Source organism: Mauremys reevesii, unplaced genomic scaffold (genome assembly GCF_016161935.1).
Source record: "Mauremys reevesii isolate NIE-2019 unplaced genomic scaffold, ASM1616193v1 Contig147, whole genome shotgun sequence".
Taxonomy (NCBI): Eukaryota; Metazoa; Chordata; order Testudines; family Geoemydidae; genus Mauremys; species Mauremys reevesii.
This window is the reverse complement of record NW_024100768.1, coordinates 5,290-74,187: the sequence shown is the minus strand read 5'-3', so window position 1 is coordinate 74,187 and position 68,898 is coordinate 5,290. Positions and strand designations below refer to the sequence as shown.

Genomic DNA, 68,898 nt, shown 5'->3' with positions numbered 1-68,898 from the left:
ATGGGTGACCCTGCTGCTGCGCTCTTGGGGCATTGAAAGGGCTCCACTGAGGGTTTCCAACGAGTTTCCTTCTTGCAGTGCTATGTGGGAGAAGAAATGGCTCTAGGTAAGAGATGAATCAAGTTAAAACGTTCCTGGTCCGTCAGTGTCACAGGCCCTCTCCTATTGCTTGAGGTCTGATGCCTCCTAGTGGCCATTTTGTGTCCCTGACTGAAATTACTTCAAATCCCTCAGCTATTCACCTGCCTTTTATTCCTCTGAACGTGCGACTGTTGGTCTTGTACCTGGGATGAAATGCTCTGAGCTGTGACACACCCCTAGGCTGGGTGTGTCCCTTCCTGCCAGGCAAACATAACCTGGCAAACATCTCCATCGCCCTGCGTCTGGCTGTGCTGGACGGGCCCGGGCAGCAGGTGTTCAGTCTGGGGAAGGGAAGGGAGTTTGTTCCCATCTTCATCTCAACCTGCCTCTCCTGGGGAGCCGAGCGCAGAGCAGGGGGAGGGGAGAAGCAGCCCAGGCCCCAGGCTAGCAGGATTCTTTGGGGTAACAGACCTGCCAAATCATTTTGAATTTGATCTCTTATCTATTAATTATTGCCCCCCACCCCGATAACTGTCCCCTCCCTCTGCAGCTCCCTGCCCACCCCCTGCTCTAACACTGAGCTTGGGCCCAGCTCTGTGCTGGGTTTCATAGCATGAGCTCTTGAATAGGAACCCAAGAGAGTGAGGCCAGGGTCAGATAACCCCCCTCTGGGGCTGGATTCCCAGTGTCCTCCTGGCTCCCTCATGCCCTCCCAGCACCTGCCAGGGTTCGAGGTGTCTCAGAAGCCTGGGGCTCAGGGGCTCATCTCCCCGTGTTCTCCTCATGGCCGGGCAGCAGGTCCCACTCACACCACATGTTACTGTTTCATTCTCAGTGCCGAGACCTAAGCTTCAGTCAACTGATCTGGGGCCCCCTGCTGTGCCCTGCTGCCCGGAAGGCTGGGTCGGGTACCGAGGGAAATGCTACTATTTCTCTGAGACTGAAGGGAACTGGACCTACAGCTGGAGCAACTGCTCCTCCCTTGGCGCCTCCCTGGCTGGGATCGACAGTGAGCAGGAAATGGTGAGAGACTCTCTAATTGCGATACACTGGCCTTGGCACAGCACCAGCTGCAGTAGGACCTGGGGGTGAGGAGCAGCTCTGAGCCCTCTTGTGCTGGGAGGATGGAGTGAATGAACAACCAGCAGCTGAATCCCAGCCCTGGCTAGACCCAGGGTTCCCCTATGGTCACACCCAAACGCTAGAGATCACCCACTCTCAGCTGCCCCCACCCTTCTGTAGGAGACAACCCCTGTCTAGGGCTGGGCTGCCTGGAGTGGGATGGAGAACACAGCCAGTGCTCCTGCTTTGGGGGTGGGAAAGGAGCAGCCAGCTGAGGATTGGGGGGGTGGCTCCTCTCTCACTGGCTGAGGATGTAGAGCAGTGACTCTTTCTAGACCACTGTACCCCTTTCAGGAGGCTGATATATCTTGTGTACCCCCAGTTTCATCTCACTTAAACTACTTGCTTACAAATACAGCCACTATTACTGACAAACTGCTGCCTTTCTCACTTCTACCATATAATTATAAAATTAATTGGAATAGAAATATTGAAAATACTTCTCAGTGTACAGTACATAGAGCAGTATAAACAAGTCAGTGTCTGTATGAAATGTTAGTTTGAACTGACTTCACTACTGCTTTTCCTGTAGCTTGTTGTAAAACTAGGCAAATCTCTAGATGAGTTGATGTGCCCCTGGAAGACCCCTGTGTATCCCCAGGGGTACACGTACCTCTGGTCGAGAACCACTGATGTAGAGGGTCTTCTCACACTTCCCCTTCTTGGCTGAGGATGGGGATTTGGGGGCCTCCTCTCAGCATTGACCACTCCCTTTTCAGATTGACCCCTCCCCTCCCTTGACTCCCTCCCTCCTCTTATCTTGCTGTGGTGAGCTGCGGCTGCTCTGTGAGAAGAGACGTCTCTGCAGAGAGCTCAGACCCAGCAGCTGCCCCCAGGCCAGGGGAACTTGGGGTGCGGGTGACTGGGAGCACAGGGGCGGGGCTGCTGTGTGCGGTGGGAGGGTTAATACTGCCTGGAGACCTTGTGCTTTGCACGAGAGAGGGGGAAATCCAGCGTCCTTCTGAAAATAAATTGAGCCCCTTCAATGTGTGACTGGGATTCTCTGCAGCACAGAGCCCTGGGGGGAGGGGGCACCAGAGCTGGGACTGATCTATAATGTTCCTCGGCTTTCTTTAAGATGTTCCTGCTGCGCTATAAGGGTGTCCATGACCACTGGATTGGCCTCCAGAAGGAGCAGGGGCAGCCCTGGAAATGGACCAATGGCACCGAATTCAACCTCCTGTAAGTCTCTCATCCCTGTTTACTAATTCCCTGGGCTTGGGGTTTCTGGTATCTGAGCTGTTTAAGTTCAGGTGGATCCACCATTCAGTGCTACTGAAACAACCAGACACGACCTGGTCCAGTCACGTCCTGCGTGTATCAGAGACTGATGGGAGCCAGCGTGTCCCAGAACTCTTGGCTCCACCCCGCAGCATGGTGCTGGGCCGGAGACAGAGCCGGCCACAGCCAGAGGTGCCCTTGCAGCGCGCTGGGATTTCAGCTGGGACACTTGCTGTCCTTCCCCTGCCCTCTTCAGCAAGGTCCCTGGGGTGTCTGACACCACCCCCACCCCTGGGAAAAGGAGGGAGCCGGAGGATTGCAGCCAGCAGGTTTGAGTGACTTGGTCGGTGAGGCCTCTGAATCTGCAACAAGGCACTAATGTTAAAATTTGCGATCAAATGGTCTGTCACAAAACAAATAGGGACCCAGGAGTTGATGCAGGTATGTATTCCCCAAACTGTCACAGGCCACTGCCATTCAGGTGCCCAGTATAAATCTAGGAACCTAACTCTATATGCCCAGAGAGCCCTGACCAAGGTCCAGGCACTATAGTGCATGTTTAGGGCCTCAGATCCTGGAGTCATGTGATTGCAGTACAGTCACATAGACAAAAGTCTCTGTTCCTTGTGGTTGCTGGGAAATGTGACCTGAGTGTAACCAACATAGCAGCACCTGCCTGAGTCTGCAGAGAGCCTGAGCCAATAGCTCAGAAGGGGGAACTGCTCCATGCATCTCAATGGGATGTTAACTCTGAAACTTGCTGCCCTGGGGGGCTCCCCCAAGCCCATCCCAGTAGAGGACTCTTCATGGGGAGTCCTGGCTGCTGCCACCTCCTCAAGGCTTGACTGAGATAATGTCAATGGGGGATCCCACCCAGAGTCCTCTGCTCAGGTGGGAGGGTGGTCCCTTCCCTGGGATGGACCCAACCCACCTGGAGACAGACTGGGGGAGGGGGAGACCCTAGTCTGCTCAGAGTGGCGCTGGCCCCCTGGCAGATGACTGTGGTGTATGTGACCTGTCACTAGCTGGGATGGGAACGTGGGGAGCCCCATGTGGGGTTTGCCTTGATCCTGCCCTTCACCCAGGGCCAAAGTGCTGCCTCCAGCGCTGACGTGAGGCACTGCAAGAGCTGATGTCATCTCACAGCGCTGCTGGGTTTGTGCTGCAGTCCCTGTGCTGCTGCCACTTCGGTGCAGTCTGTCCTGAGAGGCCTCTGCCTTGACGGGATGATGGAAACTGTCCAGGGAGCCCCCATCTGGCTCTTTCACCTGGTGGTTACAGCTGCTCGCTGCCGTGCAAATGCATCTGGAGTCTCTGCCCCGGGGCAGCCTGGCTGGGTTGTGCTGGGGAGTCTGGACCTGCAGGGGCCCGTCCTAACCCAGGCTGGGCGGGAGTGAGCCGAGAGTGGGATCAAAATATCCACCCATCTTCATGGCGACCAGTCCATCTTCTTAGATCTGCCTGTGCAGTTGGGAGAATCCTGAATAGAGTCAGGCCAATATTTTTTTTCTCCAGCAAATAGTAACTTTCCCAAAAAGTGCATTTTGGGGGCAATGTAACTGTTTGCAAATCCAGCAAATAGTGTTGGCTGGGGGGAGAAAATGAAGTTAAAAAAATAACAGTGAAATCTAAACATTTAGACTTTTTGTTTTGAACTGATGTTTTGTTTTTGAAATTTAGTTATTTCTTTAAAAAAAAAAAAACCCAAAAAACAAAAGTTGAAAAACACCCAAAATTGAAATGAAAAACTTGGTTTTGGGTTAAATGAAATGTGTCAGTTGATGCAACACAATTTTTTTTCTGTTTCATTTTGTTTTCAGGCGTCTTTTGAGCTGAAATGAAGAGTTTTCATTTCAGTGAGGGGGGGGTGGAGGGGGAAACAAATCAGTTTTGGTTTGAACCAAACTATATTTCTGTTTGGCCCATGAGCTGAACAATGAACGATTTGCTCCGCTCTGCTCCTGAGGGGCTGTGAGAGGAGCTGCTGCGCACTCAGGCCTGCACTGTGGAGAACGGCTCCCCTGGCTGTCATCATTCATTCATTCATGCCCGTCACCCCAACTGGGGTATGGGCCACCAACAACAGATCTCCATAGTCTTCTATCCTGGGCCATTCGCTCTAGCTGGTTCCAGGTATAGCGGGTGTGAAATGCTCAGGCTCCACCTGACTGCAGCTCTCCGGCTTCTGTGTTGCAGGTTTCGGATAAGAGGAGGCAGTGACTGCGCGTATCTGAATGACAAGAAAGGGGTCAGCAGCTCACGGTGCTACATGGAAAGACGGTGGATCTGTAGCAAACCTGAGGTGTATGTGATGGGGAAAGGAACGCACTGGAAGGGAGCTCCAAAATAAGCCTCCTAGAAATAACAAGGAGTGCGGTGGCACCTTAAAGACTAACAGATAAGCTATCGTGGGTATAAAACCCCACTTCAGATGCACAGAAATGACATGGATACAACTCTCACCTACTTGAATGAGCCATGTCCCCGTTCGTCAGAATACCATATATTTAAATACTTTGGATGTTTTCTACATTTTCAAATATATTGATTTCAATTACAACATAGAATAAAAGAAAAGTGAGCACTGTACACTTTGTATTTTTATTACAAATATGTGCACTGTAAAAATAAAAGAAATAGTATTTTCAATTGCACTACAGTACTTGTATTAGTGAATCTCTTTACCATGAAAGTTGAACTTACAAGTGTAGATTTATGTACAAAAGAAACCTGCATCCAAAACTAAACCAATGTAAAACTTTAGAGCCTACAAGTCCACTCCATCCTATTCCTTGTTCAGCCACTTGCTCAGACAAACAAGTTTGTTTACATTTGCAGGAGATAATGCTCCCACTTCTTGCTCAGTGTCACCTGAAAGTGAGAACAGGTATTCACATGGCACTGTTAATTTTTTTGAGTTAATCATGTGAGTTAACCATGATTAATTGACAGCCCTAATAATTAGTATTACAGTATTGGTGGGAGCCTCCAGTCATGGAGTGGGGCCCCTTTGTGTTAAGTGCTGTGCATACACATAGGAAGCTCCTACCGAAAGAGCTCCCACTCAGAACATGGTGAGAACCAGGTGGAGATAAAGAGGAGAAGGCTGACAAGGAAAGAGTAAAATAACTGTTTTGGTAGCATCAGAGGCACTCTCAGCATTGATCTTGCACCTACCAGACTGATGAAAGGAAAGACGACAGAAGTGCTGGGGATGTACAGCACATCACTGCTACACCTAAAGTGTTAGAAGGTGCCTCATCAACTTACAAATCACCCTGCTGGCTGAACATTGCTCTCCTGCTGTAGTTATGAGCAGAATTGATTGAAAATTTTCTAGCCACTTTACTTGACAAAAAATTGCCTTTCTTCCAGAATGAAAATCACAGCAGAAAACTTTAGTTGAAATTTTCCAGTTTTTGGTTGAAATAAAAATAACCCTGGAAATAAAAATTTCCCACACATTTAGCTTCCTTTTCACTGCCCATGTTACCAACTATCACATTTTTATCACAAGTCTCATGATTTTTGGTGTTTTTCCTTTAAGCCCCAGCTCCTGGAGTCAGGTGATTTTAAACAAAGCAAGATTCTCATTTAAAAAAGGGTTGGGGAGAAAAGTTTGAAAATGTGACTTTAGTGCGACCTAGATGCCCAGAAACCAGAAAGTAACCAAAAAACCCCAAAGTGTTTTTTTTCTAAAACTCTCATGATTTTTGAGGGCCTTATGCATGGTTTTTGAACAGCAGGGGATGGCACTGCTGGAGCGGTGTAAATAAAGGGGCCTTGGTGCGAATGAGAATCTGGCCTATTGTATTTCAAGCTGATAGTGTCCCTTTAGCATGGTGACTGTGTTTTCCGTTACAGTGAGTCCTGCAACCTCTTCCAGAGAGAGTGACTCCTGGTTCTGGGACAGTAGGAGCCAGGGTTACCTGCCAAGCTGCTGTGGCGGGGTTCACATAGAATTGATTTCAAGTGAGAATGGAAATCCTCCAGGCAGGAGCTGCATTCACTGTTACTGATGATTCTGGTACCATTTATTCTCTGATGTATTCAGAGTTCCTCTGGTCTGTCCTGCACACAAGATGTGCATCTGGGAAATTTCAAAACAGCAGCACAGTCACTTCTAAGGTAACAAATTAGGGATTAAAAACCAGCTGGTGGAGGGTGTAAAATCATCAAGTGTCCATCACAGCTAAACTAGGAGCAGAGAAACTTATTCACCAACTCTGAGGGCCAGTTAATGGGGGGCCTCCTTCCCCCTTCTGAGTACCTGCTGGGAAATCAAACCAGGGCTGTGCTTGGCCAATGGAGGACAAAGAGGGCTACATGGTATTAAACCTCTGGCCGAAGCAGAGACAACCAGGCCGCCCTCCGGGAGCTGGGCCCCAAGGTAAGTGACTGAGCATCCTCCCGGGGCATCTACTTTCACAGTTACAGGGGGTGACTGGGGCTTCAAAGAGACCCAAGGGAGCTGAAATTTACTGGGACCTGTGCGTCTAACTCCACTGGACGGCTCTGACAGTCCCAGCCTGGGCCTTTGAGCAAATGGTCCCGTCTGGCCTTAAAAATCTATGGACCAGCCCCTGTGTGTTGCTGTCACCTGCATCCCTGCAGAGCCAGGGCAGGTGCGGGGTTTAAGTCACCTCTGCTCTTCCCGGGTTGTTAAAATGGGACAGGTGGGGGGGGTCCTGCTTAGATCCTTGGCAGAGGGGAGCAGGGGCCCAGCAGAGGGTGCAAACACCTGCGCCAGAGCAATGACCAGGCAGGGAAAGGCTTTCTTCTCAATGAAGCAGGAGCCAGAGGTGTCCACTCGGTGGCACCACAGCCCCAGAGATGGGAGCGACCACCTCTGAAGAGACCCCCCTGCCAGGCCAGGCCAGGGGCTCAGCAGAGAGACCCCAGGCAGTGCCAGGGGTTTGTGACTCAGCTGTAACCACAGCCAGAGGGAAGTTTGGACACTGTCTCCTCTACAAATAGTTTATGACCCAAGCACTGAGCCAGAGAAGATGGGAGGGGGAGCGAATATGAGTAGGACAGAGGTGGGGGGATGGGACACATGGAGCCGGGGGGTAGGGAGGGCTGGGAACACCCCTGCCAGGGCGACAATGGGAGCCATCAAAGCCGCGTCTCGGTGTCTCCATGCGGCAGGAATTCCAGATTTGCAGCTAGGCCGAGAACCTGAAAGAGACAACGCTGCGAGTGCACCTGGGGCTGCTGCAGAGGCCGGGGGACCGGAGCCCAAAGCTACAGCCCGGAGCACGTGGTTAAATGGCTCCTGTTATTAAAGGAAAAATCGGGCCAGTGTTTTCCCCGTTGTTGGTGTCATTAGGCATAAATCTAGGTAACTAGGTAACTCGGGAGGGTGGAAGACCACAAGTGTCAATGAAGCCTTTCTGCACTAGGCCTGAATGAACCAAAGTTATTCCATGTCTAACCAAAGCCCGTCCATGTTTGAACTTTAATTGACCTAACAGGCCAGCAACAGAGAATGGAATGTGTAACAGCTAGTTATCAGTTGCAACACCTGTACCAGAAGGTAATAATGAGTCCTGCTATAATGAGGCCTGCTTGCTCCTGGCTAAGGGGCAAAATAACAGATCAAAGAAAGTAAGACAAGATAACAGTTCAAAAAAGAGTTACTAACAAGCTAGATTGATTGCCGCCAAGTATGACTTAACTGCTTAATGTGATTTCTATTGCACAGTGTAACTACTACAAGGGGGGAAGAGGGGGAGTGGGGGGGAATAGAAAAGGCTTAGCTAAAGTTATGTATAAAAAGAGAAAAGCTGCCTGTAGCTGTGTGCTTGATTTGAGACGTGTCTGTCTCCTAGCATCCCGCTTTGAGATCTCAAATAAACTTTGTCTGCTTCTCCACCTTGGTGTGTTTGTTGGAGCGAAGCACACCGGGCAACGAACCCTGCTGTTGCCCCCCTCGGGCCCTCTGGGCCGGCAACACCGTCGCTCCTGCTCTGACTCTCCTGGAGCCCCTAACCCAAGTGTGCCCAGGCAAGTGGTGCTCCGCTGAGAAAGTGTCTGACTCCCCCTGCAGCATCTGCCCCCTGCCTGGGGGACCAGACTCTGCCAGGGACTCAGCCCACAAGCCCACCAGCCTGCCTTAGTCTACCCCCCCTGCTGCTCCGCCCTCTGGCTCCATCTTCCCTGCCCAACCCCCTCTGCTGCTCTGCCCTCTGGCTCCATCTTCCCTGCCCAACTCCTTGGTCAAGAACCTCCTGCTCCCTGCAGCCCCTGCCACAGCTGCCCCCTCTCAGGCCCCAGGAGAGGCCGTTAATGACGTTCAGGGGGGCTGGATTGAGGAGCCCATTGTTAAATATTTGTTCCCCATGTAGGTACTGACAGTCTGAGATCAACTCTCTCCTTCACCTTCTCTTTGGGTACGTCCATACTACCCGCCCGGGTCGGCGGGTAGCGATCGACTTCTCGGAGTTCGATATATCGCGTCTCATCTAGACGCGATATATCGAACTCCGAACCCGCTCCCGTTGACTCCGGAACTCCACCACCGCGAATGGCGGTGGCGGAGTCGACGGGGGAGCCGCAGACTTCGATCCCGCGCCATCAGGACAGGTAAGTAGTTCGAACTAAGGTAGTTCAAGTTCAGCTACGCGAAATTCGCGTAGCTGAACTTGCGTACCTTAGTTCGACCCCTCCCCCCACCAGTGTAGACCAGGCCATAGTTAAGCTAAGTAGTTTGAGCTCCCGGAGTCTATCACTGTACGGCAGGTTTTCCAATCCTTTAATCCTTCTCGTGGCTCTTCCCCGAGCCCTCTGCAATTTATCAACATCCTTCTGGCACCAGGATAGAATCCCAGCCGCGGTCGCAGCAGGGCGGAATCCAGAGGTAAAATAACCTCCTGGCTCCTATTCGAGATCCCGTTTATACATCCCAGGGGCACATTAGCTCGTCTGCTCACAGCATCGCACTGGGAGCTCATGTCCAGCTCATTATCTGCCACCATTCTCTGTCGCTGCTTCCCAGGATAAAGTCCCCCGTCCTGTCAGCGTGGCCTACGGTCTTTATTCTAGGGTGTCTGAGCCCCTGTCGTTTTTCAGTGTGGACACAGTTCAAGTCACAGACCGGAGTCAGAAGGTCTGTGTGGTGCGGTATGGACCGGCTCGCATGGCTGTGAGACCCAGAGCCAGCAGTTGTCAGCCCAGGTTCACACTGCAAGCACAGACTTGGAAACACCATGTCCACAAGGCCGGGGCCCACAGACCAGATCTGGGTTTATAATGCAATGGGGACACTCAAGGCCGGGTCCTACAGACCAGATCTGGGTTTACAATGCAGTGTGGATGCTCCAGTCTGGATCCCACAGACCCGGGTTTACAATGCAGTGTAAACAAACCCCAGAGGCTCTGTTGTGATTAAGGAGTCCCTCTGGCTACGCGTGTGTCCCAGTAGGCTTCCCTCCTTTCCTGAGCAATGTTCCTGCTGTCACTGATCACGGACCCTGCTGGGAGGGGAGGGTTCGGATCAGCCCCCCCGTCCCCTTGCTTTAGCTGCGTCAGAGCAGGCCCCTGTGTCGGTGCCCAGACTCCTCCCCGGCAGCCCAGTCCCCGTCACCCTGCCACCTGCCACTCCGGGACCAGCTGTCTCGTCCCAGATGAGGCACCGTCCTAGAAATAGCCCCCGGCGCCCTGCCCCACACCCGGCCTCTGTGTGCAGCCCGCTCGGATCTCGGGCTTTCCCGGTCCCTGGGAGCAGCAGCCCCCACCCAGGTGAGTGAGCATCCTGCTCGGCTTTAAATGTCCCAGCCCAACTGGGCCCCCAGTCACCAGGACCCCGGGCAGTTTGCTGACAGTGGGAAGCGCCAGAGCCTATTTCCCAGGCCTTTGAGCACTACCAGCATCTAGCCTAGACCCTGGCCCAGCGAGACCTGTCAGCGGCCGCAGGCTCGTGGGGCTGTTCGACTGCAGTGCAGACGCTCCGGCTCACTCTGGATCCTGGGCTCTGAGCCCCTCCCCCTGCTGCACCCCACGGCCCAAGCTGGAGTCATCAGCCACGGCCCAGCCCCCAGGGTTTTACTGCGGCAGAGACGTCCTCGTAATCTCTGTGTGAGCACGGCTGGTTTCTGGCCTGGAGAACACGACCCTGCTTCACACGCCACCAGAGACAGGCTGGGGGCCCAGAGTTGGGATCTCCCTGGACACAAACCCTTCCAGCCTTTCCATGGATCGCGGGGCACAGGGCAGTTCTTTGGACGCAGGCCGGGGGCAGGGCTGGAAGGGCGGCTTTGATGCACCCTGTCTAGCCAGTCCATGCACCTGCATTGGGGCGCAAATGGGGTTTGAAGGGGGCTCCAGCCCTTGGGCTCTCGTAACTTGCCGGGGAAGGGGATGCCCATCTGGTACCGTCTAACCAGCAACCAATCCCCTCCCATTGAAATTCAGCCCCCCTGCGCTTCTCTTTCCCGTCTAGGGTGACCAGATGTCCTGATTTTATAGGGACAGTCCCGATATTTGGGGCTTTGTCTTATATAGGTGCCTATTACCCCCCATCCCTTCCTGATTTTTCACATTTGCTGTCTGGTCACCCTATTCCCGTCCCATCCCTGCCCTGAGTCCATAGCAGGGGAGAGCTCTTTGCTGAACAATCGTCATGGTGCTCACTCACTGCGATTCTGGTCTCTCTAGCAACCCAGGAGCACTTTCCCCGGTGGGCCCATGGGGCAGAGTCTGCAGCCGGAGCCGTCCGGGGAGAGGAGCGGTAAGAGACGCGTCGCTAATGAACCTGACCATTCTGGGCCCTGGTTCTGCACGGAGCCTTCACTACATCAGCCAATAACAATGGCCCAAGTCCTAGGGTCTCTCTTCAATTTAATGCATCATTTTCTCTGCACACTCCCCTTATACCCCGAGTCTGTCAGACTCACCCAGAACCCACCAACTGCCGGCATTAGAGAAACAGCTAAGTGACCCAGCTGAGATCAGGGCCCCGTTGTGCCAGGCGCTGCACAGACACACAGGGAGAGACAGTCCCTGCCCCAGCTGAGATCAGGGCCCCCTTGTGCCGGGCGCTGCACAGACACACAGGGAGAGACAGTCCCTGCCCCAGCTGAGATCAGGGCCCCCTTGTGCCGGGCGCTGCACAGACACACAGGGAGAGAGTCACTGCCCCAAGGAGTTTACCATCTAACTAGATAAGGGCAGGTCTGTTTTTCCCGTTTTACAGCTGGGTTACTGAGGCCTAAGGAGATGGAGGTTCAGCTGTGGAGCTGGGCGGGAAAATGTCAAGACAACGTGTGTTCACAGGTCGACTTTAGAGCACTTTGAGTCACTGACCTTTAATCCCAAAGTGATGCTCAACCATCACCATAGCAGAGCTGGGCCCCATCTATCTATCTAACCCCCCACCACACACCCCTCATCCATACCTCCCCCAGACTGCGGCAGGTCTGGTGGCCCCAGCAGCAGGTGCTCCCCAGCCTTCCCAGAACATGGACTCCTAGCTGAGGCCTCTGGGGCTGGTGGGCCCACACTGACACCGTCTGCCTTTGCTCTGGAGGTGGAAGGAAGCCGGCCGAGACGGCCGGGGAGGGGTCTGAGCTGGAACACGGCCTCTGTGTGATTGTGGACAGCTTCTACAGATACGCCGAGGGCCCGCCTGGAGCGAAGGCGCTGGACCAGGCGGCTTTCCAGAACCTGCTCAGCAACGAGTTGAGCCATCAGCTCACGGTGAGACCCGGCTACCGGCACCCCAAGGCAACCAGAGCCATCAACCACTGACTGCTAGCAAAGGGGATCTGCCAATACCTCTCAGCCCTTCCCTCCAGCCTCCTGCTATCCCAGTCCTGGGGCTCCCCCCGGCTCTGCCGGTGCCCCTCAATCCAGACCTGCAGCCCCTGCTAACCCAGCCCTGGCTCCCCCATCCCCAGAACTCCCTCGGAGCCCATCAGCCCCCTGCTAACCCAGAACTTGGCTCCCCTCCCCACAGCTCTGCCAATGCCACTAAATCCTGACCCACTGACACCTGCTACGCCAGCTCTGGCTCCCCACAGCCCTCACAGCTCTGCCAATGGGCTTCAAGCTTGTATCTCACCTCTCCTTTATACACACGTCTGTGTGTGGGGGAGCCCTGCTAGGCCAATCCCCTCCAGCAGGGGGTGGTATTGCATCCATCCCAGCAGTAGAGCCTGTTACTGATCCACGTGCCAGACGCTGCCCCGAGCGCTGACTCCCTGTTTCTTTGGTGTGTTTTAGAACACGGAGGTCGAGGCGGCCGTGATGCGCACGTTTGAGAAGTTAGATGCCAACAAAGATCAGAAAATCTCCTTCGACGAGTACTGGCAACTCATCGCCTGGATTTGCCAAGTGATCCGGCGCCGCGATTATAACGAGTAGTGACTGGGGGGGTTGTGTTGGGTGGGGAAACCGAGGCACGCGCCGCATCCGGAAAGGCCTCCAAATCCTTTGCCTTAAAGACTCAAAGCAAACCTGCACCTCCCCCACTCTTGGAAACCCAGTGACCTTAATCTGCCTGCTGGGATCCCTCCACTCCCATCCCCATTCTGCATGTCTCATGCTGCCCCCATTCCCCCACCACCACCACCAGGATCCCACCCTGATCACACCATCGCCTTTACTCTCCATGCTGCCCAACTCCCCCACTGCTGGGAGTCACCCCGTACACCCCGAATCCACTCTGGCCTGTGCTCCCCATATCACCCCCTACCCTGCTACCCTGCTGCCAGGATCCCTCACAATTAAACGCCCCCATCCAGCCCTGGCATGGGACGCCCACCCCACCCATCTCTCCAGCTGCTGGGCTCCCACACCGATCCCTGCCCCGTCGCTGGGATCTCTCCCCCAACCCCTATGGGCTGCCCTCCCTCCGCCACCCACTGTCACTCGGTAACATGGCTTGAATAAAGAGTCTGCTCTGAGCTCCGGCTGCGTCTCTGTTCTTACTGCAGCCTGGATTGGACGGGTCGGTTCTGGTGTGTGGACATGCAGTACAGCCCAGAGCCAGCAGAGGGCAGTGGGGCGCTCCCAGGCTGGGCACATCATTGTCACACTGCAGGCGGGACTCGACAGGCCAAGTTCTGGGACCTTCTCAGCCGCCCTGGCATCCCCCTGTCCTCCACCCCGGCATCCTCCCCTGCTCTCCGCCCGGCATCCCCCCCCTCCGCCTCGCATCCTCCGCCTCCCGCCCATCCCCCCCCGTCCTCCCCGGCATCCCGCACTGCTCCGCCCCTGCATCCCCCCGTCCTCCGCCCCGGCATCCTCCCCTGCTCCGCCCCGGCATCCCCCCATCCTCCGCCCCGGCATCCTCCCCTGCTCCGCCCTGGCATCCCCCTGTCCTCCGCCCCGGCATCCTCTGGGTCCCAGCAGCGGGGCCAGGGCTGGCATGGTCTGGCCATGCTGTTATACGATGGGGCACGGGGCAGATGTGCAGCAGACAGAGGTAAAGGGCGTGGGCTGAACCTGGAGCTCCTGTTCACATGAGTCAGAGCGGGAGAGGCTGCATCTACACCAGAAGCACTTGCCTGGTGCATCGTACCAGCAAAGCACCCCTAGGGTGCACGCCACTCAGACTGTCACCGCTGTCGTGGTCGAGAGAGCCTGGAGCACAGGGCCTGGGGTAAGACCCGTGGCCGTGCTGTGACCCAAAGCCAGGCCCTGTGTCAAAGCGGATGCCTCCAAGTTCAGTGTCCGATACAGGCACTTGGCAGCAGTATCGTTGGTGCTGCTAAAACACAGGCGCCCCATAGCGATACCAGGCGCTGGGTGTTCATGGGCTCATGCTCCAGAGGCTGGGACAGGCCCAGCCCAGCACAAAGCCGGGCAGAAGCACAATCCTGGCAGCTGGTACAGGAGCACACGACCCCGAGGAAAGCGGAGGCCAGGATGGTGGATACAGCTGCTTTGGTCGAGCCCACAGGTACAAGGTGCAGGGGAGTAACTAACCGCGTCACGCGGGTCCTACTGCACCACTTGTTTGGATCTGGGTACAAAAGCGATTCAGAGGAGAGGGATCTTTGTCTGGCTTAGGGGGCAGTGGAAAGTCCCGCCGCTGCCTGAGCTGGTCCAGTGTCACGGGCAGACACGCCTCAGTGCACCTGTACATGTACAGGGCACTAGTACCGTGCTTGGTCGGCAATTAACCTGGCCGAGCGCCTTCGTCACTGAACCGAGCGTGTGGTCGCTCGGGGCAGATCGATGGAGGTCTGCTGAGCCAGCTGTCTGCAGGGCCGGCGCGTCATACAGAGAGGGCAGACAGACACGCACGCAAAGCTGACAACGCTGGAGTGGTGATGCCGTGTAGGTTCGCCCTGCTGCGTGATACATCAGTAGCTGACGTAGATCCAGCTGTTTCTTGGAGATGCTGCCTGCCAGAGAACCTGCTGAATGGACACAGTGACCAGTTCATCAGGCATTGCTATGTCAGGATTTCATATTGGTACCCAGACACCGAACACGAGTGTTTTGAAGAACATGCGTCTGTTTTGAAACAGTGTCATTGACCCCAAACTGTGACTGGTGCTAAGGGGGGGATTTGTCCACACAATTTCTAGTTACTATGACACTGCCATCAGCAATGAGTTGGTTCACGTTTTCTTGCATTTGGTTAAACAGTTCAGCGATGTCACGCGCATTGTAAGAGGGGGACGGCTCCTTCGGTAGCCAGCCCTTAATGCCGGGAGTTACAGGCGTAGAGACAGTTTCCCCTGCCTGCTGGTCACACTCGTGAATGTTCTGTTACGTACATAGAAAAATATATTTTTCATACTAGCCTGTTTCCAATTGGCCTTCAGATTCGGATCATCTCGAAATGTGACCCATCATTCCAGCTAGAGTTTGGAGTCTGCTACTTGGAGAGATCCCAGACTGTGGAATAATCTCTACCCAGCCGCTTTGGCCTGGGCAAAGGTCTGATAAGGGGCTAGTACATCGTTTCACAGAGAAGTTTACAGCAATCAGACAGTGGCTTTTACACTGTGGCCAAATGTATCCATATCTCAGTGACCTAAAACCACAGCCACATGAACTCAGTAATACACGTCTTTAAACACCAGTTAGATCTGGCCCAGCAAGTGGTTTCTAGCTGGTTGCCTACTTCATTATCCATATATGGTAAACTGAGGTGTAGCTGATCCATCTGTTATTTGTAAAGCTCTTTCTTGATGCCCGGATGTTTTTTCACTGTGCACTGATATCTTCTGGTGTCTTCCTTCTGCGAGATGCCCCCTTCAACAGCTTACGTTGGTTAACAAATAGCGTCTTTGCTTCACATTTTCTCTTCGGTTCAGTAACCCAAATTTAATAAATGGATTAATTTAGTTCGTTTGCACTGAAATAGGGACCAAGTCTTTTATAACACAAGCTTTGCTTTTGTTCTGATTTTCCCAAGTCTTTAGCACAGACAGACCTGTTTTAGATATGTTTGCAGTTGTTGCATAGATATTCCTTTTCCCTTAACGTGTGCATTACCAATTTTTTCATAGTAAGCATAGTGCTTGATTGCTAAAATGGGTGTTCTCAATCTTCCGTGAGAAAGTGTCCGGCTCTCCCCGGCTGAGCACTCTGTTTTAGCAAAAAGAGTTAAGAACAGAATTTTTACCCAAGCTTTTTAGAGTTAATTTGCTTGTGATCCCAATCCCACCTTTATTAACTGTTCAGAAGCACAGACTTTACCGACCACTGCTTTCCTTCAACATAACATAAAAGAAAAGAGTATAAAAATTACACCAAAATGAATAGTAAATGCAGGTCTATGCAAACACTTTGAGGGTATAAAACTTTCATGATACTTGTTTGTATTCGGTAGACAAAGATGGAATCCTGTTGAAATAGTTTGGTTAACTTTAACATGTTGCATAAACAGGCATAGTATATATTGTTATATTTTTGACATCTTTGCTATAACATTCTTATGATTATATCTGAAGGTACAAACAAGTTTATAAAAACAAGGGCTGTCAATTAATCGCAGTTAACTCATGCAATTAACTCAAAACTAATTAACTCGATTAAAAAAATTAATCACAATTAATCTCAGTTTTAATCACAGTGTTAAACAATAATAGAATACCAATTTAAACTTATTATAAATATTTTTGGATGTTTTCTACATTTTCAAACATATTGATTTCAATTACAACACAGAATACAGAGTGTAAAGTGCTCACTTTATATTAGTTTTGATTACAAATATTTGCACTGTAAAAAGAAACAAAAGAAATGGTATTTTTCATTTCACCTAATACAAGTACTGGAGTGCAATCTCTTTATCGTGAAAGTGCAATTTACAAATGAAGAATTTTTTTTTACATAACTGCACTCAAAAACTTTAGCACCTGCAAGTCCACTCAGTCTTACTTCTCGTTCAGCCAATCGCTCAGACAAACAAGTTTGGTTACAATTTGCAGGAGATAATGCTGCCCACTTCTTATTTACAATGTCACCTGAAAGTGAGAACAGGCATTCACATGGCACTTTTGGAGGCGGCATTGCAAGGTATTTACATGCCAGATATGCTAAACATTTGAATGCCCCTTCATGCTTTGGCCATCATTCCAGAGGACATGCTTCCGGGCTGATAACGGGTTCTGCTCGATAACAATCCAAAGCAGTGAGGACCAACGCATGTTCATTTTCATCATCTGTGTTAGATGCCATCAGCAGAAGGTTGATTTTCTTTTGGGGGGATTCGGGTTCTCTAGTTCCCTAATTGGAGTGTTACTCTTTTAAGACTCTTGACAGCATGCTCCAAACCTCATCCCTCTCAGATTTTGGAAGGCACTTCAGATTCTTAAACCTTGGGTTGAGTGCTGTAGTTAGCTTTAGAAATCTCCTACCAGTACTTCCTCTGTGTTTGGTCAAATCTGCAGTGAAAGTGTTCTTAAATCGAACAACATATGCTGGGTCATCATCCGAGACTGCCGTAACATGAAATATATACGTCAAGGCATTCAGTCACAAATTAAGGCATTATTTTTTAAACAAGCATCAGCAGCATGGAAGCATGTCCTCTGGAGTGGTGGTCGAAGCATGAAGGGGCATATGAATGGTTAGCAGAATGGTATTATATTACTGTTCAACAGTCTGATGAAAACTGCGATTCATCGTGATTAATTTTGTTAATTGTTTGACAGCCCTAATAAAATAACCCCCCGAAATTGACATTTTGCTAATATTACCTTGACGTTAATGCTGAAGATTCCCCTTACGCTGTTTCCTTTGAATAAAAAAACCTGTGATTAATAAAAGAAAATGCTTTTTGTTTGCAATTACATGACTTGTTGAGGCAAAACTATATATACATCTATTTATCACTCAGGCCTTTTTGAGCTTTGCAAAAGAATTAATAGGTGTTATATGCCAACCATAATATTAAAATAATGCAGTACCACTTCTATTAAAAGAAAGTACAAAACTGACTTTTGTTGCAACAATTTTTTTTAAATAGTCACATGACACAAACAACATACAACACAGGATAACATGTGTGACATGCAAAACAAACTTGCAATTGTTTTTAAAAATGCTATTACACGGAAATAAGAAAAGCCCATGTTTCAAATCTTAGTCAGTGGTTAGGATTAGAAGCAGAGTCTGCATTTCTGTTGCTTGGCAACCATATCATCACAAAAGTTAGGAGTTATTCCAGCTGTTGCATTCCTGAAGGATTAAAATAAATTAATTCATTGGGTTTATTAAAAAGAAAGTTTTCAGCTTGTTTTCTTTTTGTTTGTTTGTTGTTTTGTTTTCGGTTGCTTCATCTTTTTCAGCAATGGGGGCATCTGTAATAACTGTAACTTTTCACTTTTCAAAGGAAGAGAGGGCAGAAGTGAGGGGAGGCGGGGGGGCCGGGGTGAGAAGCAAGGGAAATTAGCGAACTCGGTCACGTTATCGTAAAGTACAGGCAGCAGCAGAGAGTGTAGTAAATGGAGAGAGGATCTAAAGGAAAACGTAACCAGTGGGGTAGAATGCAGATTATATGACGAGCTGTGAGCGAGGGGGTGAAACACGATGGAAACCTGCACCTCTGGTTTTGATCCTGGCTCTCAGCGGCGACTCGAGTGGGGGTTGTTGCCTACTCATGAAAAACTTGTTTGTTCCCGCAGTGTCTGTTGCTTTTGTCTGCCTGCCAGCTGGGTTGCAGGAGCGCCCTGGCCAGCTGCAGTTAACTGTTTCTGGGCACCTCCGTGCGTTAATGCAGCAACCCCAGGTGTTAACCCGCTCGCTCTCGGGGTTCCACTTGGAAGTTCTTTGTTATCACTCCCCTGTGATCGAATCGCAGCTCCCGTCTCCTCATGTGCTCTGTCACCTGGACCATTTTTAACCTCATCTGATTTACCAGTCCAGTGACAGTGTTGTTTGCTGCTTCCCTCTCCTGGGCACTCACTTCTCCCATTCGGCCTAGGTGTCGGTTCAGGCTTTACCGGAGCCTGGATCTTATCCTACGGGTGGCCCCTGCCCGTGGCTTGTTAGGTGGCTGGTTCGGGTGATTCCCAATGTCCCCATTGCAGCCCCATTCCAGCCATTCCATGTTCCAGCTTTTAATTCTGCTCTGGCCACCACGTTCCCTTCCTGTCTCCATTGTTCAAACACTACAAAAGTGCCCAGAGTTTGTTGTTGCCCAGCAAGACCAGACCAGGGGGCGGCAGGTCCCTCTCTCCCAGGTTCTCTGCAGCTGTTTCCAACCGTCTGTGCTGTCCCGGGACCTGCCGTAAGGTATCATGTCTCTGCACTGCCGGCTTCCCGGGCTCTGCTGTGTCTCTTGTTTCTTTTTACTCATTTTCTGTCCCTGTTACTAGCCCCCGGCGGGTTATCTTAACCATTTAACAGCCACAGCCATAGTTTGCAATATTGTCCATTTCTAACTCTTGTTACTTTTCAAGGCTACCGTCTTGGCCTGAGCCTTACAGATTTGCTGAGCAATCATCATGGTGCTCACTCATGCCCGATTCTGGTCTCTCTAGCAACCCAGGAGCACTTTCCCCTGCGGGCCCATGGGGCAGAGTTTGCAGCCGGAGCCGTCCGGGGAGAGGAGCGGTAAGAGGCGTCGTTAACTAATCGGACCATTCTGGGCCCTGGTTCTGCACGGAGCCTTCACTACATCAGCCAATAACAATGGCCCAAGTCCTAGGGTCTCTCTTCAGTGTAATGCAACATTCTCTCTGTAACCTCCCCCTTTCCCCTCTGAATCTGTCAGACCCACGCAGAACCCATCGTCTGCAGCCACACTCACCCACCACTTGCTGTTATGATATTTGTATTAGAGTAACAGCTAGACAACTCTTTGTGCCAGGCACTGCACAGACACACAGCAAGATCAGGGCCCCGTTGTGCTGGGCGCTGCACAGACACACAGGGAGAGACAGTCCCTGCCCCAGGGAGTTTACAATCTAACTAGACAAGATGAGGACTGTTTCCCCTGTTTTACAGATGGGTTATTGAGGCCTAAGGAGATGAAGGTTCAGATGTGGAGCTGGGTGGGAAAATGTCAAGACAATGTGAGTTCATAGGTAGATTTTAGAGCACGTAGAGTCACTGACCTTTATCACAAAGTGATGCTCAACCATCACCATAGCAGAGCTGGGCTCCATCTATCTCTGTAGCCCCCCATGCCCCCATCCTTCCCTCCCACAGACAGCAGTAGGTCTTGTATACCCAGCAGCAGGTACTCCCTAGCCTTCCCAGGACAGGGGCTCCTAGCTGAGGTCTCTGGGGCCGGTGGGCCCATCCTGACGGCAGCTGCCTTTGCTTTGGAGGTGGAAGGGAGACGGCCGGGGAGGTCTCTGAGCTGGAAAGGGGCCTCCATGCCATCGTGGGCAGCTTCTACAGATACACCGAGGGCTCCGAGGGACCCAAGGAGCTGGACCAGGCGGCTTTCCAGACGTTGCTCAGCAATGAGCTGAGCCATCAGCTCACGGTGAGACCCGGCTACTGGCTCCCCAAGGCAACTGGAGACATCAACCACTGGCTCCTAGCAAAGGGGGGGGGGAGTCTCTCTGTGACCCTCAGCCCTGCCCTCCAGCGCCCTGATGTCCCTGCCCTGGGCTCCCTGCCAGCTCTACTGGTGCTCCTCAATCCCGACCTACAGCCCCCTGCTGTCCCAGCCCGGGGATCCCCCCACAACTCTGCGGGTGCCCCTCACTCCCAACCCAGAGACCCCGATGAGCCCAGCCCTGGCTGCCCCCCCCCCCACAGCGCTCTGCTGGGGCCCTTCAGTCCCGGCCCACATCCCCCTGCTCTCCCAGGAGTTAGCGCTGCTCTGCACAGCTCTGCCAATGGCACTAAATCCTGACCCACTGACCCCCCTGCTATGCCAGACCAGGCTCCCCACAGCCCTGCCAATGGGCCTCAAGCTTGACTTGTATCTCACTTCTCCTTCGCGTGCGTGCACACACACACACACACACACACCCTGTGTGTGGGGAGCCCTGCTAGTCTGACCCCCTGCAGCAGGGGGCAGCAGCGCACACACACTCACACAGACACACACATGGCAGTAAAGCCCGTTACTGATCCACGTGCCCGATGGGTCCCCAGCAGTGACTTGCTGTTTCCTTGGTGAGCTTAGAACGCAGAGGACCGGAAGGCAGCGCTGGACATGTTTAAGACGGTGGATGCCAACAACGATCAGAAAATCTCCTTCGACGAGTACTGGGATCTCATCGCAGAGATCTGCCGAGTGATCCAGCGCAGCCATTATAATGAGTAGTGACCGGGGAGCTGTGTCTGGTGGGGAAACCGAGGCACATGCCTCAACGGGAAATGCCCCCAAATCCTTTGCCTGATGCACTCAAAGCAAACCTGCACCTCCCCCACTAAACCGTAATCTGTCTGCTAAACACCCCCACTAAACTCAGCGACCTTAATCTGTCTGCTTGCTGGGACCCCTCACCCCCTTCCCCGTTCCGCATGTCTCATGCTTCTGCAGCTGCCCCTGTCCCCCTTGCCTGGATCCCACCCTGATCACCCCTCGGTCTTTGCTCACATGCTCCCCACCTTGTCACAACCCAATGGCCCCCTCCCTCAGGTCCCTTGGGGAGGCAGATCAGCACTGTATGTTGCTAACGTTGTTGCAAGCATCACAAGGCATTTTGGGAAGGGTTAAAGGTGTGAGAGTGGAGTGGACGATTCCTTTGCAGGTTGCGAGAGGCCAAAGGGGGAGGAAGGAAGAGTGCAGAGAACGGGTTACCTCGACACTTCAACTCCGAAGAGAAGATGCTGGCCTCAGTCCAAGGTCAAGGCACTCGACAAGCTGAGCAGGGCCGCAGAGATTGCAAAAACGAGCGAGACGGCAAGGTCAGCGACGGGGAAAACAGCCTCACATCCGTGGAGCTGGTATGTTTTGGGAAAGCTGAGGAGGCTACAGAAAGCCGGTTTGGACTGGTACAAAGAGCACCAGGAACAGAGGACCCTGAACGAAACACCCCCAAAAGAACCCAGGACTTAAAAACGCTCCCGAGAGCCAAAGCAAGTCGGAGAAAAACAGCAGACCCTGGACAACACGTAAATGGGACAAGAACTCCTGTCCACCCTCCCCTCTTCTTCTTACATTACACCCGGCTTGGCCAGCCTCAGGTAGTGCGGGTGTGAGTATGAAAGGGGGTTAGGGCTTGGGGCACTAACGCTTTCTTCCTTCCTCTGAGTGACATGGGAACTCCCAGTGCTCTCTGCTGCTGTTTTATTAATAAAGCTTTAAAACTTAGATACTTGGTGTGCTTCATCTCCTCCCCTAACGATCCTGCAGCCTCAGCCTGATCACCTGACGCCTCAGGCAGCTTGGTAACAAAAATCTGTCACACTCTCCCCACTGCTGGGAGTCACCCGTACACCCAGATCTGCCCTGGCCTCTGCTCTCCATGTCACCTACCTCCCCACTGGCTCTGGCATGGGAGCCCCACACGACCCAGCTCTCCGTCACTGGGATCTCTCCCCCACCCCCTACAGCCTGCTCTCCGTCACACTGACAGTTTTAAAAATCAAAATGGGATGTTTTTCTAGAGGATCGGCTCTTGTTCAAGCAGGGATTAATTCAGGGCAGTCCTATGGCCTGTGTTATACTGGTCATTTTAGCTTAGCACAGTGATCCCTTCTGGTCTTGGAATCCACAAGTCTATGACATAAGAACATAAGAATATAAGAAGGGACATACTGGGTCAGACCAAAGGTCCTTCCAGCACAGTATCTGTCTACCGACAACGGCCAGGTGCCCCAGAGGGAGTGAACCTAACAGGTAATGATCAAGTGATCTCTCTCCTGCCATCCATCTCCACCCTCTGACAAACAGAGGCTATGGACACCATTCCTTACCCATCCTGGCTAATAGCCATTAATTAACAACCTCCATGAATTTATCCACTTCCCTTTTAAACGCTGTTATAGTTCTAGCCTTCACAAGCTCCTCAGGCAAGGAGTTCCACAATTTGACTGTGCGCTGCGTGAAGAAGAATTTCTTTTTATTTGTTTTAAACCTGCTGCTCATTAATTTCATTTGGTGGCCCCTAGTTCTTATATTATGGGAACAAGTACATAATTTTTCCTTATTCACTTTCTCCACATCACTCATGATTTTATAGACCTCTATCATATCCCTCAGGCCCTGGTCTACACTATGGGGTTAGGTCGGTTTTAGCCACGTTAGGTCAATTTTAAAATGACTGCGTCTACACAACCAACCCCGTTCCTTCGACCTAAAGGGCTCTTAAAATTGACTTCTGTTCTCCTCCCCGATGAGGGGAGTAGCACTAAAATCAACCTTGCTGGGTTGAATTTGGGGTAGTGTGGATGCAAATTGATGTATTTGGTCTCCAGGAGCTATCCCAGAGTGCTCCAGTGTGACCCCTCTGGACAGCACTTTCAACTCCGATGCACTAGCCAGGTAGACAGGAAAAGCCCCAGGAACTTCTGGATTTCATTTCCTGTTTGGTCAGTGTGGCGAGCTCAGCAGCACAGGTGACCATGCAGTCCCCCAAGAATCGCAAACAAGCTCCAGCATGGACCGAAAGGGAGATACTGGATCTGATTGCTGTATGGGGAGAAGAATCTATGCAGGCCGAACTCCGATCAAAAAGAAGAAATGCAAATATATTTTCCAAAATCTTACAGGGCATGATGGAGAGAGGCTACCACAGGGACACACAGCAGTGCCCGCATGAAAGTTAAGGAGCTCAGGCAAGCCTACCAAAAAAACAAAGGAGGCAAACGGTCTCTCTGGGTCAGAGCCCCATACATGCCGTTTCTATGATCAGCTGCATAGCATTCTGGGGACCCTACCACTACCCACCACTGTCCGTGGACATCTGCAAGGGGGAAGTCTCACGCAAGAGGGAGGAGGATTTTGTGGATGAGGAGGAGGAGGAGGATGCACAGCAGGTGAATCTATTCTCCCCAGCAGCCAGGACCTTTTCATCACCCTGGAGCCAATACTCTCTGAAGGTGGGATCCCCAACCCTGAAGCTGGAGAAGGTACCTCTGCACATTTGTAACTACAGTACAGGGTTTAAAAGCAATAGTGTTTAATGTTTGATTTGCCCTGAAGACCTGGGATGCATTCGCAGCCAGTACAGCTACTGGAAAAGTCTGTTAATGTGTCTGGGGATGGAGCGGGAATCCTCCAGGGACATCTCCATGAAGCTCTCCTGGAGGTACTCTGAAAGCCTTTGCAGAAGGTTTCCGGGGAGGGCTGCCTTGTTCCATCCTCCACGGTAGGACACTTTACCACGCCAAGCCAGTAGCAAGGAGTCTGGAATCATTGCAGCACAAAGCATGGCAGCGAATGGTCCTGGGTTTTGGTCACATTCAAACAACATTCGGTCTTTATCTCTCTGTGTTAGCCTCAGGAGAGTGATATCATTTATGGTCACCTATGATGGGGGTGTTTCCATTCACCACAGAGTTCTTGTGTTAATGGCGGGTTGTCATTATTAGTATATGCAGAACTAGCCAGGAAAAGAGAGACACATTTCTAACCAAGCAGGAGGTCACATGGACACCAAGACTCTATATAACACAATCATGAACCCAGGGCAAATCAGGTCTGACCAGAGGGCATAGATCTGGATGCGAACAATCTCACCATTGAGGGGTACATACTTATGCAGCAGATGCAACTGAGAGGCTGCCTAACCCAGGAGGAAAGGTCTCATACAGAGCACTGTGAAACACAGCTTTACTGCAGATGTGAGTTGAATAAATACTCATGGTGAGCTCCCAGCACTGTATTACTGGGGTATCGTGATATCATTGCATTCCACTGTGGCTGCAACTAATGACTACAGCAAGGTGTGGAACATACCAAAGGTGAAACGGTTTTAAAGGAATGAGCATTTCTCGCATTGACAGCATGCAAAGCATCAGCCCCTCTCCCTCCCTCCCTGTTGCTCCTGGATGCGCCCCCCTGCATTGTCTCTGGAGACAGGTGGGGAACGACGCTGAAGGAGCAAGGTAAGTTCTCTACCTGGGATGAAGGGGGACTTAGTGGGGCTCACGCTTTAGCCCTGGTGTGGTTGGGTGGTGGGGACTTAGGGAGCCTGGGCCTGGCTGCAGACCAGGGTTCCAGCCATGGAGCGTCAGGTGCCAACAGCAGGCTCTCAGGCACTGACCCCCAGCTCTTCTCTGGCCTCACAGCCCTGGCCTTCAGCCACGGGTCTTCAGGCTCCAACCCCTGGCAGCGCAGCCGCAGGCTCCAATCCCTGGCTCTCGCCTATGGCGTCAACCCCCAATCCCGGTGGCAGCCACTGTCCCCAGGTGCTGATCCCCGGCAGCACACTCCGAACCCCATCCATGGTCGCTGGTCCTGGGTGCTGTCCCTGGGCTCCAGCAGCTCCCCAGCCCTGGCTGCCTGCCCTGGGTGCAGATCCCTGGCCTCAGGCTCCGGCGGGTGCTGGCTCTGGATCCTGACCCCTAGCCCTGGCTGCACAGCAACAGGTGTGGACCCCAAGCACCATCCCTGGTAGTGGCTGCTGGCCCCAGGCGCCAACGCCCGGCCACGCACTCCGATCCCCAGCCCTGACCACTGACACTGGACACTGCTCCTGGATGTCGACCCTGAGCTCCTGTGGGTGCTGGCCACTGGTGCCAATCCCTGGCTCTGGTCACATGGCATCAGGTGCCAACCCTGGGATCCAGCGGATGCTGGCCCTGGACACCGATACCTACCCCTTCCGCAGTCACGTGGCAGCAAATGTGGACCCCGAGTGCCAACCCCCGGCTACATGGCAGTGGATGCCAATCCCCAGCCCTGACCACACAGCAGCAGGTACTGACCCCCAGCCACCAATCCTCACCCCCCGACCATGCGGTAGCCGGGGCCCCCCGTCCATTGCACCTGGCCTCTGCTGCCTCCCCCAGCCCTGCATCCATCTTCCCTGCCCCCCGCTGCCTCAATCCCCACCCCATCCAGGTCTTAATTTGCCAGGACTTGCTGTGAAAAGTGATATTAACAAACACACAACTGGTGATTAGCAACTTTAACAAGAGCCTTAACACCAGGTGTCCTCTCTTCCCCCAGTGCTGGGAAGGGCTGGGCCCCAACTGGCAACACTGCTCTGCCAGGGCTCAGCCCTGCAAACAGTTTAGGGAGTGTGAGCAGAGCCAGTGGCAAATGCTCAGAGGGTCTGGGGAGAGCAACAGCTCCATCCTGAGCTAGCCACCTGCACAGATTCATACAGCACCTAGCGTTTTCCATGTACGCTCCATCACAGGGCCCCACTTGTGCAGCCCTTCCCTTCTATTGCCTAGGTTGATGTTCAAGTATCTCCTTCCCCCCTAACCCCGCACTCCTCTCCTGATCCCCTTCCCCCCAAATCTGCACTCCTCTCCTGATCCCCTTCCCCCAACCCTGCATTTCCCCCTGCTCCCCAAACCCTGCACTCCTCCCCGATCCCCAAACCTCACACTCCCCAACCCTGCACTCCTCTCCTGATCCCCTTCACCCCAACCCTGCAGTCCCCCCTGCTCCCCAAACCCCACACTCTCCCAACCCTGAACAACTCTCTTAATCCCCTTCCCGCAAACCCCGCACTCCTCTTCTGATCCCCTTCCCCCAAACCCCACACTTCCCCCTGCTCCCCAAACTCCGCACTCCTCCATCCTTGCACTCCTCTCCTGATCCCCTTCCCCAACCCTGCATTTCCCCTGCTCCCCAAACCCTGCACTCCTCCCTGATCCCCAAACCTCACACTCCCCCAACCCTGCACTCCTCTCCTGATCCCCTTCACCCCAACCCTGCACCTCCCCCTGCTCCCCAACCCCCGCACTCTCCCAACCCTGAACAACTCTCCTAATCCCCTTCCCGCAAACCCCGCACTCCTCTCCTGATCCCCTTCCCCCAAACCCCACACTTCCCCCTGCTCCCCAAACTCCGCACTCCTCCATCCTTGCACTCCTTTCCTGATCCCCGTCCCCCCAACCCTGCATTTCCCCCTGCTCCCCCAACCCTGCACTCCCCCCTGCTCCCCAACCCCCGCACTCCTCTCCTGCTCCCCAACCCTGCACTCCCCCCTGCTCCCCAAACCCCACACTCCTCTCCTGATCCCCAACCCTGCACCTCCCCCAGCTCCCCAACCCCGCACTCCTCTCCTGATCCCCAACCCTGCACTCCCCTGCTCCCCAACCCCGCACTCCTCTCCTGATCCCCAACCCTGCACCTCCCCCTGCTGCCCAACCCCGCACTCCTCCTGCTCCCCAACCCCTGCTCCTCTCCGGGCCCCTTCCCACAATCGCCTCCTGCCCCGCACTCCCCCGCGGCCCGAGCCTCCCGCGCCAGGCACTCGGTGCCGCCGGACTTAGTGCTGTGAACTCCAGGTGAGAGAGAGGGAGGTTTGGAGGAGGAAATCAAATACATCCAGAGGGGAGAATGCGAAAGGTCTGCAACAGGGCAGGCTGAGACTTTTATCTCCCTTCCCCCCACCCCCCGCAGGAGGGGAAACTGAGGCACTGAGTGATCAGATTCCCCTCTCCAAATTATTTGCAAAGGAGGAGGACAGGGCTCCTATCCAAACCAGTTCCCTTCCCATCAACACTGCATTCACAGCTGCAAGACCGCTGTAGGGGCTGAATATTTTTATTAAATTATGGCTCCTTCGTTTGCCCTACAACAATGAAATAGACCGGCTTGATGGGGGGGAATAGCCCCCCCCCCTAAAGCTTTGTGGATATTAAGGTTTTTTTGTGGGGGGGGACATGATAATATTCTAGATCAAATTCAATCAAATGCCCAGCTCAGCTTTCTAGCCATCCAGCAGCTTTAGGGCAGGGAAGGTAGGTGCTTTTGGTGGAGAGTGGTCGCAAAACAGGGGTGAATTTAGCGGAGGTTTGTGGGGTCTGCTTGAAATCCCACCCGATGCAGCCACACAGAATCATTGGCAGCGCTGGGAGAGGCCAGGAGTGGAAGCAGGTGCCCTGGGGGTGGGGGGACATTTGCCCTCAGTCCTGGGCTCTGGGATGGACTAGGCTGGGTGGTGGGTTCAGTCTAGTCTTCCTGCCTGTTGCTCTCACTGGGGTTTGTGGTTTTCATCTGGCTCCACCAAAAAGATCAAACAAGCCCAGTAGAAAAGGGGAGTGAGAGAGGCAGGAAGGAGTTTGTAAGGGGTTTAAGTGACCCATCAGCGAAAGAGTAAAACCAGAGTTTGACTGGGTTTCCCCCCAGCCACCACTCCTGCAAACACTGAGCAAGGGGCAGCTCCATCCCCCACTGAGGCTATGGTGAGGGACAGGAGGAAGGAAGCCACATGGCAGTCCCTTCCCCCCAGCACCCCCCTCCAGCCCCCAAACTCTGTCCCAAAGCCTGCACTCACCCCTCTGCATGCCCTCCCAGAGCCTGCACCCCTCCACCCTTCCTGCACCCCACCCCGTGCCCCAGTCCGGAGCCTGCACCCAGCACCCAAACTCCGTCCCACTCAGCCCTGGGCAAAGCTCCTTGGTCTGGCTCCCAGCCCCTCTCCAAGGGTTGCAGCTGTCTGGAGGTGCTGCCTTCCACACCTTCCTCATTCACACCTCATTCAGTCAATAGGGCAATTGATTACAAAGTGGAGAGAAGATCTTATTCTACTTCTAGCAAAAAGACATTTTTCTTTTACCTTAATTACACTACCTTAGGGGCCTGCTATAACATATTACTAAGGTTCAATACAAAGTCATGTAAAAGTTATACAAAAATGCATAATGCAGCGATTTATCTACAACTCCATTGATTGACTGCTGTGTGCAGTAATATAGTGACCCCTGGGTCTTTGAATAAGACTATATACTGGGGGGCGGGGTGCAGCAGCGAGTCGGGGCGGCGGGTGGGCAAGTGGCAGGTGGGCACAGAGGTGAGCAGTGAGCCAGCAGGGGTTTAGGGGCGGGCATGGGGTTTCTGGCAGGAAGGGAGAAAGTGAAAGGTGGTGAGTGGTGGGTGGGGGACTGACTAGGAGGGACGCAGCAAGTCAGTGGGGGACTAGGGGGTGAAGAGGAGTGTGATGGTGGGGCCGAGCGGGGAGGGGGTGGGTCCTATTTTACTGCTGTGATCTGGTCACCCTATGTGTGCCAGGTTTCAGAGTAGCAGTCGTGTTAGTCTGTATCTGCAAAAAGAACAGGAGTACTTGTGGCACCTTAGAGACTAACAAATTTATTTCAGCATGAGCTTTCATGGGCTACAGCCCACTTCTTCGGATGCATAGAATGGAATACTTCTTTTTGCCTATGGGTGCCGTTTCTCCCCCCTCCCCCTCAAACCTTCCTCTTTGGCCCACAGCTGTTTTGATGGGGTGGCGCTGAGGAAGGAGGGTTTGTTTCTGTGAGGCGAGCAGCGCTGGTGGGGGCAGTGTTTCCACGGGGCTGGGCAGTGCTGGGGGGAAGGAGGGGGCATAAAATAAACATTATTGAAGAAAATCAGTTGTACAACTATCAAAACAAATTATTTTCCTAATATGAAAGTGAAAATCTATAATTAATATTCTTTTAGAATGTGGTGACTTCTATCAATATGGGCAAGAGATCAAGAGATATTGGTAGAAAGTACCCAAGTGGGAGTAAGAAAAGAGCCATATACAATATTATGTAGTAATATATCATTTTGTTATGTATCTAGTCATGGAAAGTAAATAATACATGTAAGAAATGAAAGGTGGGTTTTTTTAAGTGTTTTTTTTTTTAAGTCATCCCTGCCGGGGCCCCGTCAAAACTGTTCGAATTAGGCCCCGCACTTCCTAAAGCTGGCCCTGGGAGACAGGTACCTAGCGCCTCCCTCCCCCGCAGTCTGTAAGAGAACCTGTGTCTCCCTGTTTGGCTGCAGACTTTAAAGCCTATCATAAAGTATCCACATTTCCTCATATAGTGTTTATACAGACATTTCACAATGATATTAAGCACCAGGGGGTCATTTGTTTTCAGAAAAACCTCACCCCGTTCTCTCGTATAACACAGCACTATTGTATCCAGTCAGTTGATTCAGTTGATTATCACATGAAGTTCAGACCAGTAAATCTTTGCAATGGACCCTTCTGAAAAATAAAACCCAGAAGAGCTTCTCTCTCCTGCTGGGCGTAGACACCAGGCTGTCTTGTCCCCCGCTTCTCAGTGTGAGCTTTGATGGGTCTGTGTGCGGCTTGAATGTAAACTGAGGTAAACACACAGTCCCTCACTTAGGATCGATCTGTTTAACAACTCCCCCGGCATATGGAGTTTGAACTCATTTTAGTGACCATTCCAGTGTATGTCCATAACTCTTAGCACCCATCACGTACATATATCACACAGGGATATGAATGGTCAGAGAGTTATCAGTTTTCAAATGATACCTCACAATGTGTATTGTGCACAAAGATTGTTACAGTCGTGTGTAGGGTGTGAATCCTGGGGTCTAGTGTCACTGCACACATGGTCTGTCGGCACCAACGATGAGGAAGAACTGGGGTATGATGGGGAGCCAGTCTAGGAGGCGGGGGGACGGGGTTCAGATGACCAGTCGCAGAAGCACAACAAGGAGAAGGACGCTGGGAACGGTGGCAGACAGACTGGCACCATTCGGACTGACAGTGGTAGTGAAGTTCACCACCTTGAAAGTCACACCAGGCACGTTCTCCTGGATCCAATCGTTGTGGGCGTTCGGGCGGTTGTAGACCCCGAGGTAACCAGGAGCAACAGCAAGTTCAGCAGGAGATGGCAAGCCTGCTGGACAGGCAATAATTAAAGAGTCAAACAGTCCCTGGGTTGAGGAGGTCGTTTTGCTGATGTTTACAGGGAGCTCCTCCCGAGTGTGGGGGGCAGAATGGGAGGAAGCACGAAGGGGCTTGTTTGAAGATTTAACCAGGGAGTGATGGGGGTTAGCATCATGGGCCATGCAACTGCGAACACTGTGTGCCCTTAGCTCTGGGGTGGGCAAACTGCCCTGTCTGCAGGCGCCGCACCTGGAGCTCCCATTGGCTGTGGTTCCCAGCCAATGGGAGCTGCAGGGGCGGTGCTTAGGACACAGGCAGCGTGTGGAGCCTCCTGGCTTTCCCTATGCATAGAAGCCGGATTGGGGATGTGCTGCTGCTTCTGTGAGCCACACGGAGACATGGCACTCGCGTTTTTGTCGCTCTTATCTGGACTCTCTGCAATTGGGCCACATCTTTCCTGAAAAGTGGTGCCCAGAACTGGACACTAGACTCCAGCTGAGGCCTAATCAGTGCGGAGTAAGGGCAGAAGAATCACTTCTTGTGTCTTGCTTACAACGTTCCTTCTCTTGCCTCCATATTACAAGTGGCAAACAGAGGGAGACTAACCCCAGGTTTTTAAAAGGTATTTAGGCCACATAAATCCCATTGGTTTCAATGGGAATTAGGAACTGAAATCCCTTTAAAAAATCTGGCCCTAAGTGATTTGCTCAAGATCACAAAGGAAGTCTGCAGTGGAGGCGGAATTTAAACTCAGACCCCTCAAGTCTTAGATGAGTGCCATAACCTCTGGACCATCCTTCCTTTCTCCTGTGTGTGTCTAATGACGTGTTTCTGTCTATCTAACCCCAGACATAACCATGTCTCTGTCTATCTATCCCCATAGAAAAACATCCGTCTGTCTAGTGTCTACCTGTCTATCACCTTTTCATAATTAAAGCAGGAGCTATGCTACGTATAAGAAGTCAATTAAAACCACAAACTAGGAATAAACTCTGATAAGTTCAATAATCAGCATTCTTGTTGAAATCAGTAAGATTATGTTCACACTGGTTCACTGTATATTAACTGAAGAGATATGAATGAAGAGCCAAGTTAAGCAGCAGGAGCTGAATTAAAACTATGGGTGAGACCCTCATGCCTACTCTGGCTTCTTGCACAGCCTAAAACTGGAGTTCTGCAGTGGGGAAGCAGAGACAGCAAGTGAGTTTGGAAAAGCTTCCGCCTCCAAAGAAAAGGACCCTAATGAATACCAAGTAAAACATCTCCCTCTCTCCCGTGCTCACATGCAGTATCTTATCATCCTGTACAACCTATGGCTACAAATCTCTATAATTTACCGTGAGTGACTGGAGACAGTGGCAGGACCAGTCTGTCCTTCTCAGAAGATAGTTCATTAGCAGAGTCATAAAGCAACTTCCTAGAGAATCTCCACCTAATGGGCCACAATGAATTGCAGGTCAAACAGCATCAAGAAAGATGATTCCCTTGGAAGCTAGGTGGGTCCTGAAGATCCTGTTCCTTCTCCCGCTTCAAACTAAGAAGAAAACTCAACTATGCAAGAGAGATTTCATTCCATTGTTGGTGTGTATCCACCCCGAACCCATGAGACCTTCCATGGGGGCAGAGAATGGTGCACTGGGGAAGCGCAGTCCATTCTGTACTGTCTTTATTCACAATATTCTCTCTCCAGAGCTGTCGACTGGGAATATTTCACCAGCACAAAACTTACTCTGGGAAATTTTAAATGAAAATGTTTGATATTCAAATAAATGAAGCACCTTTTTAGAAAGAAAAAAAAAGAAGAAAAAACCCTCCATTAAACAAGATTCTTTGAAACCAAGAGGTCTTGCCCCAGCATGCGGAGCCTGACTCGACTACATGAGGTCCCTTCCACCCTACATTTTCATCTTCATATGCACAGCGTATGAAATCTTTTAACTCGTTACAGCACAATGGACCAGACACGCGGTTGGTATAAATCACCATAGCTCTGCTGATGCTGATGGATCCGTGACAACTGACGCCAGGTGATGATCTGTCCTGATATTCCCAAACTCTGACATGCAGCGTTCAGGATAGTTTAGGCAGTTGGTCCCATTTCACTGCAAGTTATTTTGTGAGAAAACGAAGACAACATTTTGGGGTCAAAAGCATCAGCACTTTGAGAACAGAAAAACCATCTTTTCTCTTGGTTGACAGAATGGATTTTGGAGTTTTCCTCGGGTATTAGAACTGCAAGAAAAATTGACCTCTCATCTTAGTCTTTGCCCCGTAATGTTAAAGCTTGTTGCAAGATAGAGATCTCGCTCTCTTGAACTCAAATGGATTGTGTAATGGGAGGTGGGGTTTATTTGTTCTGCCAACACCAGGGGACAGAATTCCTCAGAGCTCTGAATCACAAGTCAGGCACAAGCGGAGTGAGTGTGTCGTTAAAATACCAGTTGCATTTCCTGGCAGCAGGAGGTAGTTAGACACCAATATATGGTCTTCAAATATTGTTCAAGTTCTTAGACATGTTGATGCTTCCTTTTGTCTTTCCCTCTGTTTTATGCAGTTCATGTATCTGAAAATCCCCCCTAGCAAGAAGCACGTCCAATCACAAATACACTTAGAGGAGCATGGCAAGATTTTAATCAATATCTGCCAGGATTAGAGCTGTGAAGACGGTTTCTTTCAGAGCAGCAGGACTAGACGTCTGGATGTTGCACAGCCAAAGGGCAAGGAGCATTCTGCTGCTGAGCGCTGAGCGAGAAGGAACATTTGCAGCAGCAGCATGAGAGGGTCCAGGACTCCAGTAAAAAGTCAGGAAATGCACCTGTTGAGTCTGAACTTTTTATGAACTGAAACTTAACTCAGACTTCATGTCTCTATCTGAAACTTTTAATCAAAAAGCTCTGACCTGCGAACTACTCATGACCCCTCCCCTCCCAATAAGTAGCCATAAGTAGCCATCTCCTCTTTTGTCTTCTCCAATTTACATTTTAACCTGTTTTATCCTGTAGAATCTTGATTGATTATGCATAACCATTATAATCTGTTAATCACTTTGTTTACTTCTGTGTATAAACATTGATGCTCACCCCTAATAAACTTGCCACACTTACTCCGAAGCTTTGCTTTTAAGCTAAGGATTGTGTAAGCCCGTTGATCAACGAGTTGTTGTCTGGTCTCTGACAGATTTCTGAGCCCTATACCAACTCCGCACGAACTCGGGTGCTAAAGAGGTAAGTAAAACTTGCTTTTTACCTAACACACCTGCCCGTGCCCGTCCGATTCAGATCTCGATTGAGTGCTGCCAAGGCCCCCAGCAAAGAGCCTGTCATGCCACATGCCATTTAGCTGAGCCCTGGTGGGATCCTTATCAGGCAGGATAATGAGGGTGATGCTGCAGCTGGGAACAGGAAGATCCTGCCAATGGCCCTAAAGGCCAGGATGTGACCTCACATCAGATCAGGAGGACCAGTTTGGAGACAATAGCAGTGAAAACTCTGCAGAGGGGGATGTGCCTGGCCAGAGACCGGAAGTCCACGTGGTTACTGCAGCTCTCTAACCCCTCCCTCCCATTGTTCTCTAGAGAAATTGGACTTTCAACACTGAGGATTTGGTAGGTTATGGCCAAATCAGTTACTGTCCTGGATATTATGCCCTTCATTGCTGTGTGTGTCTGGGGGGTTGTGCAGATGCCACAACATTTGCATGGCCTCCTCTCCCTTCCCCTCCCCTCCACCAGCCTCTGCTGGGCACAATCCCAAGTGGATGCAGGGCACTGGGGTGGAAAGGTTTCGGAAAAGCCAGCTTTGCTGTTTATCCAAGAGTTCAGAGTATGGGCTGTACGGCTTGTGCTGAAGCCCACGGTCGGTAGCAAGTTCACAACTAGAAATCAGTGCCCCTCGGTCCGTTTCACCGCAGGCAGGCAGGTGGGGGTGGAGGGGTTCAAACACGGCTTGGGTCAATGCTCTCCATCCTAGCTCAGGCTTTGGTTGGTTTCCTTCATTTCTCTCCCAGTCCTGGTAACTTATTCTGGAAAGTTTCTCAGGCAGCAGGAATTCTCCATGGCCTTTCAGGAGAACTGGGAGTGCAAACCTGCTCAGGCCTTCATAATAGCCAGGTCCCTACCAAATTCAGGGCTCACTTTGACTAGTTTACAAACCTCTGGCCTTGAAATTGACCAACGTCACCATTTCGATGTTTCCACCTGACATTTCATGGTATTGTAACCATGGGGGTCCCATCAACCTGGGAGAATGGGGGAGTTCAGAGGTTGTTGTGGTGGGGTCACAGCATTGCCACCCTCACTTCTGTGCTGCCTTCAGACCTGGGCTCCAAGGGCAGCAGCCAGCAACCTTTCTGAAGCTAGAGGAGGTTCCCACATGTGCAGGTGGGGCCCTGCTGTTGGCAGCACCTCAGCTCCTACCGACTACTTGGGAGCACCTTGGCTCCTACCATTTTCGGGGCATCCAGAGAAATGGACCCTTGAGCCCCAGAAAGAACTGCAAGGGAAGCCCTGAGCACTCACTGCAGAGGCCAGGCAGAAGCCCCGAGCCCAGGCACCTAGAGCGCCAGCAGGAGTGGGGAGGGGCATGAAAGTCCTGAGCCCGGTGCCCCAGCACTGGCTGCAGCCACAGGGGGCCAGAAGCTCTGAGTCCGGGCACCCAGAGACGTGAGTGGAGCAGAACTGCCAAGAGCAAAGCCCTGAGCCCAACGCCGGGCTGATGCAGCGCACTCACTTCTGCATTGCCTCTGCAGGTGCGTCTGATATCCCCACGGAGAGGAAGTCCTGTCCCCAGCCGGGCAGAGAAACAGCTAGGAGGCCCCTACTGGGTTCTCCTGGCTGAGGGGTCCAGCAGGACGGGGAGATCGGATTTCACAGGGCAGGGCTAATTCGATCTAGCCAAAAAAGGCACAACAAGAACCAACAGCTGCCAGCTGAAGCCAGAGAAATTCAAATGAGATGTAGGCACACAGTTTTGACAGTGAGGAGACTAGCCACTGGAACAAATTACCCAGGGAGAGGTGGAGTCTCTGTTTCCTGGTGTCTTGTCGTCAAAACTGCCTGTCATTCTGGAAGGTGCCTTTTAGTGACTTACAAGCAATTGGGCTTCATATGGTGCAAAGTGCGTGAAATTTCATAGCCGGTGAAATAGAGGCCACATTAGGAGACTGAATTGTTTCATAACCTCTATGAAAAGCTCAGTGTGGGGTGCGGAACAGACTCTGCTGTTTTGCTGGGTGGCCTGGCTGGTCCCCAGAATCAATAATGAGCAAGTGGGGTGATCCAGGCTGCAGCTCAAACATCCAGCTGGGCTGGCCAGGGGCAGACATCAGGCCTGCCAGGGAAGGTGGGTGCGGCAGTGACTTCACAAAGGCCTTTGGCAGGAACTCAGCCTATTGGGCAAAGATGATGAGGCGTCTGTGACCTCACAGAGCTCCCTTGCCAACAGCCAGGCAGGACAGGGATGCGGGGCAGGGGGAACCTCGCAGAGCCCTGTAGCCTTGCTGCAGCAAGCCTCCAGCTCGTGGTCTCTCAGAGACAGTTGCTGTAGGAGAGAGTCTGTGCGTGTGTTTCTCATTTCTGTGTGTTTCTCATTTCTCATTCCCCTCAGCCAGGAGAACCACAAAGATATTGTCATCTGTGTAGAAGGTAAGAAAAAATACAGGCTCTAAATACAAGATAGGGGACTCTATCCTAGCAGATTCAAAGGCATCACCACCCTCCTAGGGAAAAAGTTTGTGCTAATATCTGAGCTTTCCACCCTGCAACTTGAGAGCATTGCTCCTTGTTCTGTCATCTGCCAGCTCTAAGATTTCGTGAGAATCAATCTTTCATTAGGAAAATAATTCAAAAACGCAAATACAAAACACTTTGAGTGAAATCAACCCCTCCTGATCTTTAGTGTCTGGGAGTGTGGGCCTTGGGGGCCAGACTGAGACCCTCATGGGCTAGTAACACCCAAGAAGCCAGTAAAATAATTCCAGTTCTCTTACCATCCAAGCCTCCCTAATCCAAGGAACAGCTGAGGGCTGAGGGAGACAGAATGTCTAACTCATGACTGAAAATACAAAGATGTGTTATTGGCTTTGGTTGGGGGACAAGTAACAAATCTGTTGGGATTCTTGCCCCAAACAACAATCGCCCATTGTCCTTTAGAGCACGAGGACCCTAACGCGCCTGACTTGCTCAAATCTCTCTCCTGCTAGGGCTGAGAGAATTTTCTCCATCCCCCATGATACCGAGGGACAGAGAAAAGAAGTGACCTCTCTGGTCACACAGCAAGGGCATGCCAGAGCTAGAAAGAGAAGCATAAGAAAGAAGTTGTATCAAAATGTTTTGCATTTCAAACTAACAAATTTCTTAAACAAAGGCAATTTGATGTGTGGTTAGTGAAGTGAAATGATACATTCTTGTCTCCACGAGTTTCTAGATTGATGAACCAGTAGATCTATCCCCTAGTTTTTATCCCTAGATTGAGGGAGGAAAACAAGTTTGCCTGTTTTGAGAATTCCCAATGGTTTTCTTGAATTTCAACAAACTAGTTGATTGAACTGAACGATTTGAATAAACTGAAAGGAAGACAATATTTTCTGCACCTTTCAAGGAAGCTACTGCTGCCCAAAGCTGGGTTAGCATTTCAGCTACTTTGCTTCCGGGGCCTTAGCTATCACATCAGTGGTGCGACTGTCTGAAAAGCTTGGCAGTGAACATGTTCTACTGAACGTTATTTTTTCTCTTCTATTTAAATTATTTAAAAGATTGTCATAAATTGGGCCCTTATCAGAGGTTGTCAATTTCCAATATAATTATGACAGTGAGGGAGACTAGCCACTGGAAGAAATTACCCTGGGGAGAGGTGGAGTCTCTGTTTCCTGGTGTCCTACCATCATAACTGGTTGGGAAGGTGCCTTTAGTGAATTACAAGCAATTGGGCTCAATAGGGTGCTAAGAGTGTGAAATTTCATAGCCCGTGAAATAGAGGCCACATCAGGAGACTGAATTGTTTCACAACCGATGCCTCTATGAAAAACTCAGCGTGGGGTGCGGAACAGACTCTGCTGTTTTACTGGGTGGCCTGCTTGCTCCCCAGAATCAATAATGAGCAAGTGGGGTGATCCAGGGTGCAGCTCAAACATCCAGCTGGGCTGGCCAGGGGCAGAGGTCAGGCCTGCCAGGGAAAGGTGGGTGTGGCAGTGACTTCACAAAAGCTTTTGGCAGGAACTCAGCCCATTGAGCAAAGACAATTAGTTGGGAATTGGTCCTGCTTTGAGCAGGGGGTTGGACTAGATACCTCCTGAGGTATGATTCTATGAGTGAGGCATCTGTGACCTCACAGAGCTCCCTTGCCAACAGCCAGGCAGGACAGGGATGTGGGGCAGGGGAACCTCGCAGAGCCCTGAGCCTTGCTGCAGCAAGCCTCCATCTTCCCTTTACCAGTTAAAGGTTATGAGCAGACAATGGCTGGAAGTTGAAGCTAGACCAATACACACTGGAAATAAGGCGAGGAGCATTTTTAACATCAGAGTTTGGAGCAATTCACTGAGGGTTGTGCTGGATTTTCCACAACTGGCCTCTTTTAAAATCAAGCGTGGGTGTTTTACTAAAAACCTGTTCTAATTCCTATGGGAATTATTTTGAGGCACATTCTATGGCCGAAGTGAAACAGAAAGTCAGACGACAGTGGTTTCCTCTGGGCTTGGAATTAATCTGTGACTCGCTGGGGGCGTTTGGAATGTGGCCATTTTGCTTCCCTCTTCCTCCTTCCCTCTTGTCCCTTCTTCTCAATTGGAAAACGGGTCACCAGAAAAGCCTGATTTCCACCCTGTGCCCCTTCCATTAGTGCTGTAAGCTGAAGGGCATTGTGACTTGAGAGTGAATTCAGCCAGTCAGTGCTAACTCTCCACAGGTGATTTGCATAAGTCAGTAAATGAGCCTGCAGGTTTCCGTGGGAGCGATGCCCAAGGCAGGGCTCAGGCTTCGGGTTTATGCTCCGGGTTAGTGGAGTCAGGAGCGACAGGTGGCTGAGTTACCTCTGGTGTCACAATGTTACTGCTCAGGTTCCTCTGCCTGCTGCACCACCTGGGCAGTGACTGTCAAGGGGAAGGTTTTGTGGATTTGAAACTTAGAAACCAGGAAGCGCAGGAGAGGAATGGCTTAGAGAGTTTGGCAGTAAAATGTAGGTTTTGAGGCAATATCCTGTGCAATTGCTACTGGATCCGGGACGGAGACAGCATTCCTGCCCCTCCCACCACCTCTTAGCTGGGCCTACATAAAAGAGACTAGCTAGAGTTTTGCACGCTTGTTTGTTTGAGGCTGAGCAAATAAGGCCCAACAGATTACTGCTAGGATGAATTTTGCTGCCTCCTCTCCTTGACTAGAATACAAGCAGTTTCTGATTCTCTCAGATGAAGTAGTTCTTTTAAAATCAAGGGCAAGACCAATCAGTGGCTTTTTCACAGCCCAACCCCAATCCCCCCAAAAGAGATTTTATTTTTATTTAAACTGGGTGTTTTAAATTTATATTGAAAAAGGTTTTTTTTAAACTTATCCAGTATAAAATTTGAAATGATGACCAGTGATGATAAGGCCTCTAGTTGCTCCAGCCTATTAAAGTAATTTAAATAACTACATATATGAAGAAGTCCATGTTTGCTGCCAAGTGTCAGAGGAAGTCAAAGCACTGAACTGTTGGAAGTCATTGCCTAAGCACCTGGGCATCCAGAAGTTATTGAAACACTCAGCCAGATTTTGGCAGCACTAGCCTCTTCTGCGGGTGCAGAAAGAATATTTTCTTCATTCCAGTTGATGCAGCTACTTCATTCAAATGTAAGAAACTGATTGGGAGTTCGAAAAGGATGAAGGCTTCTTTTCCCCTTGTAAAATATGAATAAAGGCTAGAGAGGAGGAGGTGTGAGCTACTACTTCTAAAATCTGGAAGGACATTATGAGCAGGAACAATCAGTTCAGGGCACGAACTAGAGATACTTCTTTACCTCAGTTTGTTTGAAATGAAACCAAATGGTTGAGTCAACCTTTTTGTTTTTCTGTATCCTGCAAAACCAGCAAGTCAACATGTTTGAATGGATCCCTATTCCTAGCATCATAGAAGACTAGGGCTGGAACAGACCTGAGGAGGTATCTAGTCCAACCCCCTGCTGCAGGCAGGACCAACCCCAACTTCATCATCCCAGCCAGGGCTTTGTCAAGCTGACCTTTTAAAAACTTGTAAGGATGGAGATTCCACCACCTCCCTAGGGAACCCATTCCAGGGCTTCACCACCCTCCTAGTGAACTAGTGTTTCCTAATAGCCAAGCTAAGCCTTCCACAGTGCAACTTGAGACCATTGCTCCGTGTTCTGTCATCGGCCACCACTAAGAATTTCATGAGAATCAATCCCTCATTAGGAAAATAACTCAAAAATACAACTACAAAACATTTGGAATGAAATCAATCCACCCTGACCTGTAGTGTCTGGGGGTGTGGGCCTCTGAGGCTAGACTGAGACCCTCATTGGCTAGAACCACCCAGTGAGCCAGTAACAATATCCACTCCTGTTACCGTCCAAGCCACCGCAATCCAAGGAACAGCTGAGGGCTGCAGGAGACAGAAGGGTGCTGAGAGGGTCTAACTCATGACTGCCAACCCAGAGATGTGTTATTGGCTTTGGATGGGGAACAAGGAGCAAATCCGTCAATCACTACAACAGGTCCCACTCAGAGCCAGGGAGACTGGGAATCGAGTCCTGCTGGCACTTCCCAGCTCTGGCTTTCTGGAGGAGGAGGAAGACCCCAGCTCCCCTAGCTGACCCTGAGGCACCTTCTGGGCCCAAATGGAGGTGGCCCCGGGTACAGCTATGGAGTGTCCCAGGAACGTTCCGCTAGTGGCATTGTATTGTTTTCACAGCCAGTTTCGATATCTGGTGTCTACCCCTTGCCCTGCTGGCAGGGCATTGAGCGGCACCCGTTGCCGGCCACCTGGGTGTGGAGATTGAAGAGGGTGAAGAGAGGAGCAACCCTGAGCATCTGCCATCCTGCTCCATCTGATCTAGAATAAGTAAGTGGAGTTCTCCAGAACCATCCCCAGTGTGGTGGGAATATCCCACCACTACGGCTCCCAGCCCGTCCCTTGTCAGGGTTTGTTCCCCAGGTTGAGGGTTCCTGTGCCCTGGGGTGGGATGTGACGGGAGGAGAAATTGCCTCAGCAAAGGGGAGGTGGGCAGGGGAGCAGGCAGGCTCGTTAATGAGAGGCTGCTTTGAAGCCAGACTCATGGCTGCTCCCCACTCTGTTCCAGGATGGAGCGAATCAGGCAGATGCTCAGGAGGAAGGCCGGGCAGGTGGCTCCACAGCCAGAAGACGACATCAGGCAGCCTGCCCAGGCGGAGAGCGGCCCCTCTGTCCCCACGGGCGGGGAAGAGGCTCGTGGCCAGGGGAAAGGGAGGAGCTGCTTCTCCTGCTGGAGGAGGCGGAACACAGTAGCTCCTCTAGCTGACCCTGAGGCACCATCTGGGCCGAAACGGAGGTGGCCCCGGGTTCAGCTGTGGAGCAGAGAGCCAGGGGAGGGCAGGAGCCGGGGACGGCAGCTCTGGGGCTTCCTTTGCAGGAAGCCAAGGAGCCAGGAGCTGCGCCCCAGGGCCCAGCAGGAGCCGCCAACCACCATGGCAGCTGAGGGGCCCTGCGCCAGCCCAACCCTGGCCCCCGAGGAGCCTCCCGCCAGCCCCAGCCTGGCCCCAGAGGAGCCTCCCGCCAGCCCCAGCCTGGCCCCAGAGGAGCCTCCCGCCAGCCCCACCCTGGCCATGGAGGAGCCTCCTGCCAGCCCCGAGCAGGAGTTGAGGGACTGCGGCGCTGCAGACACCAGCAGCTCCGCATTCTCCTGCGGGGCCAGAAGCTCCTCCGTGCGGTCTGGCAGCCCTGTCTTTCAAGGCTCCTTCTTTGGAGGTGAGGGGAGACCCAGGGGAAAGGGAGGAGGACTGGGGCGGTGGGGGACTAGTAACACCCTGTGCCCATCGGCTCGCCAAGGCGCCGGGACTGACCCACGTGACCCCACTAACACCAGTGGGGGTGGCACAGACACGCCCCATGGCAGGGGATGCTGGGCGGAGTTGGGGAGCTCCAGCCTCCCTGATCATGTTGGGGTGGGGGGCTGACTGCCACAGGGCCCTGAGGCTGATGGGGCTGAGGGCATCTCTGGGAGGGGCAGGGTGGGGCCCTGGCCGCCATGCGGCTCCTTACAGAGAAAGGGGAAACATGGAGCCTTCTCTGTCCACTGCATCCCCCCAGCAGCAGAAGGGATTAAACTTTCTCCTTCCCTCCCTGGTGCAGATACCTCCAGTGCCCAGGTGTCGTGGCCTGAGGAGGAGGAAGAGGAGGAGGAAGAGGAGGAGGAGGAGCAAGACATCATCTTGGTGATCCAGCAGCACCTGCAGGGCAGAGCTGAGGTACAAAAATCCCCCAGCTGCGCTGCCACCCAGTCTGTCCTGCTCCTTGTTCCGTCCCCACCCAGGCAGGGGGTCTTGCACAAGAGAATCCCTCATCCCCAATGGGGGGACACATCTCCTCTGTTATCTGGCACCCCAAAGTGGGGACATTTGTCCCACACAGGCCAAGGTCCTCGCAGACACTGTCCAAGTTCCAACCCCTGTCTGCGCAGGGAGACACTGGTTTTGGGAAGCGGGCGGCTTCCCTGTCCAACCCCATGGAGGTCCTGAGCCCTGGAGCTGGTTTGGGTCTGGGGTCCAGGGCATGTGCCTTGATCCTGACGTGCTGTTCATGGATCAGGGGTTCAGAGGGGATTGCGTTACCCCTCCGTGGCTGATCCCAGCCTTCCTTCCTCTCCTCATTCTCTGATCTCCTGCCTGGACTCTCCCAGGGATCCTACCTCCCACCCATTGCAGTTTGGCTGATCCATACTCTGCTGGGTACCAGGCCCTGCCCAGAGAACTGCTCAGAGCAAGGATTAATGAGGCAGCAGGCATCCGGCCATGAACTCTTGCTAAGTGTCCCTGGAGTGATGTGAATGGGAGAGGCCAGGATGCGCCTTTTGAGTCTTGCCAGGGCTCCTGGAGAATCCTCCTCATTGTCCCCTGACTGCTGTAGCCCCGTGTCCCATGACTGACGGGTGCTCCCTCTTCTTGCAGGCTCTGCACAACCGCCATTTGCGGAGCCTGGACACCATCCTCAGGGGCTGCCTAACAGAGACCCCCACCGTGGAGAAGCTGCAGCACCTCCTGGAGGTGAGTAGAATGGACGGTCTGGGGTGGAATTGCCCCTGAACCCTGTGGGAGGGCAGCAAAGGAGAGACTAGAAGAGCCACGTTTCCATTGTGTCCTCCCAGCTTGGACCCAGCCGGCCACACTTTCCCAGAGCTGCCAGTGCAGGGGGAAGGAGCTGGGACTGTCAGCCAGAGCTCTGCATGGTTGCATTAAGCACTAACAGTGAGCACCAGGCCTGGCTGGGGCCTGAGAGACTGAACCCCCTTTTCAAGCTCTGCGACCAGGGCTCGGCTACTCCACCCTGAGCACAAAGTCTCAGCCCCTTGGGGAGGGGGAGAGGCTGGTTTGTAGAGCATGTACGCCTGCCCGCTGACCCTCCCCTGCCTCCTTCTCCCGCAGCACATCCATCGCTCTCTCCTGGCAAAAAACACCCAGGAGAGAGCCAGGGCCGTCCAGACCAGCGCGGCCCTGCTCCAGTTTGCTACCTCCCTGCCTGGATTTGACGTAAGTGACCTCTGACCCCAGCGTCCTGCAGAGTCAAGTTCCTCATCCCCTGGCTAATTGGTCCCCCTGGGTCCGTAAGGGACTGCGTTCCATAGGCCGCTGGCTGGCAGGGTCGTGCCTGGCCCTTGTTATTCTGGAGCAGCGAGGCAGCGAGTGCTCAGCGAGGGCCCTTGCCCTGCTCCCTTTGCTCCGAGCTCCCTTGGGGACAGAAAGGAAGAGGGCTCTCGCTGCTCTCCCCCAGTGCCTCCTACAGAGGGGTGGGAGCAGAGCTCAGGTCCAGGGGCGCTGGGGCGCTGAAGGGAGAATGGTGATGGATTCCCCTCTCCTTCTCCTTCCACCAGACCTCCTCCACCTTCTCCAAGGCAGGTGAATTTGTGCTGCAGCTGGGTCTCTGTGCATACCACCCAGCCAGTGACATCAGTCGGCATGCCAAGGGTGGGATCAATTGGCTGCACAAGCTCCTGCTCCAGAAGAGGGGTAAGAAACCCAGCTGGGCAATGGGACCCCATGGAAACGAGCCTCTGGGAGACTAGCTCCAGCTGGCCATTGGGACGCCTCTAGAACTAAGGCCTCTCTGCTTAGACCCGCTGTAGCGGGAAAGAGGAACCCCAATAGAAACAAGGCCCCTCCTTTGAGACTCCCTCTGCTGGGCAATGGGACCCTACAGAAAGAAGCCCCCTCCTCTGAGACCGACCCCAGCTTAGATGATGACTCCTTCTATCCCCCTCTCTGAATTAGGAGATGAGTGTGAAAGTGCCAGGAAATTGGCTGCTTTATCTCAGAGCCCGGCTCTGTCCCCCAGCCCAGGGAAATCAGCCCACCCCATATGGGGCAGCCAGCTCGTGAGGGGACAGGAACGGAGCTATTGAGACACATGGAGGGAAAGAGCCCGTCATGAGGGCAGGGGCAGGAACAGGCACCACAGGAGATGGACACAAAGCTTGTAGGGTGTCACCAGTCAGGTAGCCAGGGCCAGATCCTGACTTCAGTGGGTGTGAGGGGTTCTCAGTATTAGACACCCCCATGAACAGGCACCCACTCCCAGAGCACAATGACCGTAAGGGTCACATGATTACTGTGAGGGCTGAAACAAATCCCCCTTCTGGTACTAACCCGCCTGGCATGGACCCTGCGATTCCATTGGGCCGCGGATGCCAGGAGGAGCCTGGCCAGTGTGTACCCAGAAGGAAACAGGCACTGAAAGCGGAAGGCCAAACCTCCCCAATGGGTGTGTCTTTCTCTCCCAGGGCTCAAGACCAGGAAGGCAGCAGACCTGTGGTGCCAGGACGGGCTCCATGACCCCAAGTGCCTGGGATATAGAAATCTGGCCAGGGTGGGAGAGGTAAGGACTCTCCGCCGGTGCATTGCAGCAGCTCAGGTGTGGAGCTGTGTCCCGCTGCAGTGAGTGTGTCATGGACACAGGGCAAGAGCCTGCTCCTTATTTCCACAGAGTATGTGAGGCTCCTGGGAATGTCCGTGGGGTGAGGCGTGGGAATGATCCAGATCTAAAAGACCCCGAACCTCTAGTGGGTGAGCTGCAGGAGCTGTCGCTGCTGGGAGCAGCAGGGGTCCTGGGCTGTCTGTGTGAGCTGGGTTCCAGAGCGCGCAGACACATTCCCAGCATCTCATGGCACCTGCGGTGAATCCTGCTCCATAAGAGCTATTGGAGGCCTCAGTGCCTGCAGCCTCCTACTGAAGGGGGTTCCTGGTCCATGGGACCCCAAAGGTTGGCTGCCCCAGGACTCTTCTCCACCTTGTGAGACACTAGAGGGATTTGGAGCCTGGTTCTGGGCCATTGCAAGGGCTCTGGTTCTTTTGGTTTTAGGTCTTCGGAGAAATATTCACCGAAGACCAGAAGAGGAGTTTCCTCCAGGCGGGCCTGCTGGCCATCCACCACCCCCACAACCGCATCAGCCATGCTGGCCTGGTGCTGATGTATTCCATCGTGGGGGAAGCCGGCCAGCTGCTAGAGGACGAGGTAACCAAAGAGGGGTCACCTGGGTAGAGACCCCCAGGGCCTTTCACCTCCAGGCCATTGAAAATCGCTCCCATCCCATCCCCATGCGCTGACCAGGGAGCAAGGAGAGGGTGACCCCAGACAGGTGCCATTGGTCAGTGCCAGCTTCTCCCCTGAGCAGCTCAAAGCAGGGCAGCCTGGCTGATGTGGTGGAGTCAGTCAGCAGAGGCTGCATAAGTGCCCCATTCACCAGAGCCACTGCCCATGGCATCACGTTAAGGACATGGGGATCCCTTGGGGAAAGGTGTCCACTTCCTCTCACCCCCCGGCACTACTGCCCAAAGCCTCCCAGCCCTCGGCTGGAGGGGGCGAGGGTGGCTGAGGGGACTCCGGGGAGCGGAGCTGGATTCCCGCTGGGTTGGGAGGTAGAACAGTTCTCGCGGGGGGACTGAGAGGAGTGGGGGCAGGAGTTCATTCCACAATGGTGGGAGAGGGGATGGAAGTCACTAGAGAAGAGACAAGATTTCGTCTCGGGGGTTGGGCGGGGGAATCCGTCCCTCAGATGTGGGGAGGAAATGTTGCTGGCTCCCGGTGCCGTTAATACCCTTCGTTCTCATGGGTGTCGGAGTCTCTGATTGATCCTTGTTCCCTTGCAACAGGGGGAAATTACAAACAAAATCATGGGACAGCTATTTAATATCAGGCTCATGGGCAAGCTGCCCGACGCCCTGAAGGAGCTGTGCTCCGTGGGGCAGGATTGAAGGCCCCCTCGCATGACCAGCTCGACCCCTGCCGCAGGTACTGCTCTGTCTCACTGTGCCTGGGGGGAAGGGCTGGGGGGAGCGGCCTTAGAGCCCCCCGCAGCACTGAGAGAAACCAAGGCTGAGCACCTCGTTCTGGACACCCTGCCCCACCCCGACCCCTGGGGCTGGGCTCAGGCCAGATACTGGTTGGGAAGAATCAGGCTGTGGAGCTGGCCCAGAAGTGAGAGCATCCGCAGAGCCAGGGGTTGTGCTCAATAGCCATTGCAGTCTGGGAGGGTGGCCTGACATGGGGCCCCTCCCCCATCATCACTGCTCAGACCTTCCCATGGCCCCTGTCACCTCTGATGCAGCGAATGTCCGACCATCCCCCACCTGGGGCCCAATCCACCCACCTGGTATCTGAGCCCTTCCCAGCCAGGAATGAAACTCCCCCTGAACACCCTGGGGCAGGGGAGGAGCCTCCCCATCCGGCAGGTGGGAACTGAGACGCAGAGGAAGGGCTGTGGGCCTGGTCACACAATCCTGGGTGTAGATCTGGGAAGTGGACTGGGTCCCGGCCTAGAGCCTTTCCCCCAGGGGCACCTTCACTTCTGCCCTTTATTCTCCCCTCCGGCCAGGGGGTCTGTGCGTGTGAAATGAACAGGGAGGGTGATGGGGTCCTGGCACACAGCCTGGATGGGAGCTCCCCTTGGCTTGGTCCCCAGGCTCAGAGACATCTTTGTCATCCCGCTGTCCTTCTGTTATTGCTAGGAAGGGAGTCCCCCGATAAGGGGTCTCCAGGCTCCAGTAAGTCATCCTCATTCCTGCCCGCATGTACGCCCTGCCCTGCCCTTCCCTGCCCTCCGGTTTCTCGCTGTTGACTCTGGCTGGGCTCTTGACTCCAGTGTCTAGCTATGACTTTGGCATGACCCTTCTTGGCTCCAGATTTGGGTTCTGAACCCCGGCTCAGTATTCTCCTTGCCTTTCTCTAGCCTTGCTCCAGGCCCTCCACCCACCCGCTGCACAGCATTGCCTCCTCCTCCTCCTGATCTTCCCCAACACCTTCAGTTTCAACTACATGGCTTCGACCTCTGCATGGATATGGACATTGGTTCATACTTCTGCCCACCCGGCTTTGACCTCCGGCCTGGACATTGACACTGGCTCCGGTTCTGCCTGCACATACTCAACACCTGGCAGCAGTAGACAGGCCCCATGTAGTGAGGCGGCCTGGCTCCCAGGCGCACCTGAGAGGGATAAGCCAGATCAGCTGCCTCAGTGGGCGGAGCCACCGCCGCCTGTCCCCGCCCCCCGGAAGTCAAGGGGCGGGACAGGAAGTACAAAAGCCCGGGCCCAGCGCTCAGTTGGAGCTCGACCGCGGGAGGAGACAGACGCTGGTGCCCGAGCTCCAGCCGAACCAAGCCTGCCCCAAGCCCGATACCCAGAGGACACCTGGTCGAACCTGCACCTAGCCCGGTACCCAGAGAAGGACTGGCCGAGCCTGCCCCGAACCCGGTACCCCGAGGAGGAGTCGAGCCCACCGGTACACCCCTCTCCTGAGGAGCCGATGCTGGTAGGCCCCCCGGCTGAAGCCGCAACGACACAGGCACCAGTGGAGGGGGAGAGTGGAAGTGGCCCGGGGATAGCCGACCCCAGTCTGGCTGCCGCTGACCCTGAGCCTATGTCAGTGTGTTGAGGCCAGGATCCCCACTGACTGCAGCGGATCCCCGCAGCTGCTAGGGCCCCGGGCTGGGACACAGTGGAGTGGGTGGGCCTGTGTCCCCCCTGCCATCCCACTCATGGGTGGCAGTCTCCCCCTCAACCCCACCGCTTGGGCTTAGGAGCCTGGACTTACCTGAACTGCTGCTCAGCCCTGCCTGAGGGTCTGAGCCCTGTACCTGTTGCTGCCCCGCCCTGAGCTAGGGCCTGGGCTTGAGACACTGAACTGCTGCTCAGCCCTGCCTGAGGGTCTGAGCCCTGCCTCTTGGTGCTGCCCCGCCCTGAGCTAGGGCTTGGGCTTTACAGACTGAACTACTGCTCAGCCCTGCCTGAGGGTCTGAGCCCTGCCTCTTGGTGCTGCCCCGCCCTGAGCTAGGGCCTGGGCTTTACAGACTGAACTACTGCTCAGCCCTGCCTGAGGGTTTGAGCCCTGCCTTTGGTTGCTGCCCCGCCCTGAGCTAGGGCCTGGGCTTTACAGACTGAACTACTGCTCAGCCGTGCCTGAGGGTCTGAGCCCTGTACCTGTTGCTGCCCCGCCCTGAGCTAGGGCTTGGGCTTTACAGACTGAACTGCTGCTCAGCCCTGCCTGAGGGTCTGAGCCCTGCCTCTTGGTGCTGCCCCGCCCTGAGCTAGGGCCTGGGCTTTACAGACTGAACTGCTGCTCAGCCCTGCCTGAGGGTCTGAGCCCTGCCTCTTGGTGCTGCCCCGCCCTGAGCTAGGGCCTGGGCTTTACAGACTGAACTACTGCTCAGCCGTGCCTGAGGGTCTGAGCCCTGTACCTGTTGCTGCCCCGCCCTGAGCTAGGGCTTGGGCTTTACAGACTGAACTGCTGCTCAGCCCTGCCTGAGGGTCTGAGCCCTGCCTTTGGTTGCTGCCCCGCCGTGAGCTAGGGCTTGGGCTTTACAGACTGAACTGCTGCTCAGCCCTGCCTGAGGGTCTGAGCCCTGCCTCTTGGTGCTGCCCCGCCCTGAGCTAGGGCCTGGGCTTTACAGACTGAACTACTGCTCAGCCCTGCCTGAGGGTCTGAGCCCTGCCTCTTGTTGCTGCCCCGCCCTGAGCTAGGGCCTGGGCTTTACAGACTGAACTGCTGCTCAGCCCTGCCCGAGGGTCTGAGCCCTGCCTCTTGGTGCTGCCCCGCCCTGAGCTAGGGCCTGGGCTTTACAGACTGAACTGCTGCTCAGCCCTGCCTGAGGGTCTGAGCCCTGCCTCTTGGTGCTGCCCCGCCCTGAGCTAGGGCCTGGGCTTTACAGACTGAACTGCTGCTCAGCCCTGCCTGAGGGTCTGAGCCCTGCCTCTTGGTGCTGCCCCGCCCTGAGCTAGGGCCTGGGCTTTACAGACTGAACTACTGCTCAGCCCTGCCCGAGGGTCTGAGCCCTGCCTTTGGTTGCTGCCCCGCCCTGAGCTAGGGCCTGGGCTTTACAGACTGAACTACTGCTCAGCCCCGCCCGAGGTCTGAGCCCTGCCTCTTGGTGCTGCCCGCCCTGAGCTAGGGCCTGGGCTTGACAGACTGAACTGCTGCTCAGCCCTGCCCGAGGGTCTGTGCCCTGCCTCCTGGTGCTGCCCCGCCCTGAGCTAGGGCCTGGGCTTTACAGACTGAACTACTGCTCAGCCCTGCCTGAGGGTCTGAGCCCTGCCTCTTGGTGCTGCCCCGCCCTGAGCTAGGGCCTGGGCTTTACAGACTGAACTGCTGCTCAGCCCTGCCTGAGGGTCTGAGCCCTGCCTCTTGGTGCTGCCCGGCCCTGAGCTAGGGCCTGGGCTTTACAGACTGAACTACTGCTCAGCCCTGCCTGAGGGTCTGAGCCCTGCCTCTTGGTGCTGCCCGCCCTGAGCTAGGGCCTGGGCTTTACAGACTGAACTGCTGCTCAGCCCTGCCTGAGGGTCTGAGCCCTGCCTCGTGGTGCTGACCCGCCCTGGGCTAGGGCCTGGGCTTTACAGACTGAACTGCTGCTCAGCCCTGCCGGAGGGTCTGAGCCCTGCCTCTTGGTGCTGCCCGCCCTGAGCTCGGGCCTGGGCTTTACAGACTGAACTGCTGCTCAGCCCTGCCTGAGGGTCTGAGCCCTGCCTCTTGGTGCTGCCCCGCCCTGAGCTAGGGCCTGGGCTTTACAGACTGAACTGCTGCTCAGCCCTGCCTGAGGGTCTGAGCCCTGCCTCTTGGTGCTGCCCTGCCCTGAGCTAGGGCCTGGGCTTTACAGACTGAACTTCTGCTCAGCCCTGCCTGAGGGTCTGAGCCCTGCCTCTGGTGCTGCCCGCCTGAGCTAGGGCCTGGGCTTTACAGACTGAACTACTGCTCAGCCCTGCCTGAGGGTCTGAGCCCTGCCTCTTGGTGCTGCCCCGCCCTGAGCTAGGGCCTGGGCTTGAGACACTGAACTGCTGCTCAGCCCTGCCCGAGGGTCTGAGCCCTGCCTCTTGGTGCTGCCCGCCCTGAGCTAGGGCCTGGGCTTTACAGACTGAACTGCTGCTCAGCCCTGCCTGAGGGTCTGAGCCCTGCCTCTTGGTGCTGCCCGCCCTGAGCTAGGGCCTGGGCTTTACAGACTGAACTACTGCTCAGCCCTGCCTGAGGGTCTGAGCCCTGCCTCTTGGTGCTGCCCCGCCCTGAGCTAGGGCCTGGGCTTGACAGACTGAACTGCTGCTCAGCCCTGCCTGAGGGTCTGAGCCCTGCCTCTTGGTGCTGCCCCGCCCTGAGCTAGGGCCTGGGCTTGAGAGACTGAACTGCTGCTCAGCCCTGCCTGAGGGTCTGAGCCCTGCCTCTTGGTGCTGCCCCGCCCTGAGCTAGGGCCTGGGCTTTACAGACTGAACTGCTGCTCAGCCCTGCCTGAGGGTCTGAGCCCTGCCTCTTGGTGCTGCCCCGCCCTGAGCTAGGGCCTGGGCTTTACAGACTGAACTGCTGCTCAGCCCTGCCTGAGGGTCTGAGCCCTGCCTCTTGGTACTGCCCCGCCCTGAGCTAGGGCCTGGGCTTTACAGACTGAACTGCTGCTCAGCCCTGCCTGAGGGTCTGAGCCCTGCCTCTTGGTGCTGCTCCGCCCTGAGCTAGGGCCTGGGCTTTACAGACTGAACTGCTGCTCAGCCCTGCCCGAGGGTCTGAGCCCTGCCTCTTGGTGCTGCCCCGCCCTGAGCTAGGGCCTGGGCTTTACAGACTGAACTGCTGCTCAGCCCTGCCCGAGGGTCTGAGCCCTGCCTCTTGGTGCTGCCCGGCCCTGAGCTAGGGCCTGGGCTTTATCGACTAAACTTCTATTCAAGCCTCCTGTAGTGAGGCGGCCTGGATCCCAGGCGCCCGAAGGCGAAGAGTGACCCCTCACTGGAAAAGGGGACCCGCACCCGGACCCTTACACCCCACCATTAATCATGCCCTAATCCCGCCCCATGACTCCTTAGTCCCTCCCACCTGTCACCGGAAGTCCCGCCCCATGGGGGTATTACTTCGTGGTCAAGGCGGCCACATGACTGGAAGCCAGGTGTGTCATGTGACCCCTCTAAGAACTCCTCCCACCACCCTCTACCAATCAGGATGGGTTTCCTCCCGGAAGGACCACCCCAAGAGGGGATTCTGACCAATCAGGGTGAGTTCTGGGGCAGGGGGACCCGTCCGGGAGTGGGCCGTATGACCCCATTAAGAACTCCTCCCAGGGCCCTCTGCCAATCAGAGTGCAGCACCATCACCTCATAAGTCCCAGCGCTGGACAGACGAGGCCATCTCTCACCAAGGACACATGGTTTAGAAATCGTGGGAAGGCTGCTGAGAGGAAACCTGGACTCCTTCACCACCCCCGTGAGAACTTCGGACTCTGTCTTCACCCCGAGGGTCTTTGACCATCCGCGGAGAAAGCGCTACATCAGCGACAGTGCCGAGGAGGAGGAGGGAGCGACCGAGGGGAGCCCTTTGGCCCAGCCATTGATGGATACGCCGGAACCCGAACCCAAAACCCAACTGCTTGTGAGACACCCCAATGAGCATGGTGGCCTCTCTTTGTCCACCCCCTTAGAGGTGGAATGCGACTGCGGCTCGGGGGAGTCACCGGCGCACAACGTGAACACAGGTAAAGGAATGATTAAGTCAGGGGTGAAAGTAACTTCCAGGACTTACTGGTACTGCTGGAGTCCTGAGGGGGTGTGGCCTCTCAAGATTGAAAGGTCCTGGAGCATCGGCTGTGGCTGGGAGCCCCAGGGCCTTTAAATTCCCCCCGCAGCTCTGGCAGCCGGGTTCGAGCGTGGATTTAAAGGGCCCGGAGCTCCCATGGCTGTGGGGAGCCTGAGCCTTACCCGGCTGGAGCCAGGATTTAAAGGGCCTGGAGCTCCTGCCGCTCCAGAGAGCCCTCAGCCCTTTAATTCCCTGCCCCAGCCTGGGTGCTGGAGCTGCGTGCAGGGGAATTAAAGGGCTCTGGGATCTACGCAGCCATGGGGAGCACTGAGCCCATTAAATCCCGGCCCCAGCCCAGCTGCTGGAGCTGTGTGGGGAGAAGGGGGAAGATTTAATGGGCTCTGGGTTCCCAGCAACCGCAGGAGCTCTGAGCCCTTTAATTCCCAGTCCCAGCCCAGCTGCTGGAACTGCGGGTGGGACGGGGGGAGATTTAATGGGCTCTGGGTTCCCAGCAACTGCAGGAGCTCTGAGCCCTTTAATTCCCAGCCCCAGCCCCAGCCCAGCTCCTGGAGCTGCGGGGGGAATTTAAAGAGCTCTGGGCTCCCCGCAGCCGTAGGAGTTCTGAGCCAGAGATGAAAGTAAGCTGGTACGGGCCAGTACAGCATAGTGACAAGAGCCAGTACGCTGTGCTGGACCGCACCAGCTTCCTCAGTGGGGATTTAAAGGGCTCAGAGCTCCGGCAGCTGCGGGGAGCCCAGAGCCCTTTAAATCCCTCCTCCCCTCCCACCGCAGCTCCGGCAGCCGGGCTGGGGCTGGGAATTAAAAAGCTCGGTATTCACTGCAGCGGCAGGAGCTCTGGGCCCTTCAAATCCCGGCCCCAGCCCGGCAATGCTCTGGCTCCCCGCAACCGTGGCAGCTCCGCGCCCTTTAAATCCACACCCGAATCCGGCTGCCAGAGCTGCGGGGGAATTTAAAGGGCTCTGGGCTCCCTGTAGCCACGGGAGCTCTGAGCCCTTTAATTCGCAGCCCCAGCCTGGCTTCCAGAGCTGCAGGGGGTATTTAAAGGTCTCTTGGATTCCCGCAGCTGCGGGATCTCCGAGCCCTTTAAATCCTGGCCCCAGCCCAGCTGCCAGATCTGCAGGGGGAAATTAAAGGGCTCTGGGCTCCCCGCAGCCGTGGGATCTCTGAAGCAGAGATGAAAATAAGCCATTATGGTCCAGTACGGCATACCAGGAAGAGCCAATATGCCGTGCCGGACCACACCGGCTTCCTCAGCAGGGATTTGAACGGCTCAGAGCTCTGGCGGCTGCAGGGAGCCCAGAGCCCTTTAATTTTCCCCCGCAGCTCTGGCAGCCGGGCTGGGGCCAGATTTAAAGGGCTCGGTGCTCCCCGCAGCCGTGGGAGCTCCGGGCCCTTTAAATCCACACCGGAATCCGGCTGCCGGAGCTGCGGGGGGAATCTAAAGGGCTCGGGGCTCCGCAGCGGCCTGAGCCCTGGGCCCTTTAAATCAACCCTGGGCTCAGGGGCAAATTAAAGAGCCTGGGGCAAATTAAAGACCCTGGGGCTCCCATCCACAGCTGGTGTTCCAGGACCTTTAAATCTTGAGAGGCCCCACCTCTTCCGGTTGAGGCCATGCCCTCAGGATTCCGGCAGTACCGGTAAGTCCTGGAAGTTACTTTCCCCTGCTGTGAGCCCTTTAAATCCCAGCCCCAACCCAGCTGCTGGAGCTGCGTGGAGGGGAATTTAAAGGGCTCTGGGCTCCCTACAGCTGCCGGAGCTCTGAGCCCTTTAAAGCCCTGCTGAGGCTGAGGCGTTGTTAAAGGTCTCCAAGCAGATTCCTGGCTCTTTGGCGGGTCTGGAGGAGGTGTCCTTGTAGCACTGACTAAGCATTGTCAGAAAAGTTGCCCAGGCCTATGGGGGGTGGGGGGGGAACCATTTTACAAAACTGAACTTTACCAACTTTCTCACCCACACCTATGTATTCACTTCAAATACAAAACCTCACAGAACAACCAACCAATAAGCAAAATATATTTACTGGGCTTCATCCATCCATCAGTCACTGATGCTGGTGAATTTTCCCTTTCAGCTGTCTCGTTCCCTTTTCTTCTGAGCTTGTTTTCCCTCTGCTCTAGGGATCTCTCATGTTTCCACCGTACTGTGGAGCAAACAGCATTATTATAAAACACAGGAAACCCTCTTGTAAACTTCAAAACTAAATATTCATTAGGGGTTTTTTTCTGTTTAACAAGTCACAGCTTTAAACCAAATCACCCAGTCCAGGCTGTACGACAAACAGGTTTTGAGTTTATTTCTACCACTTAAAACGTAAAACAAAAAACAACAAACAAACAACAAAAACCTCAAACATTTTTTAAAATACATCTCAATTTGCAGAATAAAAACCAAACTGCTTTTAAAATCCATTTTAAACCACATTTTGCACAGGAAAAAACCCCTGTTGGTTTGAAACAAACCAAGTACTTTTACACCCTACACCTATGCCTTGCCCAGACCCCTCTCACACACAAATCAGCAGCTTTAGAAACACACCAAACCAAGTTTGCCTCCATATACTTTTCAATAACACCCTCCCCACATGCTTTTAAAAACCAGTTGCAAAAAAGTTCCCTTTCACTAAGGGATCCAGTGTTGCAGGCACATGCTGGTCCTGTTCCCTCCATGTGTGTTTGGGCCTTCAGGTTAAAGAACAAGCAAAAATGTTAGTGACTATTACCACCAAATCCCTATACAAACTGTGTAATAACTAAAGGTTTTAAAAACAATATTAAGCACAACTATAGTTAAAATGGTTTTTCCCTTGGCCTGGTGGTGAAGTGCAGCTTAAAGTTACTGGGTCCATGCTAAGCAGATCACGCTGCAATGAAGATAGGCACCATTATTTTCCTAAGACAGCCTGGGCAAAGAGAGGCATTATACAATGTATAGTTTCAGAGTTCAAGCCAGCCAGCCGTACCTCTGTCTGCCGTCCAGCAGCCTTTCAAGAAAGTTTCTGTTGAAAAGAACAGTCTCCAACAGACCTGAGGTTTTTAGACCATCTTAGCCCATTGTTTCCAACAGACTTCAGCATAGTAGCTAGCAGCTTAATTTAATTCCCACAGCTCTGAACTAATAGATCCTTAAGGACTTTAGGAACCCGTCCCGCAGCACCCCCTGTGGTGATCTGGGGTGGGGGGACCAAGCTGTCTGCACAACAGGGCTTTTTTTTTCTTTTTTCTTTTTTCTTTTTCTCTGTAAGTTAAAATAAATGTTTCTGTGGGGCCTTCTTGAGTATTGAACAGTCCCCATTTCCAAGCAGGGGGCCCTTTGCAGAGATCAATGAATGTCTTGGGGCTTGAGTTGTTTTTTTTTTAAACACGTTTCTTTCATGCTTAAAGTTTGGAGTGGGGGTGTTTTCTAGAAAGAATGACCCAGAGCATTCGACCAACTCCAGGGCCATATTTAATCTGTCCAATAGTGTTCCACCAGCTCCTGGGGTCATATTGAAACTGTCCAATAGCATCTGTGAATTCCTGAGGTTTTATTTCATTTCATATTAATCAGAACTCACCATCCACAACCACCCACCCACATCAAATTTAACCCTATGGCACCAAGGGTAAGTAATCACAGTCACCCTGGCTATTCAGTGAGGGGGGAGTGGGGTTTAAAACCACTCAGTTAAACAGGATAAGTCAACTCTATTGTACTCAAACACAGGTCTGAACAGCCTGTTTGTTTTACTGTAAGCACATTTCTTAGGATTCCCCCCCCAAACATACATTTCAGCTTTTTGCTGTAAATGGGTCACTTTTACACACTCAACCCACAATCTCTATGTTCTCACACAAAATTGATTTTTGATTTAAAAGACACACAGCTCCTTGAAACCAAGCCAAGATGCTTCATTAAAACTTTTAGCTCACTTAAGGGCCAAAGGCCTCCAAACAGAAACACAGAGAGTCACAAAGCCCTTTTCAATAGGGTTTGTTTTTTAAATGTACAGCTACCAAGTTTTCTATCGTGTGTTTGTCCCCTCACCTTTCTCTAGCTGAATCCTTTTAGATTTCTTACAAATAGTCTTTTCCTTAAGCAGGGATCTGTAACTTTTGTGCGGACTAGATGGCCAATATCACGCCGTGTCGTGGAAAAACGCCCGCGTTGTATTTGGATCAGAATCGCCGAGGCCCTTTATTACGAGCATGCGGGGCACAGCAAACTGGCGTCCCCTGAATAGAGATTTTTCAACAGGTTTTATAGCAAAACCCACAGTTCATGATACACACGTCCTTGTTCACATGATTGCCATAACTGGAGAAATGTTGTGCAAGTGAGTGGAGACCCTGACTGTGTTTTAAAGAAAATGAACCAGAAGGTGCCTGCAATTTTTCCACTCCAGCTGTAAGCAGGTTATTTTCTTTAAAACACAGTCAGGGCTCCACTCAATTGCACAGCATTGATCAAGGTCCTCTTGCGCTGAATGTTCTTGGCTTAGGCACAGACATTGCACAGCAGAACCTCCGGCAATAACCGTGTTTCATCATCTTTCCAAACCCAGCTCAGCACATAGGCCCCAGAGCTTGTGGTTTATATCCACTAAAGTCCAAGTCACCCAGTCATGGGCCGTTGGCCTGGCAAATCTATGACACGGCCCTCGCATTCTTCACAAAGCTTTTCCTCAGGCAGTGCTTAAGGGCAGCATAAACAGCAACACATACAATAGTCCGCGTGACTTTTTACGCCACAACGTGGCACTGGCTCAGTTAGTTCTATGCCAAGCCTCCTCCGAAACACCTCATGGCCATCATCCTCAGAGTCCTCTTCAACAATTTGTATCGGCGTTGAGCAAAACCAAGGTGGGCCCGGTTATCTTCGCTGCTTCATGCAACGCTGTCCAGGGTTTCCAGGCCATGTAGGAAGGCATCATTGAGCTGTTGATTTTCATAACAGAAACAGTGTAAGCAGCCCACTGCTTGTTTTTAGATTTACACGACCCCCGGTTCCTTACCCATTAAGAAGCGATCACTTCTTAACCATTCATTAACCTGTGTGACGTCCTTTTGTTCACCTTCTCCCTGCGTACAGTCATGAAAACCGGTCCTAAGAGCAGGCCCTTTTGGGGAAGAAGAAATGTGGGACTCTGCTACGCCTCTCTTTAGACAATCAGCTCCTGAACAAAGCAATCATTTGAAACCATTACCCTCTGCTGTGAATCCCACAATTGTTGGCTCACAGGAAATCTGCAAAGAGTTTCATCAACCTTCATCTGCAAGGATTTCCAATCTAAGGCTCGTTTGGGCAAGGGACAAATGGAAGACAGATTTCAAAACAGACGATGGACATTTTAATGGTCTGATATGCTAGTTGAGCTAACTAATGGTCCCCTGACCTTGCAGCACTTCATCAGTGATGTATTTGGGGACAGTGTCATCTATGCGGGTGACATACGTCTCTTTTTGGAGAACCCAGAGCAGCACACGCAGCACATCCGAACCTGGAGAGGTTTCGGAAGCATGGTCTCAACGCAGAATTGGAAAAGCGGAACCTCCAGCCAACTCTCCACAGAGTTTTGGGGGTACATCCTCTCCCCAGAAGATGTTACAATTGATCCAAATAAGGTGGAAGCCATTCATAAATGGGGCGAAGTTGGAAGCCCTCAAGAAGTGCAGCGCTTCCTAGACTTCCCTCGTCCTGTGAAATCGAGACGTGCTGGCTCTCAGTGATGCTTAGACGGAAAACCACGCACCCCACACAGAGGTTGGAACCATCCACTCCCAGGTTGTCCTGAGGAGCCATGATTTCTCCAGGAGCTGGGTAAAGGGCACCGGGATCAGTCTGTCAAAGGTAGGGGAGGATCGTGTGAGGAGAGGGTCTAAGAGAGGAGGAGCGTGGGCTAGGCTCTGTATTTGGGCTTGGCAGGGATCGAGAGAAGGGAGAGGGCTGTTAGGGGACAATGCGAGGTGGGAGGGGGGTCGGAGATGGGGGCAAGGCCTGAAAAGTTCAGCTGCTTTAGATCAACTGTGCCAGAGAATCACTGGTTGAAGTGACTGAAAGCTCTGAGCTGGGGCTGGCCAAAATCCTCCTCCTCAGATGGGAACATCCCAAAAGTCTGCAGAAGCTCAGCCTCTGAGGTGAACGTTGTGGCCCAAACCTCTCTCTGCTCTGTACCTCACAGGATTCCAGCCGGCTGTTCCAATCCAGGAGGAAAACTGCCACCGAAGTCTCCCAGCACCTGGGCAGTGAAGTGCCACTTAACCCCGCTGTGATGCACAGACCTTGCCCTGGCTGTCTACACAGGGCTGAATTTCACCCCTTCTGAGTGTAAGGAAATAATTGGCTGAAGGCCTTTTTCTTTCTGGATGTCTGTCTAGTCGGAAAGAACCATGGGGATTTTTAACCTGTTTCGCTCCCATGCCTGGTGCTTTAATGATGCAGAGAAGGGCTGATGCATTGGTTGATTTCCCCACCTTTTAATCTACTCTCTTTTAACAGGTATTCTAAGCCCCCACCCCGTGCATCATATGGGCATTCTTGGGGCTTAGATTACATCAGACCTGCACCTGAATAAATAATAGGGACTGAAATATGCAGACACTAAAGTTCTGCAGCCAAATTCTCAGGAACCTTCCTCTTCAATATAGGATCAGGATTTTGTTTTGAATTGTTTTATTTTATTAAAAAGTGCTGAGCAGATGCTACACTGTAAGAAATGGAAACAGAAGCAAAACTGAAAGACTGTTACTAAAACCAATGAACAGCTGCAGAGAGTGGAGACCGCAAAGCAGACAAATGAATACTGTGAGTAAATAACCTGAAAGCAAATGAGGAAGAAAACCTCCTCTGGGTAATTGTGGCTCTTGGGACCAAAATCAGGTTCCTGGTACGTAGCCTGGCTGAGATCATCCTTTGCCCTGGATCCCAGACCTGGGATTCAAATGTCATTCTCTGTGTGGTGTCCTTATTTTATTCCTAGGAAAGGGATCCCCAAAGGAGGTGCAAGGATCCGGGACTCTAGTGTCTGCCAGAAGCTTCAGCCACCTTCACAGGTAGAAGTCACTGGCTTTCCTACAATGCCACTAGTGCTCTTCTTGATCTCCAGATCTGCTCCCTCCAGCAGGACAGAGACACCCCTTAACTCCCCGAGTCCTGATTTCCTGCCATTCAAGGGGCTGAGGGTTTGCATTGCCTCCACCCCAACCATCCGAGACTTTTCCTATGGGAATCTCCCTAGAGCAGGGAAGAAATCTGTTCTTCCATTAGAACCAGTCTGCTCAGTAAATCCACCCACATTGACCTCATCTCAGCTGCTTTGTTTATCCGAGATTAGTGGTATCTTTGGAAAACCCTTAGGGTGTCGGGGTGTGAGGTGGGGCAGGGGATGCAGGAGCTCCAGCAGATTCCCCTCAAGAACACCACCCTGTCTTTCTCTGCTCAGGTTAGAGCTCGCCGTCCATTGCGGAGGTGAAGACCGGATGGGAGCTGCTGGATTGACCTTGATGTGCCATGTCCTTGTGTGGATGAAGGACCTACATCTCAGGGGTGGCCAGCAGCAGATATAACACCTGTGTCCAGGAATGGGCTAAATAACCTACATTGAGAGGTAAGTAAAATCATGGCCACATGTAGACATCACGGGAATTGGTGGGGATTGACCCAGGGTCCTTCAGCACAAGCCCCTCTCATTCACTGTCAACAAATCCAGCTCCACCCACTAGACCACACCCCATTCCAGAGCCCCAGATCCCAGGAGCCCTGATTCTCAGACCCAGGGCTCGCATCACAAGGCCAAACCTCATCCTGTTATGGGCGCTGCAGAAGGGAGGATTGGCAAAAACCTCTACATTCCCCCTGTCAGAGACTGCGGCCACGTGTGACAAGTGAATGAACTGAGATCTCCCTGTGGGAATCCGAGGCTGCACATTTGGGGTTTCACATGGACGGCCTCTGGCAGCCATTGACAGAGTGTTCCTGGGAGGAGATTTTCCGTCTCTCACAAAGGGTTTCTGTTCCCCCAGATCTCAGCCGCTCAGCAGAATGCGGGAGAGCCGAGTGCTGATGGGCTAGAGGGTCCCAGGAGTCGCTGTGCAGCAGTGGCAGGGTCTGCAGTCACCATGGGCCACACCCTGCGCTCCAGACAACCCAGGCTGGTTCCCTGGATTGCAAAGGGGACTCTGGCTTGGGGAATTGGTGCTGGTGCCTGTGTCCACAGCTGGGATGTTTTCCTGAGGCTACTCCATGGTCCAAGAAGCACCATGAAAGCAAGAGGAGAATGGACATTAGAGAGCAAGGCCGGGACCTCTGCGGGGCTGCTGCAGTCAAACATCCACAGCCAGAAGAGAGACGATGGGAAACGCACTTCGCTGGCTGGCCACAGCCGCAGCAGCTGTCTCAGAAAGCTCTGCTCATGCTCCAGCCAGCAGAGGCAGGACGAAGAGCCACACAGGGAGAGCCTGGGTTGCAATTAGCAAACTGCAGTTTTTTCAGTGGATTATGCTGCCCTGACCATCTATTTCCTGCAATGTGCACATCCAGCCTCCCTGGCTGACCTCAATGGGAGTTAGGTTCTCCGTGCCCACAGGACAGGGCTGGCCTTACCATGAGGCGAACTGAGGCGGCTGCCTAAGGTGCCAAACTGTGGCAGGGCACCACTAGGATCCAGAGCGTAGAAAATTGTGTCTGGTGCTGGTGCATATGTTTTCTCTCTGCTGGAGATGCACAGAGATGGTGGAGTGCTGTGCTGGAGGAAGGGGGAACAAGAGACATAACAGGCAGACAGGAGAAAAGGGGAGAGGGAATAACAGAAAGCAACAGGAGCTGCAGGGAGGGAGAGGAGGAGGAGCCTCTTATGTACCTCTCGAGCACCCCCAGGAGTCTGGACAGATTAACACCAGCTTCTCAGGGAGCTTCCTATTTCCTGCTGCTTCCCTGAACCCGCTTGAGGAGAATAGGCAGTCAGTCAACTGAAGTAGTAGGAGCCAGTTAGGCCCTTAAGATGCTGATATCTTCCCTCATTCAGACCCTGCTACCAGCCTGCTTATTTGTCCCCTGCCACTCTAGCTGGCACAGAACAGCAGTCATGAGTGAAAGAAGAAAACGCCCCTCTGAGGCAGCATTCAGAAAAGGAAAGACAGCAAAGGAAGCTTTTCTGTCTAAGCAGGAAGGAGCTCTCCTGAGATACACAGACACAAATGTTCACGTTGAGCCTTCCGGCCCCAGTGAGGATGTGAGTGGTGAGGAGATGCCTGATCTTCCAGGTAGTCAGAGTGCAGGAGACCTGGCAGCTACTGCAGCATCCATATCTCCATCTCAAATGGATGTAACCATGCACATTCCTGAAGAAAAGTGTAGATCAGAGAAGAGTGTGGTGGAGGCACAAGATACAGCTGCTGCTGAGTTTAGTTCCTTAAATCTAGATGATCTAGGACTGTGGACCCACTTGAGCAGTAGCCTGAGGGACTTCCTTGTACTGCCTGGGCCACAGCAAGTGAAAAACTTCATGTTCCCCAAAGAAAATGAAAATAGAAGTTTCCATCCAACACATTCCTGGTGTGAAATCCCCAATGGTGACAAAGCAGAGAGGCCATGGCTTATGTACTGTGATAGACCCAGGGCAGTTGGGTACAGCAGAATAGCAGAAGGCAGATATACTGGCCACTGGATTAACAGTTTTCTGTTCCCTGACTGACCAGAGCAGGGGCTGCTCCAGGCTAATGAGAACACCTGTCTTTAATTAACCTGTAACGAGTCAGGTGAGGCCATTAAGTAATGTGACCACCTGACTCTAAGGCCCTGCTGATACTATAAAAAGGGCTCACCCAGTCAGGCAGAGGGGAGCCAGAGGAGAGGAAGTGCAGCTGAAGGGCTCGTTACTGAAGACACCCTCAAACCATCGTTAAAGGAGCCCTAAGGTAAGGGTGAAGAAGGGAGAAGTAGGAGAGCTGTGGGGAAGTGGCCCAGGGAAATGTAGCAACTCTGGCAGTGAAAGGTTGGCTGCCAACAATTGCTACCATTAGGGTCCCTGGGCCGAACCCAGAGTAGAGGCGGGTTCCCCCAACCCACAACTACAGGAACAGCTCCTGGAAGGGGAAGTCAGGTCCCTGTCAGGACAGGAGGCTGAACAGAGACTGTGGGAGTTCTCTCACCAACCTCCTTGCAGCCTATGATGAAAAGGGCTTAGTAGACTGTAACTGCTGCAAAAGGTCTGTTAGTCTATAAGGTGCCACCGGATTCTTTGCTGCTTCTACAGAACCAGACTAACACGGCTACCCCTCTGATACTCTGGCCCTAGAGAGAGAAGGGCTACGTGGAGGGTCACAGTGAGCCACTGAGGCTTGCATAAACCGCCTAGAAGCGCAGGACCCACGGGAGCAAGGTCAGAGCTCTGCCGCAGTACTCAAAACCCCAGAATGCTGCATACTGTTTTTGTTGCAAACTCTTCCAGTCTAATGTTCCAGCCACACTTAGTTCTACAGGAACAAAGGACTGGACAAATCTGGCTAGAAATGGGGCATGCCACAAGAAGGCAGCAAATCAGCAGAGAGCATTCCAGAGGTGGAAAGACCTTGAGATGAGCCTAAGGTTAAAGGCCACCAGAGATGATGAGCATCAAGAGAAGATTGCATCAGAGTTCTGAAAAGGCTCTTTGCCATTGTGAGGGGGCTTGCTACCCAAAACCTAGCACTGCGCGGCACTTCAGATCAGCTGCATGTGCCAAACAATGGGAACTTCTGCATAGAACCTCCTCACCACACAAGTTCCCCAACCCACCACCCTTTCTTTAATCATAATAATAATTCATAATAAACAAATGACTATTCATCGAAAGAAAGAAAGAACGTCCTAGTTCTTACATCTCCTGCTTTCTTTGTCTGTGTCAGTCTTCCTCAGATCATAGGGGCTTTGTATCAGGGAGTGTCCTTACTTTCTCTGGCTTGTAAAGCGCACACTAGTGATACTGACCCGATAAATAATGGAGACATCACACACACACACATAACCAAGCCCTTTGTTATGGAGACTGTTCTCCTCAGTAAAGCAAGCGATAAACATTAGGAAATGCACAGAGGACTAAAAGGCTGCAAAGTGAAGCACTCTCAAGCTAGGAAATACCAGAATAAGCATTGCCTGTGCAAGGTTAACTCTGCAAGAAATGAGGCAGGGATCCTACAGGCAACAGACTCCTTCAATACCCAGCCCCAGAGCAGAAACCCCTGTGCGCTGAATAAGGCAGGGGTCCTGTGGGAAAAAAATACTATGGGATCATGTCATTAAAGTCTGCATCATCCTGCAAATGCACAAGAGGACTGAATTGAGGGTGCCAGGGCAACACTTCTTTGGACATTTGCTAACCTGAGAATGCTTCACTTTGTAACCTTTTCATCCTGTTTAAAAGCCTTGACTTTGTATTTCCTAATGATTTTATTGATGAAAGCAAACGTGAGTAACATTAAATGAAGCGTTTTTGTTTGTTAATTTCCTTTGGGTTTTTTTAATAGAAAGAAAATCTTTTATCTTTGTGCCGTGTAACGGGGTGACCCCCCCCCGCTCCAGCCTGGAAGTTGTTGGAAAAGCCCTGCAGAGGGCTGGGGCTGGGCAAGGTAAAATCCTGGCTGACTGGGGGAAGTAGCTGCAGCTGGGGCCATGCCTCAAACTGAGCGACAGGGGCTTATAAGAAAGCCAGGGAAGCCGGAAGGATCAGTCTCTCTCTGTCGGTCGAGGGAGAAGGGCCTGGCTGCCTGGTGCCGTGGAGGTGAGTCTAGGGAGATTAATAACATCCTTTTCTGTAACGCAAAGTTGGAAACTATTCAATGTGGTTCAGTAATGAAGATGTTAATGAACACGGACCCTACCAGCAATCTCTACTTTCTACCAGAAATCGCCACCAAACTGGATGCATTACCAGATATTAATGCCCTTGCATTACTCTCTTTCAGCTAGAGAGAGAAGTTCCACTTCTAGGGTGGTATTTGCCAGAATCATTCTTCATTGAAAATAAGGTGCTAAATTTCCATTTCTCCAGTATTTCATTACCTCCTGAATTGTCCCTGAGTTTAAAAAAAAAGGAATGGTAGTGGATCAGTAAGCTTGTTAGACACATCACCCAGAACAGCTGATTTGTACAGTAGGTATTCACATTTCCCAAGTACTTCCTTACCAGCTGTTTATCAGCAATAGTTATTTTGCAGAGTCAGCATTCCTTACTAATTGCTTGGACTTCTTTTCTAGATTTTGTATTGAAGACAAATGTAGAAAGAGTTTTGGATCTCAGTCAGTTTACTGCCACTATGTAACATACAGATTAACTAATCAGTTTCCAAATCTCAGAGCAGCAGAAGATGCATCCAATTATTGTGAGCCTTAACTTTATCTGACAAAACCAACAAACTTGGAAGCAAAGGAAAGGGTCCGTTTCAGCTCTATCAGTGCTAGAACAGAATTACTCTTTTTCTTCTAAGTCTGGGGAATTCAGTGCATGTACATGCTTAAAAGCATATATAATGGCAGAAAAAGGGTAGAGAATGAAGGCCACGTGGGCCACTCTTGGCAGAAGTCCTCACACAATAGGTATGGATGATATTTCAGGGCACAGATATCTCTTGTGAAATTGTATCACTTTGATTTGTATGGTTTTTCGGGGTGTGACCTTCAGTGCCAGTGAAAGATGCTGGCCTGGTAGCCCGGAAGAATGAAGATTTCCATTCATTCACAGAACAGGTTCTACACAGGCAGAACAGGCTTCACTACCAATGTTCCTCACCTCTGCCTGGAGCCCTGCTAGGGCTCCAAGCAGTTCAACGTCTATTGCTCATTGAGACTCAGGGCCTCTGTTGGCAGTACGCACAGGATTGCAATTAGTGTCAATTCCATTTTTGTGATGTGGCCAATTTGCTAAGAACTGGCCTGACATGTTTGACCCAGGCTGTTTTGTTAAAGTTGTTTTTTCTTCAGTGCCCCTTAAAAACAGAGCAGGGAGCCCCCAGACCGAGCTTTAGAAATGTGCCCTCTGGTTTGACTGGCTGCCCCAGGACCACCCCACCCGCCGGGGGCTTTCTTTGCCATCCCAGGCTGCTCTGCCCTGCCCCAGAAGCTGGCCCACATACTGCTGGCCCTCGGCACAGCGGCAGGGATCACTGTCCAGCCTCACCCCCTGCCTGCAGCACTGCTGGCTGTTCTGGCTGTACTTACTGTCCGCGAGCTCTCCCTGGCCAGCCTCCTGGGCACGCGCGGGGACCCTGGACTCTGCGGAGAGAGGAAAGAGGCATCATCAGCATGCGCTCCATGGTGGGAGGGTGTGTGAGTGTGCTTGGTCCGAGCTCCGCAGTGAATCAGTGAAAGGTGTCAGTGTCTGGCCGAGAAAGACAGGGCAGTGGGCAGGGGAGCAATGCGGGGACGCGGGGGAGGCCGGGCAGGAGCAGCCTTGGGCACAAGGACCCCGAGCCACCACCCTCCTCCACTGAGCCCCAGTGCCCCTTCCCTGCTGCACCCCTCCACTGTGCCCCCAGCCCTCCACTAAGCCCCTGTACCCTCCACTGAGCCCTGGTGCCCACTCCCACTGTGCCCCTCCACTAAGCCCCTGCACCTCCACTAAGCCCCCACCACTGAGCCCTGGGCCCTTCCTGGCTGGGCCCTCCACTGTGCCACCACTGCCACTGTACCCTCTACATCCAGCCACTGAGCACTGTGCCCATCCACTGAAGCACTGTCCCTGTGCAGCCCCCCAGAGCCACTGAACCTGCTGCGCCCCATGGTACTGCCCACAAGGCCAAGCTCTGAACTCCTGCAGTACTGAACTGATCATGAGGGGATGTGTCACTTTGGAGAATTCAACTAATTCTCTATTCTAGTAATGCCCACAGGCCCTGATCCCGAGCAGGGCCTTGTGCTGTGTGCTGTACCGACTTAGACTTCTCTGACTGTGACTCACCTCAGTTTAGTTTCCTGAGGACTGAAATGCTTTAGTTATTGGGCTCAATATAGCAGTATCTGTGAGAAATGTAATGACCTGTGCTATGCAGGAGGTCAGACTATCTGAGCTAGTGCAGTGACTCTCGATCTTTACAGACTACAGTACCCCTTTCGAGAGTCTGACTTGTCTTGTGTACCCCAAGTTCCACCTCACTTAAACTATCTGCTTACAAAATCAGAGCGAAAAATACAAAACTGTCACGGCACACGACTACTGAAAAATTGCTTCCTTTCTCAATTTTACCATATAATTATAAAATAAAACCATTGGAATATAAATATTGTACTTACATTTCAGTGTATGGTATATAGACCAGTATAAACAAGTCATTGTCTGTATGAAATTTTAGATTATAGTGACCTCGCTACTGCTTTTTATGTAGCCTGTTGTAAAACTAGGCAAATTTCTAGAGAAGTTGACATACCCCCTGGAAGACCTCTATGTACCCCGGATTGAGAACCACTGATCTAGTGGTCCCTTCTGGACTTAAACACTATGAAACTATGAAAATGTTTAAAAACAAACAAACAAAAAAGGGTTAAATAGAGCAAAATCTGAAACTTTAGCTAAGTGCTGGCCTAGAATATCTCAGCTTTGCTACAGCTGCTGCCCTTTTTTGGCAGTAGTAACTAGCAGAAAGAGAGGGAGTTTTGTGCTGTTCTAGAAGAAATGGTAACTAGCGCTCATCCATGCAAGCAGTCCAGTGAAAAGTGTTTTGTGATCAGTTTGTAACTAGGTCAAGTGAGAGGATTGTGTGGTTGCACTAGGCCTCTCAAGCGATTAAAAACATTAATTGTGATTAATTGTGCTGTTAATAATAGAATACCATTTATTTAAATATTTTGGATGTTTTCTACATTTTCAAATATACTGATTTCAATTACAACACAGAATACCAGGTGTACAGTGCTCTCTTTATATTTATTTTTTATTACAAATATTTGCACTGTAAAAAACAAAAGAAATAGTATTTTTCAATTCACATCCTACAAGTACTGTAGTGCAATCCCTTTATCGTGAAGGTTGAACATAAATATGTAGAATTATGTAAAAAAAACCCGCAAAACCTGCATTCAAAAATTAAACAATGTAAAACTTGAGAGCCTACAAGTCCAATCAGTCCTACTTTTTATTCAGCCAATCGCTCAAAGAAGTTTGTTTATATTTGCAGAAGATAATGCTCCTTGTTTCTTGTTTATCTCACCTGAAAGTGAGAACAGGGGTTTGCATGGCACTGTTGTAGCTGGTGTCACAAGGTATTTACATCTTAGTTGCACTAAAGATTTATATATCTCTTCATGCTTCAACCACCATTCCAGGGGACATGCATCCATACTGATGATGGGTTCTGCTCGATAACGATCCAAAGCAGAGCGGACCGACAAATGTTCATTTTCATCATCTGAGTCAGATGCCACCTGCAAAAAGATGATTTTCTTCTCTGGTGGTTCAGGTTCTGTAGTTTCTGCATCAGAATGTTGCTCTTTTAAGACTTCTGAAAGCATGTTCCACACCTTGTCCTGCTCAGATTTTGGAAGGCACATCATATTCTTAAACCTTGGGCTGAGTGCTGTAGCTATCTTTAGAAATCTCACATTGGTACCTTCTTTGCATTTTGTCAAATTTGCAGTGAAAGTGTTCTTAAAATGAACAACATGTACTGGATCATCATCCGAGACTGCTATAACATTAAATATATGTCAGAATGTGGGTAAAATAGAGCAGGAGACATATAATTCTCCCTCAAGGAGTTCAGTCACAAAAAATAATGCGTTAATTAAATTTAACGAGTCATCAGCATAGAAGCATGTCCTCTGGAACAATGGCCGAAGCATGAAGAGGCATATAAATCTTTAGTGCATCTGGCATATAAATATCTTGCGATGCCGGCTACAACAGTTCCATGCGAACACCTGTTCTCACTTTCAGGTGACAGTGTAATTAAGAAGTGGGCAGCATTATCAGGGCTGGCTTTAGGCCGATTAGTCCAATTTCCCTGAATCGGGCCCCATGCCTAAGATCGCCCCACGCTAGGGCCCCGTGCCTTAGGCACCTTTTAATTTTTTTTTGTTTATTTACCCAGCCGCAGTCCAGCTTTATGAAGGGCGGGGCATGATTTGAATACCCGGCAGCAGTCCGGGGCTTCAGCAGCATTTCAGTGGTGGAGGGGTCTGCTCCGGGGCTCTTTGGTGGCGGGGGGTCCTTTGGTGCTGCGGAAGACCCAGAGCAGACCCCCCGCTGCTGAAGCCCCGGACCACCACCAGGTATTCAAATTGGGCCCCATCCTTCAGAAAGCCAGCCCGGAGCATTATCCCCTGTAAATGTAAACAAACTTGTTTCTCTTAGCGATTGACTGAACAACACGTAGGACTGAGTGGACCTGTAGGCTCTAAAGTTTTACACTGTTTTGTTTTTGAGTGTAGTTATGTAACAAAAAAAATCTACATTTGTAAGTTGCACTTTCATTATAAGAGATTGCACTACAGTACTTGTATAAGGTGAATTGAAAAATACTATTTTGTTTATCATTTTTACAGTTCAAATATTTCTAATAAAAATTATATAAATTGAGCACTGTATACTTTGTATTCTGTCAAGTATCAGAAGGGTAGCCGTGTTAGTCTGGATCTGTAAAAGCAGCAAAGAGTCCTTATAGACTAACAGATGTATTGGAGCATGAACTTTTGTGGGTGAATACATGTATGCATCCGACGAAGTGGGTATTCACCCACAAAAGCTCATGATCCAATACATCTGTTAGTCTATAAGGTGCCACAGGACTCTTTGCTGCTTTTGTATTCTGTGTTGTAATTGCAATCAATATATTTGAAAATGTAGAAAAACATCCAAAAATATTTAATAAATGTCAATTGGTATTGTTTAACAGTGCAATTAATCACAATTTTTTTTAGTTAATCATGTGAGTTAACTGTGATTAAATCGACAGCCCTAGTTTGCACTAGTCATCCGGTTTACTCATAAAGGATAAATGGACACAAGTCAGATATTAGGAATGGCAATATACAAAAACCTGTAGGAGAACACTTCAACCTCCCTGGCCACACAATAGCAGATGTAAAGGTGGCCATCTTACAGCAAAAGAACTTCAGGACCAGACTTCAAAGAGAAACTGCTGAGCTTCAGTTCATTTAAGCAGCAAAGAGTCTTGTGGCACCTTATAGACTAACAG

At 52.2% G+C, this 68,898-nt stretch overlaps 4 protein-coding genes and 2 long non-coding RNA genes across 7 annotated transcripts in view; all 6 read left to right on the top strand.

Moving 5' to 3' along the window:
- The window catches only part of LOC120393100 (C-type lectin domain family 2 member D-like), a 9,252-nt gene extending 4,252 nt beyond the window's left edge, over nucleotides 1-5,000 (top strand). Inside the window, exons 3-5 of the mRNA XM_039517716.1 lie at nucleotides 917-1,104; nucleotides 2,282-2,385; nucleotides 4,621-5,000. Coding sequence (XP_039373650.1) covers nucleotides 917-1,104; nucleotides 2,282-2,385; nucleotides 4,621-4,774 — 446 coding nt within the window. The 3' untranslated portion in view covers nucleotides 4,775-5,000. The remainder of the gene's footprint in view (nucleotides 1-916; nucleotides 1,105-2,281; nucleotides 2,386-4,620) is intronic.
- A 6,672-nt stretch (nucleotides 5,001-11,672) lies between these two features.
- Nucleotides 11,673-13,291, top strand: LOC120393098 (protein S100-A16-like). Its single transcript, XM_039517713.1, has 3 exons — nucleotides 11,673-11,685; nucleotides 11,951-12,120; nucleotides 12,646-13,291. Exons 1-3 carry the CDS (start codon nucleotides 11,673-11,675, stop codon nucleotides 12,784-12,786), a joined length of 324 nt encoding a protein of 107 aa, XP_039373647.1. The 3' UTR covers nucleotides 12,787-13,291.
- A 5,718-nt stretch (nucleotides 13,292-19,009) lies between these two features.
- On the top strand, nucleotides 19,010-21,932 carry LOC120393099 (protein S100-A16-like). 2 transcript variants are annotated; one of them, XM_039517714.1, is made up of 4 exons: nucleotides 19,010-19,122; nucleotides 19,290-19,443; nucleotides 20,163-20,323; nucleotides 20,975-21,932. In XM_039517714.1, exons 2-4 carry the CDS (start codon nucleotides 19,401-19,403, stop codon nucleotides 21,113-21,115), a joined length of 345 nt encoding a protein of 114 aa, XP_039373648.1. In that variant the 5' UTR covers nucleotides 19,010-19,122; nucleotides 19,290-19,400; the 3' UTR covers nucleotides 21,116-21,932. The 2 variants fall into 2 exon arrangements, with proteins under 2 accessions (XP_039373648.1, XP_039373649.1); XM_039517715.1 differs by having other exon boundaries at nucleotides 19,038-19,122; nucleotides 19,371-19,443.
- Nucleotides 21,933-36,035: 14,103 nt separating this feature from the next.
- Nucleotides 36,036-40,999, top strand: LOC120393103. Its single transcript, XR_005591904.1, has 3 exons — nucleotides 36,036-36,183; nucleotides 40,439-40,588; nucleotides 40,827-40,999. It is a non-coding gene; the product is annotated as an uncharacterized LOC120393103 (long non-coding RNA).
- Nucleotides 41,000-41,058: 59 nt separating this feature from the next.
- LOC120393101 (protein SON-like) lies at nucleotides 41,059-45,973 on the top strand. Its single transcript, XM_039517717.1, has 8 exons — nucleotides 41,059-41,470; nucleotides 41,855-41,970; nucleotides 42,670-42,765; nucleotides 43,144-43,248; nucleotides 43,590-43,725; nucleotides 44,496-44,590; nucleotides 45,074-45,226; nucleotides 45,865-45,973. Exons 1-8 carry the CDS (start codon nucleotides 41,191-41,193, stop codon nucleotides 45,964-45,966), a joined length of 1,083 nt encoding a protein of 360 aa, XP_039373651.1. The 5' UTR covers nucleotides 41,059-41,190; the 3' UTR covers nucleotides 45,967-45,973.
- A 12,679-nt stretch (nucleotides 45,974-58,652) lies between these two features.
- On the top strand, nucleotides 58,653-60,527 carry LOC120393097. The gene is made up of 3 exons (XR_005591903.1): nucleotides 58,653-58,788; nucleotides 59,178-59,342; nucleotides 59,758-60,527. It is a non-coding gene; the product is annotated as an uncharacterized LOC120393097 (long non-coding RNA).
- The last annotated feature ends 8,371 nt before the right edge of the window (nucleotides 60,528-68,898 follow it).

Bases quoted from the DNA above. Each gene is read 5' to 3' on its own strand.
- LOC120393099 (XM_039517714.1), top strand. From the start codon at position 19,401: ATGGGGCAGAGTTTGCAGCCGGAGCCGTCCGGGGAGAGGAGCG. The intron at 19,444-20,162 runs GTAAGAGGCGTC...TTTGCTTTGGAG, and splicing joins GCCGTCCGGGGAGAGGAGCG to GTGGAAGGGAGACGGCCGGG. The intron at 20,324-20,974 runs GTGAGACCCGGC...TGGTGAGCTTAG, and splicing joins AGCTGAGCCATCAGCTCACG to AACGCAGAGGACCGGAAGGC.
- LOC120393098 (XM_039517713.1), top strand. The intron at 12,121-12,645 runs GTGAGACCCGGC...GGTGTGTTTTAG, and splicing joins AGTTGAGCCATCAGCTCACG to AACACGGAGGTCGAGGCGGC.
- LOC120393101 (XM_039517717.1), top strand. From the start codon at position 41,191: ATGGCAGCTGAGGGGCCCTGCGCCAGCCCAACCCTGGCCCCCGAGGAG. The intron at 41,971-42,669 runs GTACAAAAATCC...CTCTTCTTGCAG, and splicing joins ACCTGCAGGGCAGAGCTGAG to GCTCTGCACAACCGCCATTT. The intron at 42,766-43,143 runs GTGAGTAGAATG...CTTCTCCCGCAG, and splicing joins AGCTGCAGCACCTCCTGGAG to CACATCCATCGCTCTCTCCT.